General features: G+C 48.1%; 1 protein-coding gene across 1 annotated transcript; it reads right to left on the reverse strand.

Moving 5' to 3' along the window:
- Positions 1 to 2,048: 2,048 nt before the first annotated feature.
- Positions 2,049 to 50,108, reverse strand: DIPK2B (divergent protein kinase domain 2B). Its single transcript, XM_045470935.1, has 5 exons — positions 49,635 to 50,108; positions 42,122 to 42,386; positions 8,722 to 8,895; positions 4,986 to 5,274; positions 2,049 to 3,561 (listed from the first exon to the last, which is right to left on the reverse strand). Exons 1-5 carry the CDS (start codon positions 49,865 to 49,867, stop codon positions 3,221 to 3,223), a joined length of 1,302 nt encoding a protein of 433 aa, XP_045326891.1. The 5' UTR covers positions 49,868 to 50,108; the 3' UTR covers positions 2,049 to 3,220.
- Between the last annotated feature and the right edge of the window lie 21,186 nt (positions 50,109 to 71,294).

Here is a 71,294-nt window from a genome sequence, read left to right on the forward strand (position 1 = left end):
CAGCGAATCCCAGGAGCCCTCTACACCAAGGTTAACAATTAGTATTCTCAAGCACCCAGGACCAGCTTCACGGGCCATGCAGCTTCACAGGGCTTGCACTGAATTTAATGCTTTGTGGTCTCGCAAATCTCAATACCGGGAGGCCCCCCCGTTTCGTTTTCTACTAGCCGCCCCCCCCCAAATTATGTAGCTGGTCCTGCTATAAAATGGCGGTGGCTAGCAAAACTCAGCAATACACTCTGAGGCCTCCAGTAGGATTCCCGAGGACTGAGAATGTACCACAATGATCATCTTTGTGACCCAAGTCTCCTGAGTGCTGACTCAACCCGTCTCCCGGCCGTTGAGGGGAAAGAGCCATTCTCAAGGAAGCCCCTCTGTCCTGTCTATGGCCAGCATAACGTTGTAGTCTGTTCGGGCTGCTGTAACCAAATACCACAGACTGGGGGAGGCGGGGTGGGCTCGTGAGCAATCGAGAGTCGGTTCTCACAGTTCTCACCGTTCTGGAGGCTGGGAAGTCTGAGATCAAGGCGCCGGCAGATCTGGTGTCTGTTGAGGGCCCACTCTGGTTCGTGGGCGGCCATCTTCTCATTGCGTCCTCATTTGGCACAAGAGACAAGGGGGCTCTCTGGGGTCTCCTTTACAAGGGGACTAATCCCACCCACGAGGGTCCCACCCTCAGGAGCTAACCACCTCCCAAAGGCCCAGTACCAAGCAGCATCACACGGGGGGGGGGGGGGTAGGATTTCAACGCAGGAATTCTGGGGCGACGCAAACATTTCGTCTAGAGCACACGGTTTGTGACAAACACCAAGCCAGAAGGGCTGGAGAATGCAGTCGTTGTCCTCAGCAAGAGCATTTTCCAAGCACCCGCTCTGTGCCCAGCCCGGTTGCCGTGGGGAACACAAAAGGACCCCATGTCACCGCCATGCTGAAGGAGCTCCCAGCTGGATGGCGGGCTGGGACACAGATCTGGAACCATCTGAACCTCAGCCCTGGGTACAGGTGCATACAGTGGGCAGGTCCGGCTTTGGAACCTGTCGCTATAGACTGGCGTTAGGGAATACTGCAGGTCGGGTTCTTGAGGAGCAGACGCTAAGACAGAGTGTGGGGCGCGTGTCAGTTTCCTGTGGCCGCTAGAACCAATTACTACAAAATGGGTGGCTTTCAGCTGCTAGAAATGTATCGTCTCGTAGTGCTGAAGGCCAGAAGTCTAGAATCAGTTTCGCTGGGTTGAAAGCAAGGTGTTGGGAAAGGTGGTCAATCCTTGCCCTTCCAGACCAAGCCAGAGGGCAACGGTCTCAAAGACTCTCAGGCAGCCCAACCCTGCCCTTCCAGAAGCTTGGCCCGTCATCCTCACTATTGTCATTGCCCTGGGGATGGGGGGTGGGGTAGTGCCTGGAACAGTCGAAGGGCAAACCCCAAAGACAACCAATCTGGTGGACCACAAATACGACTTTTCTTGGCCCATCTTTAAATGTGAGTGAAGGGACCCAAAGTGGTTAGGACAGGGTGAAAATCAGCAGGTGATGGGGAAGGTAGGAGGGGCGTGGACTGGTAGCAGGAGTTCTGGAACTATCTCAGCGAGTCGCTCTTCCTCCTTGGGCCTCAGTTTCCCTGTCTGCCATGTGAAGCCTGTTAAGTCAGGCATTCTGACCTAAAGGTGGTGATTCAGAGGGAAGAAAGAGGAGGCCGACCAGGAGGTCCCTGAGAGGAGAGAGCTGACAGGGAGGCTGGACAAAGGTCCAAAGAGCCCCCCACTGAGGTTTGAGGTGCCGGGGCAAGACTACACACAGGGGCCCACATAGTATGTGGCTACATATTTCAAAGGTATAAAGCAAACTAACAGACTGTCGAATAGAGTATGTTTTGTTGGCTGACCTTGAAAAACTATTTTTTAAATGTTTATTTTTGGGAGAGAGAGAGAGAGAGAGAGAGCACGCGAGCAGGGGGAGGGGCACAGAGGGAGAGGGAAACAGAGAATCCCAAGCAGGCTCTGTGGTGTCAGCACATTCCCCGACGCGGGGCTCGATCTCACGTACTGTGAGATCATGACCTGAGCCAAAGTCAAGAGTCAGACGCTTAATGGACTGAGCCACTCAGGCGCCCCCCGCCCCCGCCCAACCACCAAAATTTTTATAATGATCTGTAAGGTCAAGTTGGAATGCACATTCTCAGACTCCTTAGCCTCCCGCACTGGAGGCTGTTGGTGACAGAGCTGGCCTGGGGCCCTGGCTGTGGCTGCGGTGTCCTCACAGACCTCCCGCTCCAGGGAGAAATCCATCTTGGCGGTTAGGCCAAGGCCACGCTCGCGGCAGGCTGTTTTCCTGCCAGCGACCGAGTGCAGCCGGGATATAAGGGCCGTCTGGCCTGGGGAGACTCGGGGCTCCTCTGACGGCTGGCTTGTCCTCCAGGAAACCCCAGCAGCCCTGCCGAACCTTCCTTTAGATTGTGCAGCTGACCGTCTCTCCCTCACTTGGGCTCAGACTTGAGTTGCTCCTTCTTGCCTTCCACGCGGGCATCTTCTTGAATCCGATTCTCGCCCCTCTCACCCCTGTCCTGACACCTGCTTCTCGGAGCTCCTGGACCGACACATCGGCCCCCCCCCCCCCCAGCCCACCCGTCATCGCTTCTCACCCTTGGCTCACCCGGAGTGTGGCCCTGTCCATGTGTCTCCTCCCCCCCGACCCGTGGCAGTGTGGGGAGCACGGCAGGAGGGCCAGTGGGAGCACACGGAGAGCAGACAGGGGGCCCCTCTCGTTGGAGTCTAACAGGGTCTTGGCCAGAGGGCCTCCCCCTCCCCCTGCCTTCCCTCCCAACGGCCCCCACCTCCACGGCTCTGTCTCATTTGCCCCGCCTGCGCACACTTCTGGGACACTCTGTAACCATCGGCAGGTGTCTGTGACCCTTCACATCCCCCATCTTCTTTCACGAACTCGTGAGTCTGATGGAGAACAGGGGACACTGAGGCTCTGAGAGGTCCAGGGAGTGTCCACACCCGAGTCTGCCACCGCCCGGCCCTGGGACAATCACATCGTGTGACACAAGCCCCCTCTGGCTGTCAGCAGGTTCCTCGGGTCCTGGGAAATGAACGTGCATTTCTCCTAATGTCTGGGGACACAGCCGCCTCTTTGCACCCTGCAGCCACGCGACTGGGGGGGGGGGAAGGGGGGGAGGAGCCAAGGATGTGGTCCCCACCGGGCCACCAAAGGCCCCGGGCCCCTCAGAACTTCTCATTATACTTGCAATCCGGGTAGCGGTAGGCGAATCTGGGGTCGCAGGTTCTCAGGGGCCTCAAGAGGTCCTTCAGGCGGCTGGCGGCCCCGAGGACTTCGGGGTCTGGGCTGGCATCCTCCCCACATCGAGCAAGGGCGGCGTCTATCTCGTCCTGCACGGGGGAGGGGAACTTGCCCTGGAGAAGCTGAGGCAGCACCCGCCGACACACCAGCACCAGGCTTTGCTTCTCGGGGACGGCGTCGCAGGAGGGCAGCGGGGCCCGGCAGCCGGAAACCAGGCAGCTGAAGATGTCTGGACTCTCTTCTGCCCCGGCGGCTGCCTGGCTGCCTGGAAGAGAGATGGGAGATGTTAGACGCCCTGCAACCGGCGGGGGGCGCCACTGGTTAGACTTGCGGGGTGAATGGTGCGGCCAGCGCCCCGGCGTGTCCCGTCACCAGATGCAGAGCGTCGGGGACACAATGGTCCCGGCTGGGAACAACAGTGGGACGGGCTCTCTGTGCTGCGGTAGGATGAAGCCTGGGCACGGAGCGTGCGCTTGTCCCTGCCACAGGCTGGGTTCGAATCAGAGGGCTCGCATCCACACTGCGATGCTCCCATTATAAGGACTCAATAGGCGAGCCCCAGAAATCGCTAGAACGGGATCCGCTGGTCCTTTTTGAGTCCAGAGTTGGGAGAAACAACAGGTGATTCAAAATATGCCTTCAGTGTGACCGACAGGTGCAATAATTTTCGTATCCCCAGTATTATGGAACCAGACTCATTTCTTCTAACTTGATTCTTTTTTTTTTTAATGTTTATTTATTTATTATTCTTGAGAGAGAGAGAGAGAGCACAAGTGGGGAAGGGGCAGAGAGAGAGAGAGGGAGACAGACTCCGAAGCAGGCTCCAGGCTCTGAGCGGTCAACACAGAGCCCGACGCGGGGCTCGCGCTCATGAACCGTGAGATCACCACCTGAGCCGAAGTCAGACATACAAATGACTGAACCACCCCGGCGCCCCCTGACTTGATTCTTCTTAATAAAGGCAAATCAGGAAGCAAGTGTGGCTTAATCCGGCCTGTCTTCGTAGGCCTTCTCGTATAAGCAAAATCGGAGATCAGAGAAGAAAATCCTCTGTCCTCTGATTGGGTTCGGAAAATCCGGTCACTGCTAGAAACTGGGATGTTCCAAGAGTTCTAGAACCCTGGATGAGCCAGGGCACATGGGGAGAAACATGATTCACTCATACACCTCAATTGATGCCGTGGTTTTTAGTCTGAACATCTTTACAAAGCGAAAAGTGCTGAAATGGATGGCAACGTGTACCAGTGAATCAGCCAGATATGTAAGTTTCAGATAAGGGCTAGAAGCATCTGATGTGCAAGGCTCTGAGAAAATGGATCCGGTGGTGGTGTGTGTGCGAAGAGGGGGCAGGGCGAGTCCCAGTGTGCCCAGACCGAATTGGGTCAACAGCAGCGCCCTGAGGGTGCAGTCGGGGCCGGGCCACGATGCAAAATGCCTCCATGGCCAAGGTCCAGTTCCCCTTTAGAGATAGAGTCGGAGCACAGACTCAAACGGGGGAGAAGGACATTTTATGTGACAGCTGACACCCCCCCGCCCCCCCGCCGACCGTGGGCTGCTCTCACTGTGACACCCAGAGACTGGAAAGACCCGGGGGTGCGACCTCCCCCTCCCCACTCAGTCACCCCTCCCTGTCTCCTGTCACCCTGACTTCCCCTCTGACAGCTGCTCAGCCGGGCCCACGCTGGGTACCTTCCTGCTTGTCGATGACGCCCAAGGCGCTGGCATCCCGGATGAACAGATGCCCGTTGTTAAAGATGCCAAACGTGCCCGCATCGACGTGGGTGAAGTAGAAAAAGTAGTTCAGATCGTTGCTCCTCAGGGACTCCAGGACCCCGAGGAGCTGGTAGGCCAGGTCGGCCGCCTGGTCCGGGGCCGCGCCGTAGAATTCCCGCAGAGGGCTGGTGCTGGTGCTGACCAGGAATCTGCCGCAGGAGCCCAGGTACTTGGGCAGCGGCCAGCCCTCGGCGCCGGGGAAGATCTGGAAGCGGGAAGGAGGACGCATTAGAGGGTGAGAGAGAAAAACTTGCCGGGACACCTGTTCCCCTGCCTCTCACCAGCAGCACCCAGAGGGATCAGCCTTACCGGGCACCCTCCGTCTCCAAACGCGTCCGCCACGGGGCCCTCAACCCCCCCCCCCTTTTTTTTAAGAGTTGAAGAGTCGAGAAAATATGACCAGTATTTGGGATTTCACAGACACCAGTGCCTAGGAAGAGGCCATGGGCTTAAAAAAAAAAAAAGAGGGGCGCCTGGGTGGCGCAGTTGGTTAAGCGTCCGACTTCAGCCAGGTCACGATCTCGCGGTCCGTGAGTTCGAGCCCCGCGTCGGGCTCTGGGCTGATGGCTCGGAGCCTGGAGCCTGTTTCCGATTCTGTGTCTCCCTCTCTCTCTGCCCCTCCCCCGTTCATGCTCTGTCTCTCTCTGTCCCAAAAATAAATAAACGTTGAAAAAAAAAATTAAAAAAAAAAAAGAGGCTTATTTAAAGAGAAAAATATTTTTAAAATGTTTATTTATTGAGAGAGAGAGAGAGAGAGTGGAGAGAGGCAGAGAGAAAAAGAGAGAGAGAGAGAATCCCAAGCAGGCTCCTCGCTGCCAACGCAGAGCCGACTCGGGGCTTGAACTCATGAACCGTGAGATCATGACCTGAGCTGAAAGCAAGAGTGGGATGCTTACCCAACGGAGCCACCCAGGGGCCCCAGAGAAAAATATTTTTTTAAATGACAGCGCAGGCACCAGGTTCTGGGATAGAGCAAAAATCACGAAAGTGGCCCCTGGTGGCACAAGTTTTGGGAACCATGGCACTGACTCTGGGTGAATCTGCCTGGTTTGGGTAACTACCTAATCACAAATGCCCCCCCCCCCCCACTCCCAAAACTGGAACCTTCCAACAGCCTGACACTGATCTAGGGAAGCATACAGCCCCCAGCGGATGTCCTTTGTGTCCTCACAAGAGCACCACTTGTGGATTTGGGAGATGACAGAGGGAGGTGGGAATCCTGGCTGGTCTTTTCTTGACTATTTATTGAAGCGGCTGCTTCCTTTTTATTTTGAGAGAGAGAGCATGAGCCGGGAAGAGTGCGAGGGAGAGAGAGAGAGTTCCAAGCAGGTTCCGCACTGTCAGCACAGAGCTTGACGTGAAGCTCGATCCCACGAACCGTGAGGTCGTGACCTGAGCCAAAATCAAGAGGCGGACGCTTAAACGAGCCACCCAGGCGCCCCTAGAATAGTATTTCTTTAAACCAGGGGGAAACGGCAGAAAGGATAAATACCACTTTTTGTTTATTTTCCTTCTTTAAGAAAAAGAACTGATTCCCCTCTCTGATGATTCCCCTCTCTGATGATGATTCCCCTTTTAACCCATCCGCATGTTGTGAGGCTCTCCCACTATTGCCGTAGAGGGAGGTCTTGCCCTCCCCTCCCCCAGCCCTGCGTGGATGGAGGGTCCCAGCCCAGGCCTCTTGGGAGTTGGCTGACACCACTGAGGTTGGGACAACGGGAAAGAAGACCCTTGGGGGTCACTAGGCAGGTTTTAGTGGAAAGAGTCCGGACCCGGCACTGGACCCAGACGGCTCTGGGTTTGGGTCCCATTGCTGACCTTAGCTAAGTGACTTGTGGTCAGGTCACCTCATATCTCGGAGCCCCACCCACCTCATCTGGAAAGGGGGACAATGATAATATTTCTGTGCGGTTGTCGAGTGGTTGTGATGTAAAGCATTCAACACAATATCCAGTACCTGGCAGGCGCTCAGGAAGTGAGAGCAGCTCATTATATTTCAAAATAGTAATCATGTATGTATTAATAAATATACATTCACGACACAGTAACTTATACATTAATATATTAATGGTTATATAGAAAATCATATTATTATTATTAATATATTATTATATATGTTATCATAGAATTATAACTCATTTTATATATTTTATATTATATTCTATTATATTTTACAAATTATATTACACATGATGATTAATTTTATATTATAGTCTATTATTATATTTTACAAATTATATTACACATGACGATTAATTTTATATTATAGTCTATTATTATATTTTACAAATTATATTACACATGACGATTAATTTTATATTATAGTCTATTATTATATTTTACAAATTATATTACACATGATGATTAATTTTATATTATAGTCTATTATTATATTTTACAAATTATATTACACATGATGATTAATTTTATATTATAGTCTATTATTATATTTTACAAATTATATTACACATGATGATTAATTTTATATTATAGTCTATTATTATATTTTACAAATTATATTACACATGATGATTAATTTTATATTATAGTCTATTGTTATATTTTATAAATTATATTATGCATAATGATTAATTTTATATTCTGTTATTATATTTTACAAATTATATTATGCATGATTAATATATATTAATATATGATATATAATAAATAATTATATATCAAATAATTATAGATGAGAAATATATTAATATATCAATTAGTTACTAATATATGATAGAATATGCAATATAATTAATATAACAATAATTATTAATTATGCACAATTAACAACAGCATATGATTATATTTAAAGTTACATTAACATGATGAAATTAATAATTATAGAATTAATTGTGATCATATCAAGTGTCTTTGCTGGGGCGTCTTCTTCCTCTACTTGTACCTTCTCCCTTTCCTTCTCTTTTCATTCTTTTGTTTTTTTAATTGCTTTTTCATGTTCATTTATGTATTTTGAAAGAGAGAGCATGAGCGGGAAAGGGGCAGAGGGAGGGGGAGACAGAGAATCGCAAGCAGGCTCCACACTGTCAGTGCAGAGCCTGACAGCAGGGCTCGAACTCACAACCCACGAGATCATGACCTGAGCCGAAATCAAGAGTCAAGAGTCGGATGCTTAACCGACTGAGCCACCCAGGCGCCCTTCCATGTCTTTTCTGTCCGCCTCCCTCCTCTTTCTCCCTCCTCCTCTCTGTAGCCCTCCTCCTTTTTCCGTTCCTTCCCCTCACTTCCTAGTTTCCTTTGTGCCCATGGTGTGAGCATCCTGATTCTTGGCATTTGGGGGAAATGGGTGCGACTGGGCTCCCCATGTTCTGTGGATGCTTGTTGACTTGCTCGGTGGCTGCCTCCAGCACTGGATTGGAAGCTGCAAGAAAACGGGGAGCCACCATGACTGCCTTACTGATCAGTGTATCCCCAAGTTCAAGTGCACCCTCATTTATTTGCCCATTCCCCTATTGGTAGACATCTAGGGCACTTCCACGGTTTTGTCCTTTCTAAGCATCGCTGCGGGGCTCATCTCCAGGAGGTGTGGCCCCAAGGCTTACTGTAAAGGGGAAGAGAGCTAAGCCCGGGGCTGGCCCCCTTGGAGCCCGACCTGAACCCCCTCCCCAGGGTGGGGGGGGGAGTCCCCGCGTACCTGCAGGAGGATGGGATGCGCGTTGACAGCCAGCGTGTAGAGCAGACGTAGCTTGTCGCGGTCTGTGAAGTGGTCCATGAAGATGCTGCCAGCGTCGGCCACCTCGGCGTAGCGTCGGACCACACGGTCCAGGAGTCGCTGTGACGGGCAGCGCAGGAAGGGACTGGGCAGGCCCTGTGGGAGGGGTGGGAGAGACCCCAGTAGGGGGAAAGGCTGCTGAGGTCTTGTGGGGAGCCGTCAGGGCGGGACACAGGCAGGCCCTGATGGCGGGAGGAGACGCTAGATTTGGAGGATGGAGAGAGTAAGGGGCTGCACAGGCTTGGGCTGGGGGGGGGGCCCGAGGGGGAGACCCCGAGGGCCGGGGAGAAAGGATCAGCTGTCCTAGGGGCAGGGTAAGCGGGCGCTGGGCAGGTGGCACAGCCCAGCAGGCAGTGAACGTGTTAGAGATCCTGCATTTGGCCACCGTCACACCCCCACTGTGCCCCTCCACGGAGAGCCAATCTCACACCGAATTAACCAGAGCGGCCCTCACTGACCTTTCCGATTCCTTCCACCGTCTCGTGACACCTACCACGATTGTGGTGTTACACGTGAGCATCTTCTCGGGATCAAATTGGGAGGTCCGGACCTATGCTTACCTTCCGTGACCTTCCACCCCGCTGCCATTTTCTCTTCACGCTGAACCAAGAGAATGAACCCAACCGACTGATAAAAGCGAGTTAAAAACAGGGGCCTGGGGCCCAGCTGGCCACAATTCAGCCCCAGCCCCACACCTACTGGCTAGCTGTGTGACGTTGGACGAGTTACTTCGTCTCTCTGTGCTTTGGGTTAAGGTCTAAAGCGAGGGTGCCAGTAATAAGAGATCATGAGGATGAAATAAACCAATAGCTGTAAAATACTAGAAGAGCGTCTGGCCAGCAGTAAGCACTCAGTAAACGCTATCGGCTCTTATTACATGAAAGAAGTTTAAATTCCCAGCACAGAGGATAGGGGTGATAGCCAATGATAGCAGCGGGAACAGGAGTCAGGCTTTGTGGCTGAGAACAGGATTTTCAAGCTCTAAGAGCCTGGCTTTGAAGATTGCAAACCAAAGCCTGAAAGGTCCAGGGCCAAAAGTGTCCCACAGGTGTCTGTCGACCATGTTTCCGGGCTGCCCGCCTAGCGGAGGCTTTGGCTGAGTGAGCCGTTGGGGTAGGTGGCGAGGGGGGGGCGGTTCTCCAGAACCCCCGGGCACCCTAGCACGGGGCCGGGGCGGCAGCCTGGAGCCCGCCATCTCCACAACCAGAACCCAGGAGGATGGAAGGATCACTGGGAGCCTTGAGATGCCTTGAGCGTCTTGGAGGTTGAAGAGGGCACAGATAGACTCAACCATCCCCGTTTGCTTGGGACTGAGAGTTTCCTGGGACATGGAGCTTTCAGAGCTAAAACTGGGAACCCGAGACAGTTGGTCACATTCCCACATGGCTAGACCACGGTCGAGGGCACGGCATGCCTCTGCCCCCTGACGACGACCAGAACTGACTGGTAGAAGCCAGTGTGGATGGTTGTTGAACTACCATGGACAGTACCATGGTACCATGTTGAACTACCCAGTGAGCCCTTGGACTCCCCAGGGAGGGAGGGGGCTGGTCCAAATTCTGAAGTGACTGGGCATGATGGAATGTGACTGGGGTCGTCTGACGGTGTTCAGATGCCCCGGCTTACTCCCCAGAGGGGTGACAGCGTGGGAGTTGAGCTCAGAGAGAGAAGATTAAAGACCATTCCATTTTTGCACCTCTGAGTCTGTGAGGGTCCAGTTCATGTGTGTTCCATCCTTCGGGAATGTTCATAGATGGGAGGAGTGGGGACTAACCCACCACCTGCCAGGCAGTGGGCTGGGTATTCCCCGTGTAGCAGTTCATTTCATCCTCCCAGGCACCCACGAGGTAGGTGTCATTATGCATCTTGTTTTGCAACCGAGGAATTGGAAGTCTTCAGAGTGTGGGCAAGGGTTGGATTCAGGATTTGAACAGGGTGGGGACTGCATGTTTGTCCCTCTGCTCCCCCCCCACCAAATTCATATGTTGAAACCTTCATCCCCAGCGGGATGGTATCAGACGGTGGGGCCTTTGGGAAGTAACTAGGCCACGAGGGTGGAGCCTTCATAAAGGGATTAGATAAGAAGAGACACGTTGGGGCACCTGGGAGGCTCAGTCTTGATTTTCAACTCTTGATTTCGGCTCAGCTCATGATCTCATGGTCATGAGATCGAGCGCCAATTTGTGTTCTGCATTGGGCGTGGAACCCGCTTAAGATTCTCTCTCTCTCTCTCTCTCTCTCTGCCTCTCTCTCTCTCTCTCTCAAAAAAAGAAGAGACACGGGAGCATCACACGAAGAGAGAGCTTTCCCTAGGAGCCGATGGACCGGCACCTTGACCTGGAACTTCCCAGCCTCCAGAGGTGTGAGAAATAACCTTCTGTTGTTTAACCCCCCCAGTCTATGCTACTCTGTTACAGTAGCCCAAGCTAAGACAGGACCTGATCCGTTAGATCCACGCCATTTCCCCTGAATAGGTCCTGCCCCAATTCTGTCCCCATAAGGTGGGGTCCACAGGTGATTTGAAGCTACAAGAACATCTCTTTGCTTCTGATCTCTGTCCCGGGCAGCCTGAAATTCCACCTTTACAGATAATCATTGGGGACAGGGGGAGATAAGTAATCTCTTCTCTTCTGTGAGCCCAACGCCTGGGAAAATACCTCTGGAAGAGGTAGGACACGATTTGGACATAACAACCACAATAATAATAGGTGATAATTATTGAGCGCTTCCTGTACAACAGGAGACGTTCTAAGCCCCTCACAGGTAGTGGCTTCTTTTATTTACGCCTTCCAAGAGCCGAGGGAGGCATGTAGTATGAATATTGAGAAACGCGAACATTTTCTTGAACCCAAAAGCTCAGTTTTTCTGCGCGATTCTAAAAGAAACGAAAACACATCTATCGGCTCATCAAATCTTGGAGGACGGGGACGTCTCGGCTGAGGCCGGAAGCAGGGGTAGAGTGACCCCACAGAGAGGGTGGGAGAGGATTCTTTGCAGACGGAACACTTGAATAAACCTTGAGATGAGAGAGAATATGCTAGTGACAGTGGGAAGAGAGGAGGCCAGATGGCAGCGACATTGGGGTCATTTTAAGGAATGTTAATTTTATCCCGAAGGGCTGGGAACCACTGAAGGCCTTGAGCAGGGAAGTGATATACTCACATACGCACTTGAGGAAAATGATTCTGGGCGCAGTGTGGATAGATTCAGAGAACTGTGTCTTCTAGTTATGGGCTCTTGGATGCTAGTGAGGCATATGGCTGCCTAAAGATTGCATTGTCTCAGCTTCTTTTGCAGCTAGGTGTGGTGATGTGACTGGGTACTGGTCAATGAAATATACGGAGAAAGTTCTGGGAAGGACCCTTAAAGGGACAGGGTGTATCCTTCTTCATTCTTCCCCCCACCCCCCGCTGGAATGCGGAAGCGATGGCTGGTGATTAGGCAGCCTTTTTGGACCAGGGCATGCTGAGCCTTGTAGAGCAGCAAAATGAAAATAGCTTGGGTCCTCGAGAATCACAAAGTCACTGTATCATCCCTGGACATTCAGGTATCAGTTTCTTTTCTTTTAAAAAAAAAAAATTAATGTGTATTTTTGAGAGAGAGGGAGAGGGAGAGAGAGAGAAACAGAGCATGAGCGGGGGAGGGGCAGAGAGAGAGGGAGACACAGAATCGGAAACAGGCTCCAGGCTCCAAGCTGTCGGCACAGAGCCCGACGCGGGGCTCGGACTCACCGACCTCGAGATCATGACCTGGGCCGAAGTCGGTCGCTTAACTGACTGAGCCTCCCAGGCGCCCCTGGATCTGTTTCTTTTACGTAAAAAGGAAATATATTTTGATCTTGTGTGAGCCACTGTGATTTGAACTTCCTTGTCATATGCGACTGAACTTAATCCCAAGTGTCACAGGAAGAAAGAGTGGACGCAGGGAAATCAGGAAGATGCAGTGGTCCAGGTGTGAGACGGGAGGATGAAAAGCTTTGATTTGAAGATATTCGTCGGTAGTAGAATCTGTAAGTCTGGGAGATTGGCTGGATGGGGGAGGAGGGGCAAGAAAAAGGGACATGTTGGAGATAACACCCAACATGAGGGTGGATGCCATTTGCCGCGGTTTTTTTTTTTTTTTAATTTTAGAAAGAAAGAGAGTTGGGGGGGCAAATGGAGGAGAGGGGCAGAAGGAGAGAGAGAGACAGACAGAGGGGGGGGATCTCAAGCAGGCTCCCTGCTTAGCACAGAGCCTGACACGGGGCTTGATCCCACAACCCCGGGACCCTGGACACGTGCTGAAATTGAGTCAGGTGCTTAATGGCCTGAGCCACACAGGCACGCCAGCTGTGGTCATTTTAAAACATGTTCGCAAACTCTTTGACTCTCTTCCCCTCAAGGGGTGGAGTCTAATTCCCCTCCCCTGGAACATGGACTGGCCTGGGTGACTCACTTTTAGTGACTGGCATGCTTAGGGGAGTGATGACACATGACTGCCGAGCCTTGGCCATGAAAGGTGATTCAGCTTCTCCTTGGCTGTCTCTCGCACCCAGCTACCATGCCGTAAGAAAATCCTGGCCGCAGGGAGAGGAAGCAGCCCTCAGTGGAGTGCCTCGCTGACAGCAGCGCCAACGTGCCACCGCGTGACTGAGCCATCTTGGAAATGGCTCCTGGTGGCTGTATTGAGCCACCCCAGTGGATGCCACGTGGAGCTGGGTGAGCTCGCTCCTCTAAGCCCTGCCCAAGTTGCCATTTTTGGACAAAATCGATGGTTGTTGTTGTTTGAGGCCACTAGGGTTTGTTACACAGCAATATGTAACTGATACATTTGCCGAGAAGGTTCTGAGCACCGCCCCCCCCCCGCCTCTAGAACGATGGCCAGAAAAGGCTCTGAAGCCATGTACCCCAACTCCCTTTATGGTGGAGGCGGCTGCTTCTCGGGGTCCCACCTGCAGAGTGGAGCTCCAACTAGTTCCGTCTGGGGTGTATTCTGGCCAAGTGCAAGCCCACGATTATCTTGGCTCACGGCGAACAGAATTGGGAAACGAAGCATTTTCACTAAAACCATGATTCATCCCCAGGCCAAAGGCACCCTCTTCGGGGATCGCCCACTGCTTTGGAATTTCTAAGCCACTACTCCCTTCTCAACAGGGCTAACGCAGCACCTGCCAGTGAGAGGTTAAAGGAAACGCAAACCCTGGTCCTCTGTTGCCCCGCTCCTCCCAAGCGCGCCTGGATTCCTTATCTTTGCATTTCCTGCCTCATACCATCTCCTGGGGCACCCGGGCAGCCGGTCAAAGTCTTCCTGCTGTGTTGCTAGTGACTGGGCTTCTGCTCTGCCACACGGCCTCTTACCAGGGGCCATCTGTGCTGGATGGTACTGACAGCGATGGTCACACGTCTCCTCCGCAATCCCTAACAGTCTGTACATCGGCCAATACAATCTAACGGGTATGTCACCGTGATGGCGTTTTACGTGTCAACTTGGCTGGGCTATGGAGCCCGGTTTTCAATCAAACGCTGATCTAGGTGTCGCGGTGAAGAGATTTTGGAGATGTGGTTACCATCTACAGCCAGCTGACTTAAAGGAGAAGGGATTATCCTCCATAGAGTGGGTGGGCCCGATCCAACCAGCTGAAAGGCCTTAAGAGCAAAACTAAGATTTCCCCGGGGAGGAAGAAATTCTGCCCTGTGGATGTGGGATTTGCCAGCCCCCCATCATTGGGTTCTGCTCCTGAAGCCAAGACTAGTCTGTCTGTTAACTAACTTGAATTTAAATTAAGAAAGACAAAACAAAACAAAACAAAACAGAAAAAGCTATGCATGGGTTCGCCTGGGTGGCTCGGTAGGTTAAGTGTCTGACTCTTGATTTCGGCTCAGGTCATGATCTCACAGTTTGTGGGCTCGAGCCCCGTGTCGGACTCAGCCCCCCATCATTGCATAAGCCAATTCCTTGAACTACATCTCATATGTATGTATATATATATGTACACACACGTGTATTTGTATATATACATGCATATAAAATATTAGATATTCTGCAAAATATTTGTATTATAGTAATAATTTACACCATGTGAACTAATATTAATTAATAAATGATTAATATGGCACCGAATATAATCTATTAACACGATACACAAGATACGTTACACCCAGATTACACACTGGTGCTAAAGGAAAAGCGTTTGTTCATTGTGGACATGACAGCAACTGAGACCAAAATCTGGAGGTGCTTCCACTTTTGAAGCCTCTCGGGAAATCTGAGTACACGAGACCTAACTTCCCCGATGAGTTCTTTGATGTTTGGTTGGCTTTTATCCACATTCTCATGCGTGTTTGCTCAAAAAACATCACCAGCCGCCAACAGGGTCCTCATTGCAAGGGTTCTTACGACAACAGAAACATCAGTGTCGAATTGTCTAGACAAATGATCCCATGACTCTGTTGGAGGTACTTAAACAGTGAAGGGTTCGTGTCCAAAATCTATAAAGAACTTCCCAAACTCAGCACCCCAAATCAAATCATCCCGTGAAGAAACGGGCAGAAGACACGAATAGACGCTTCTGCAAAGAAGACATCCAGATGGCCGACAGACACATGAAAAGATGCTCCACGTCACTCCTCATCATGGAAACGCAAATCAACACCACAATGAGACACCACCTCACACCTGTCGGAATGGCTAACGTTACCCCTCAGGCAACAGCAGACGTTGGCGAGGATGGCAGGAGAAAGCGGAACCCTTGTGCGCTGCTGGTGGGAATGCCAACTGGTGCAGCCACTCTGGAAAACAGTATGGAGGTTCCTCAAAAAATTAAAAATAGAACTACCCTACGACCCAGCAATCGCACTACTAGGAATTTGTCCAGAGGATACAAAAATGCTGATTCAAAGGGGCACATGCCCCCCAATGTTTATAGCAGCCCTATCAACAATAGCCGAACTATGGAAAGAGCCCAAATGTCCATGGATGAATGGACAAGGATGTGGTATATATATAATATATATATATATATATATATATATATGGTATACACACACACACAATGGAATATTACTTGGAGATGAAAAAGAATGAAATGTTGCCATTTGCAACAACATGGATGGAACTAGAGGGTATTATGCTAAGCAAAATAAGTCAGTCAGAGAAAGACGGGTATCATATAATTTCACTCATATGTGGAATTTGAGAAACACAACAGATGAACATAGGGGAAGGGAAGGAAAAATAAAGATAAAAACAGAGAGATAGGCAACCCATAAGAGACTGTTAAACACCAAGTATAAACTGAGGGTTGCTGGAGGGGAGGTGGGTGGGGGGGATGGGCTAAATGGGTGACGGGCATTAAGGAAGGCACTTTTTGGGATGAGCACCGGGTGTTATATGTAAGTGATGAATCATTGGGTTCTGCTCCTGAAGCCAAGACTAGTCTGTTAACTAACTTGAATTTAAATTAATAAAAAAAAAACAAAACAAAACAGAAAAAGCTATGCATGGGTTCACCTGGGTGGCTCGGTCGGTTGTCTGACTCTTGATTTCGGCTCAGGTCATGATCTCGCGGTCCGTGAGCTCGAGCCCTGCGTCGGGCTCTGTGCTGACAGCTCAGAGCCTGGAGCCTATTTCAGATTCTGTGTCTCCTTCTCTCTCTCTGACCCTCCCCCATTCATGCTCTGTCTCTGTCTCAAAAACAAATAAACGTTAAAAAAAAAAAAAAAAGGAGCTATGCATGTTGTTCCTTTCTAGAAGCTAGAGATAAGAGAGTTCACCCAGAGGTGGAACAAGATGGGACTTTCCCTCGGAGCAGATCACCACTTCAAGTTATGTGGATCTTCAGTAATTGTGCGAAAATTGCCCCAGCTTCTTCTCAAGTTCCATCCCATGGGTGAGATCTGCCCAACCTGAGGGTTTCCACTGGAAGTGAAAGATGGCAGCCAAGGGACCGCATCTGATGATTATCACGGGAGCTGCTTGTGCCGAGAGGCCTCAGCAGCGATCACTGTTTGACAACCAGGGTTGGCATGACACCATCGGGGTAAGGAAAGTAACACCTTCTACAAGTTATAAGCGTCAGGCTCTATGGCCAGCCTTGTCGCAGACATTACCTCGGCGTTTGCAGGGACTTTGAACCTTTAGTTCTCTCTTGCCCTGGTGACAATCCTGGACATTTAGTGATTGCTTCACAAAGGGCTTCCAAAAGTTGTGGAAACTTCTGTGACGTTAATTTTCACAGCCCATGCTGCCAAATGCAAATGGTAGGCTGTATCATCAAGGCAGCTAGTAAAATGCACCCATTTTCCAGAGAAGTGTACTAAGGTAAGAACCAGGAAACAGAAGTGACTTGTTAAAGATCATGCTGCTTACTGGTACCCAAGCCTGCTTTCATACCCAGATCTCAGTAGGGGATTTAAAATGATTGCATGGAGAGAGAGAGAGACAGACAGACAGACGCTGGGAGAAACTGGTGATTTCAGAGTAGGGTAGCATGTCCCAAACTTGACCGACAACTGAAGCCTTCAAAGTGCGATAAAAATACAGATCCCTGGGGCACCTGGGTGGTTCAGTCAGTTAAGCACCTGACTTCGGCTCAGGTCATGATCTCATGGTTCGTGAGTTCAAGCCCTGCATCGGGCTCGCCGCTCTCAGTGCGGAGCCTGCTTCGAAACCTCTGTCTCCCTCTCTCTCTGCCCCTCCCCTGCTCACTCTGTCTCTCAAAACTAAAATAGACACTAAAAAAAAAAAAAAAAATACAGATTCCCTCGGCCCCATCTGAATAGGTAGGCCCAGTGGGGGCCTAGGACTCTGCATTTTCTGACAGGTGTCCTGGGTCATTCTTGTTATCAGGCAGGTGGGAGATGCGGGGTGTGGGGGGGGGGTTGGCGAGCTTTATTTTGGATGCAAATACAGTTGTGCACTTTGGATGGCAGAGTGTGGACACCTGGTGGAGAAACACTTCCCAGACACTCCTCAGACCGTTTGAGACCTTCTTCCAGAAGAGCGACCCTCTGAAGGGGGCGTTGTGCATGCCGTAAAAGGGATGCGGGGACCACCTTCAAAACCCAACTGGATGAATCTCTCAGGAGGGAATCAGATGCCTGGAGGAGGGATAGGTGGCTGACCCCTGCCGTCCCATCTCAGACCTGCTCTGCTTTCTCTTGCAAACAACGTCTCTTCCTCGGGGAGGGTGGGGGGGGGAAGGGGCGAGCTACAGCTGGAAAGGCCTTGAGTGTCCAAGGGCCGCGTACTGACCCAGACTGCCCATTGGTCTCAAGCCACAACCCAGGGGGACAGGACCGGAAGGGGGGGCTGGACTCCTAGACGCCTCCATTTTTATGCTTCCTATGTTGGGTCAGGGATGGATGAAGACTCTAGGATTGCCCCTTTGGTTATTTTGGCCAGGAGATGGCTCCAGAAGTCACACAGCTGAGTTGTCCATTTTCACATGGTAGACAGGCTGGAGAAGTTGTTCACATTCGCCACTATGGCCTGTCCTGCTATCTCTTTGAGGACTGGGCACAGACCCAGTTTACAAGCCCCGCAGAACACGCGTGCAAAAAGCTTGGTGTGGCGGGAGGTGCGTGTTCTGTATTCAGTAAATGGTACAGATCATTGTCGCCCTCGTTGTCATCAGCATCAACGACATCACTGCCACATTATAGACGCGCCTTCTAACCAGCCATGGAACTCTCCATGCATTATGTCCCTGTTTAGCTGAGGCTTCCCTTCCCCGGGCTACACGCCAGGGGGAGGCCATCTTTGATGGGATCGGGGTGCCTGGTGTGAATGGGGTACAAGTGAAAGACTGTGTCTTGGAGTTTAGATTTGGATTCCATCTGAGAAAGAGGGAATGGGGCAGAGCTGTGGAAAGAAGGGGTGCCATGAGCCGGGGTGATCGGGCGCCCACGAGAGACTGGCTGATGTGCTAGACGCATAGTAGCTGGATGGATGTCAGAGTTGCCTCGGGTCCCGGAAGCTTCCAGGCCCAGTTTTAGGCCAGGATGAGCCTTACCACAAACTCCTTTTCCAGAGAGTGGGTTCACTGACTCTTTGCTCCCAAGCAGCCTGACTAACCCAGAGAAGGTGGCCTCGTTGAAGCACGAGGGAAAGTCAGTGGGTCCGGATCAGAATCTTGGCCCAACTGAGACTCAGTTTCCTTCCCTGCAAAAGGAGATGATGGTGCCTCTTCTGCTTCACAGGATGGCAGGAGGGCTTGGGAAGATAATGCGGGTGAGTGTGAGCGCATTATCGGAAGATAATGCGAATACTCTGTAAAGTATTCGACGCGAAAGGGGAACCCTCTTGCCGCGCTGGTGGGAATGCAGACTGGTGCAGCCGCTCTGGAAAGCAGTGTGGAGGTTCCTGAAAAAATTAAAAATAGAACTACCCTACAACTCAGAAATTGCGCTACCGGGGATTTATCCAAAGGATACAAAAATGCTGATCCGAAGGGGCGCGTGCACCCCCATGTCTCAAGCAGCACCAGCAACAACAGCCAAAGGATGGAAAGGGCCCCAATGTCCGTCGGCGGATGAATGGATGAAGAAGATGTGGTTTATATAGACAATGGGATACTACTTGGCAGTGAGAAAGAATGAAATGTGGCCATTTGCAACAACGTGCATGGAGTTAGAGTGTATTATGCTCAGCGAAAGAAGTCAGTCAGAGAAACATAAATCTATGATTTCACTCATATAGAGAATTTAAGAAACACAACAGACAAACGTAGGGGATGGGATGGAACAATGAGATAAGAGAGAGGGAGGCAACCCATAAGAGACTCTTCATCATAGAGAACAAACTGAGGTGGCACAAAAACAGACACACAGACCAATGGAATAGAATAGAAACCCCAGAACTAGACCCACAAACGTATGGCCAACTCATCTTTGACAAAGCAGGAAAGAACATCCAATGGAAAAAAGACAGTCTCTTTAACAAATGGTGCTGGGAGAACTGGACAGCAACATGCAGAAGGTTGAAACTAGACCACTTTCTCACACCATTCACAAAAATAAACTCAAAATGGATAAAGGACCTGAATGTGAGACAGGAAACCATCAAAACCTTAGAGGAGAAAGCAGGAAAAGACCTCTCTGACCTCAGCCGTTGCAATCTCTTACTCGACACATCCCCAAAGGCAAGGCAATTAAAAGCAAAAGTGAATTACTGGGACCTTATGAAGATAAAAAGCTTCTGCACAGCAAAGGAAACAACCAACAAAACTAAAAGGCAACCAACGGAATGGGAAAAGATATTTGCAAATGACATATCGGACAAAGGGCTAGGATCCAAAATCTATAAAGAGCTCACCAAACTCCACACCCGAAAAACAAATAACCCAGTGAAGAAATGGGCAGAAAACATGAATAGACACTTCTCTAAAGAAGACATCCGGATGGCCAACAGGCACATGAAAAGATGTTCAACGTCGCTCCTTATCAGGGAAATACAAATCAAAACCACACTCAGATATCACCTCACGCCAGTCAGAGTGGCTAAAATGAACAAATCAGGAGACTATAGATGCTGGCGAGGATGTGGAGAAACGGGAACCCTCTTGCACTGTTGGTGGGAATGCAAACTGGTGCAGCCGCTCTGGAAAACAGTGTGGAGGTTCCTCAGAAAATTAAAAATAGACCTACCCTATGACCCAGCAATAGCACTGCTAGGAATTTACCCAAGGGATACAGGAGTACTGATGCATAGGGGCACTTGTACCCCAATGTTCATAGCAGCACTCTCAACAATAGCCAAATTATGGAAAGAGCCTAACTGTCCATCAACTGATGAATGGATAAAGAAATTGTGGTTTATATACACAATGGAATACTACGTGGCAATGAGAAAGAATGAAATCTGGCCTTTTGTAGCCACGTGGATGGAACTGGAGAGTGTGATGCTAAGTGAAATAAGCCATACAGAGAAAGACAGATACCATATGGTTTCACTCTTATGTGGATCCTGAGAAACTTAACAGAAACCCATGGGGGAGGGGAAGAAAAAAAAAAAAAAAAGAGGTTAGAGTGGGAGAGAGCCAAAGCATAAGAGACTATTAAAAACTGAGAACAAACTGAGGGTTGATGGGGGGTGGGAGGGAGGGGAGGGTGGGTGATGGGTATTGAGGAGGGCACCTTTTGGGATGAGCACTGGGTGTTGTATGGAAACCAATTTGACAATAAATTTCATATATTAAAAAAAAATAAATAAAAAAAATAAATTAACCTTATGTCTTAAAAAAAAAAAAAAGAGAACAAACTGAGGGTTGCTGGAAGGAGGGGGTAGGCGGGCTGGGCTAAATGGGTGACGGGCACAGCATCAATTGAGGTGTATGAGTGAATCATGTTTCTCCCCTTTTTCCCCCGGCTCATCCAGGGTTCTAGAACCCTTTGAACAAACATCCCAGTCTCTAGCGGTGACCACATTTTCAGAACCCAATCAGAGGACAGAGGATTTTCTAAAATTAAAACCTTAAAAAAACAAACAAACAAAAAAATTAAGTACTCAACACCTTGGGCCGCTTACAGCCGTACTAACCCCAAACTCGTTTCCCAGATTAATCGTCCCACTTGGTTCTGGATAACTTTCGGCTGTTTCCCAAATGCAAATATGACTCAGAAGACAAAAGATTTACCACCACCGGACATATTTGAACACTTGCTCCGATGGAAATAAATGTGTCGAAGAAAGGGTGCTAACTGCTCTCGGAAAGAAAATCTACGATGAGAAGGGTGGCTTTCCTTTTCAGGATTGGAGGTCCGCCATCTGAGGTCATAGAGATGGCTGAAGGCGCAGTTTCATTCCAAGGTCGCTTTCCAAGGACGTCAACGGACCAGTGGAGAGCTTCATGTTGAAATGAGAATTAGTTTTCACTTGTCAGATAGACCCTGTTCTTTTAAGGTTTTACAGAACATAAAAATAAGGCAAATAAATACGATTTTTCTTCTTATTGTTTAAATTATTCCTTTTTTGTATGCTTATTTATTTTTGAGAGAGGGAGAGAGAGCACGGGCGGGGGAAGGACAGAGAGAGAGGGAGACAGAGGATCCGAAGCTGGCAGAGAGCCTGATGCAGGGCTCGAACTCACAAACCGCGAGATCGTGACCTGAGCCAAAGTCGGATGCTTAACCAATGGAGCCACCCAGGTGCCCCCAAGTAAATATTATTTTATGTGCATAAATTATGGCACACGTGCTTAAGTCCCTTCCCCCCGCCTCCCGGCCCCCCTTTTAACCTTCTCCACCTCCTTCGCCAACGGTTAACCAGTGCACTTTTTTTTCCCCATGCACTGTGAGGAAAGAAGTTTCCAAAGTTGGCCATCCCGTGCGCACTCATCGTGGGACATTCAAACCGTTTCCAAGCTACCATCGTTACACGTGGGGATGTAGGAATACACTCGTAGTGATACCCGGAAAAAAAAAAAAATCGGAAGTCAGCTTTTCCAGTAAGAAGGCTGCCCTGCTCTGATTTGGCGGGATTGGGAGGGCTGAGGGAAATCTCGAACACGTTTTTGCTTTTAGTGAATTCACTGTTATCAAGCTCTCCTAGCACCCAGGGAGAAGAGGAGAGCGTTCGGGTGCTAATAAAGCCCTGAGTGGGTTTTCTGGATACACACCCGAACACCTTGTACATGATTTAGTTGTTAAATATGCTCGCGAAGCGGGGTTTAGGTTAATTATGTATCAGAGTTAATCAATGTGTCATAATTAAAACAGTGATGATTCGCTGGCTGGACCCGTTGTTCTGGATAATTAAGTCGCAAGTTACTGAACGTGTCTTTGAGCTGCATTGTATTTATTCAAAACCAGGAAAACCCACTCGGCTTTTGTTATCACGAGAAACAGCTCCCAGTTCTCTCCTACTCCAGTAGACGGATCTCTGACCCCCTTTTACTGACGTGCTTTCTGATCGTCTTGTGTTTTTCGCTTTTTCATCTAAACTTTTTAAACCATCCAGCACAGCGATTATTTGGGAGAAACCATTTGGATGATTTAAAAAGCTTAGATGTCTAAAAATGTCCTCAGGGGCACCCGGGGCTCAGTTGGTTAAGCGTCCGACTCTTGATTTCGGCTCAGATCACAGTTCATGAGTTCGAGCCCCATGTCATGCAGTTCCTGGCACCAGAGAAGGGAGGGGACTTTGTACGGTAGGTGGTCCCTTCTTTCGATTTGGCTTTGGAAACCATGATAGGGTAGATTTATCACAGATTTATCACTTCCCCATGAGGAAGTTTCTCTCCGCTACAGATTGCCTGGGCTTCTCAGTTCAGGGTCCATACAGGTCAATCACTGATGGAAAGTCGGGCTCAACGAGTAGAAACAGAGACAGGAAACGAGCCAGGAGCACGAGTTTGCTGTGGATCAACTCAGAGTGGATAACACACCCAGGAAGGTGTGTAGATATAAAAACAACATTAATTTAAAAATTGGGGCGCCTGGGTGGCTCGGTCGGTTGGGCGTCCAACTTCGGCTCAGGTCATGATCTTGCAGTCCGTGAGTTCGAGCCCCGTGTCGGGCTCTGTGCTGACGGCTCAGAGCCTGGAGCCTGCTTCCGATTCTGTGTCTCCCTCTCTCTCTGACCCTCCCCTGTTCATGCTCTGTCTCTCTCTGTCTCAAAAATAAATAAACGTTAAAAAAGATAAATAAACAAAAAATAAAAACTAAACAGGGAGGCTGATGGGTAGAAAATGTTTCCCTTGCACAGGAAGGTCCGTCTCTGGCCGAGCTCTGGTTTCCACGGAAAACAGGGCCTCTAATTCTGGGTGACATCCTTTCCTTGCAGAGGGCTTCTGTTTGCTTGGATTCGTGGTACTCTGCAGTTTTTGGGTTGAGCCCTGGTGGAATGTTCGAGAAGTTCTGTTTGAATCGATGGACCAGGTTCAAAGGAGAAGAACGATCAAGAGTTCCCCCCCCCCACCCTCCAGAGGGCACAGTGGGTGGCCTTTTCCTTTCTCATGCCTCTACCGCGGCTCCTCTGCCCGAACGGGCAGACAGCCTTCACCCCAAACTATGAAGGTGAAAAAGTGACACCACGACAAAGTGGTTCGGAGCATGTCCTTCAGAGACAGGCTGCCGGGGTTCACATCTCCGTTGTGTCACTTAACGACCTGGGGGGAGCTCTTGAATTGATCTGTGCCTCAGTTTCCTCATGAGTAACTGAGGGAAAATAGTTAAGGAGACCTTATGACCCATCTTCTAAACCAGGATAGTTTTGAGAGGGAAAGGGATGATATGAGTAATTACATCGGCACAACAGGCATACGCTGGGACTGTCTCAGGCAACCCTGAAGGTATGGTTACCCTAATAATTAGGGCACCCACCTTATCCGGGTGCTGGGGGGTTTTAGATCTGTGCGAAAAGTGTCTGGTGTGGGGCAAAGGCTCTATAAGTGTTTGTTGTTGTTTACCCCAAAGACAGCACCTTTCCCGGTTTTTCCCACTCCTGTAAGTGAGCCCGTGATTCTCCTTGTCCTCCAAGGTCTGGGCCTGTTTCCTCGTCTCTTTATGTGGGCACAATGATGGCTGCTCAGCTTATACCAAGGACATCACCCCGTTGCTTGGCTCTCATGGGACTCTGGACATTGTAGGCACCTGATACGGCTTTCCCGAATGCGTGACGAACAGAGACTGTGAAGGGCCTTGCGAACACAAGAGACTGTGGTCAGGTCGGGGAGTCGATGGGCTCAGTGGTCATACACCCCCTTCATCAATTTCACAAGCTATCATCAGATCTCTGGGTAGGGAACGAGGTTGCTTTTGGAGGGTCCAACAAATGACCTCCACGCTGTGACTATGATTGACCCCGGACTGTCTTTAAACATGGGAAAACCAGTTGGGAGCCCCGGGGAAACCCGAGGCAGAGAGGTCTGGAAGTAATTTCAGGGAGAACAGATGGGAAATGAGTGTTATTGTCTTGTTCCCCATTTGCAAAGGCCAAGCGGACATAAAGGGTTGGTCAGGTTGGGCACGCGGACAGGAAAATCCGAGGATCAGAAGTCAGCCTTAGGGTCAGCTTCCAGCACTGTGTCCCATGGGCAGGTGGCTGGGCCACTGACGATCCGTTGGCAGAGCCCTTCTCGAACGGGCACCCACCCACCACCTTTCTGACCGCAAGCTGTCTTCTAGGGCGCTTGTCTTCATGCACAGAGAAGTACATTCCACTCTGGGTGACGGTAACGCTGTTTTAGTGGCCATTTCACTTGGTGACCAGCGTAAACGCCAGCCTGTGAGGTTCTTTAGGAGCTGGCAGAAAGGACGGCCTTTCCGGCGACACACCCGCGCGTGGCTGTGTTTTACATCCTTTGATGACGATAGCAGCCGCAGCTAACGTCATCGGGGGGCTTGCTCTGTTTCGGGCGTGGCGCTCTGTGCCTCACATGGGTTGCTTTGGTGACAGCCCACGGTGAGGATTCTGTATGCCAGGATGTTTAGGGATACTCAGGGTTTCCTACTAAGTGCTGGAGTTAGGATTCGAACTCAGGCCCGTCTGAGTCCCAGACCAGACCATACTGGCCTCTTGCGTGGGCCCCTGCAGCCTCCGTATTAGGCCTTCTCTCCCAGGTATTGCCAGGTGGTCATGACCTGGATCCCAGTTGTCCTTGTTCCTCCAGGAACCCTGGGCATCAGCCGGCCGGTAGCAGATGCCATGCATCGTGGATGTGCCCTCCCCTCCCCTCCCCCAACTTTCTTCACCAGCAGCTGTTGTATGTGTATGGCCCTGTCTTACTTTTGCTGTCCAGCCACCCCGACCCCACTCTAGACTCTTGTCCGTCCACCCTGCCTACTCCTTTTTTAGGCCCATTTCTGGAAAGATCCACTGTCCTTAAGCCACGTTCCTCTAGAAATGCAAATGCTGGGGCGCCTGGATGGCTCAGCGGGTTCAGCATTTGACTTCGGCTGCGGTCATGATCTCACGGTTCGTGAGTTCGAGCCCCGCATCGGGTGAGCTCGAGCCCCACTTCAGTAAAAAAACAAAACAAAAAAACCCACGAGCCCCGCTTCTCTCTCTCTCTCTCTCTTCCTCTCTCTCCACGCACGCTCACTTGTGCTCTCTTTCTCTTACAAAAAAAAAAAAAAAAGAAGAAGAAGAAGAAAAAGAAGGCGGATGGGGGGGGGGGAAGAAATGCAAGTTCTCAGCCCCTGCCCCAGACCTGCTGAATCAGAACCCCCGGAGCTGGGTCCCAGCGATGCCTGTGTTAACAAGCCATCTGGAAGATTCTGCCGCAGGCTCAAGTTTGAGAACCCCTGTACCCCTGTCTTACAGAATGAACTTCAACACCTCCCTGCCTCTCAGTCCTGCCCTTGCGATGTTACCCACTGCTGTTGACACAGACAGTGATCACGGGGCTTGACACTTTCTACGTCCTTAACAAGCAAATCCTGGGTCACGGACTGATTGATGTGCCAGGGCGTGCTTACTTGGGGTGTCTGCTCCAACCCACAGTTCCTGAGATGCTGAGTCAGGTGGCCGGTGTCTGCCTCCAGGTGACTTAGAACTTTCTAGTTTCCATGAGGTCCAGAGGGATGTACTTCCAGCACAATAAGCCCCCCTATTTTTACTTTAATTGTTCTAAGGTTTCTTTCTTTCTTTCTTTCTTTCTTTTTAACGTGTGTTTAGTTTTGAGAGAGAGAGAGAGCAAAAGAGCAAGTGGGGGAGGGGCAGACAGAGAGGCGGACAGTGAGCCCGGCGCGGGGCTCGAACTCACGAACCGTGAGATCAGGACCTGAGCTGAACTCAGAAGTTCAAGCGACTGAGCCGCCCAGGCGCCCCTCTCAGGAGGTTTCTGATCGCTGCTTAGGTTACAAGCAAATGTTTCCCTTTTGGAAGACATGTATCATTGTGGTTCCGTAGGTGACCTCTTAGCTGAACTCCCCACCGTGTGACTCCTGGCATCTGTGCAGCGGAAGCTGTGATCAAGGCTCCTCCTTTCCTTGCCTACCTAGGCTCCTTGCTGTCAAACTTCCGGCCGCCAGAGGCTCACTTGGTGGCAATCGTGGTCCCCTCTTCCGTGGGGGGAGCCAACGTCTTCGATGACCCTGCCTGTGGGGTTGGTGACTAGCTTCGTCCTATTGGAGTCTCTCTCTTTCTTTCTTCCCACCTCGTGCTCCGTCTTCCCCCGTTCCGGGGCCCCAGGCTTTGCCCCTGAGGGATTTGTGAGCTGCTCAAAGCTTCTCACTGTGGCAGATGACATCATCGCGGCGGTGGCAGGCAATTCAGCTGATAGTTGGGACAGACAGGGCAGCTGATGCAGAGTAAACCACATTATTTCATGGTCTGTCATTCTGATTCAGGTATGCCAAGGTTGGTCATAATTCTCCACGGGGCCATTCCATTTTATGGACTGCTGGGTTCCCTGCCACACCCCGCCCCCTACCTTTCTTTTTGAATCAGAAGACAGGACACCAAGTGCTTCTGACAACTCATTTGAGCGTGCAAGCTTGCAGAAACTTCCATAGGAGCTCAGTGCCTTCTGCCGTGCAAAGGTCCTGTGGTTCAGGAAGCTCAGACAGAATCCTGATTGTCAGGGAAAGCTTCAAACTAGCCTTGTGCTCGCCTGGGGGCGGGGATGCCAGGCTTCTTCTCTCCGGCCCCTCTCTGTTGAGGTTGTACCACCGGTATCAGTCACGGTTCGATCAGAGAGGCAGAATCACTAGGTTCTTTGTTTTTAAAAGCAGAGATTTGGCCTCACACAATGACAGGAGTAGGGTAAGCAGTCTCTGTGGGGCTGCTGTCCCCCTATCTGATGCTGCAGCTGAAGTCCACAGGCAGGCAAGATCAAGGACAAGGCTGAACCCACCAGCACAGACTGGAGCTCACGAGGCTGGACTGAAACCTATGTCAGATCTTAGCTTGATGCTGCGGTGAGCTGTGGAAGCCGGGGTCCCGTGGGATGGAGCTAAACCCAGGGGGGAGTCAGAGAAGCTGAGGCCACCCTGTGTGTAAGCGACGAAACGGTCACTCTTTCCCTTCTGCCGTCCAAAACTCCCAATCGAATCTTTCCGGAGGTCGCTTGAAACAGACATCGACGGGGAAGGGAATTCTGGGAAATGCAGCTCGGCCCCGCCCAGGCGACACCTGACAAAGCCACTGCCGCGCCTTGACCTTTCTGTGGGTCTCGCCCGGTGACTTTTCTCTTCATTAACGATATAGGAGATAGTACAAGATGCAATATTAAGTTTCAGGGGAACGTGCCACGATCCACGCATTGAATATTTAAAGATTATTCTTGTAAGTTTTCAACTTATTCCACCTACTAAGTATTTGACTTATTTTCATTTATTTAGTTTTTAAAATGTGTTTTACTTATTTTTGAGAAGGAGAGCACAAGTTGGGAAGGGCCGAGAGAGAGAGAGAGAGAGAGAGCAGGGGAGGGGCAGAGAAAGGGAGACACAGAATCTGAAGCGGCTCCAGGCTCCGGGCTGTCAGCACAGAGCCCGACGCGGGGCTCGAACCCACAAGCTGTGAGATCATGACCCGAGCTGAAGTCAGACGCTTAACTGACTGAGCCACCCAGGGGCCCCTGGACTCATTTTTAATTAAGTTAATATGACTAGAGGAAAGATTAGAAGAAAGAACTCCAATGGGTTAATGGTGGTTGCCTCTGGGGGGGGCAGGGGGTGAGTTGTGATTCCCCCCCCTACTTCCTTATGGGTTTTTCAAACTATATACTTCAGCCATTTTTATAATGAATATATGTTCCTTTGATGATTAGCAATAACATTTAAACATTGAACATGAAAGGAAAGATCTGGTTTTGGGGGTGACGGGTGACAGGTGGCCGGGGTGAGAATGTGTCCGGGAACGGAGCGGTGGGGAAGAAAGGGACAGGTCACAGGGCTCCCTGCAGCGGGCGGGAAGTGGTGTCCTCCAATCCCACGGCGGGTGGGGAAGGGCTGGCACGTTGTGAAGGGGAGGGGCTGGGTTGGAAGAGCTCTCTGTGCACAGCCACGGAGTCGGAACAGAGGGGAGGCGATCTGCCCCGGGGACCTCCAGGGGGAACGTGTGCTCAGGCAATCGGATGGCCTCCAGACCCGCGAGCCCTTGAGGAATTCAGCTGAAACCGACAACCAAAAGGGGAGGCTTTACATAGAGCGCTCGCTACTGGGCCATGGGCAGGATATCTGGGAGGACCGGGGGATCACACAGACCCAGGAACAGATAGACTTCTTTAGAGCAGAGCCCTGGGGGAGGACCATAACTTTAGGATGACAAGAAGATGCCAACTTCAAAATGCTAGAAGGCCGTTCTATTTGTTGGCTAATACCCAAAAGTCATCTATGTCGTAGAAACTTCCTGCCCCACGAGAAGCACACAGGCCGTCCACTGTCTTATCCCCAGGATTGGAAAATGCCAGTCCGAAATGCCACCTGCTGAATCTGAATAAATGATGGTGTGCAGAAGGTCTCCACCACATCCAGTGGTGCCATTTTGGGGGCCCTAGATGCACGGTCACCCCGGCCCCCCGACCTTCCCAGAAGCGCTTCGTAGGGAGGCAGTGCTGACCCTAGGAGGAAGAGTGATGGAAGGGGGATTAGTTTTTGCACTTCACCTCTCCTTCTGGTGTCTCACCTTCCCTTTATTTTATTTTATTTTATTTTTTTTAATTTTTTTTCAACGTTTATTTATTTTTTTGGGGACAGAGAGAGACAGAGCATGAACGGGGGAGGGGCAGAGAGAGAGGGAGACACAGAATCAGAAGCAGGCTCCAGGCTCTGAGCCATCAGCCCAGAGCCCGACGCGGGGCTCGAACTCACGGACCGCGAGATCGTGACCTGGCTGAAGTCGGACGCCTAACCGACTGCGCCACCCAGGCGCCCCTCACCTTCCCTTTAAAGTACAGTCCTCGGAAGTGCTCAGTCCAGCTTATCAGGCAACCCCCTGGAAGAACCACCCCTTGTTGTCCCAAGTAAAAAGCATCTACTTCTCCCCTGCCCTGGGTCAAAACGCCTTCGTGGTCTCTTTTCCAAGGCCACAGTGGAGAGATCAAGCCCTGGAGAAGGTTAACGGATAACCAGGTCACCATCCCTCCTCACCTAAATCTGGTAGGCGTTTCTGGCAGTGAGAGTCACATTCCAAGGAGCAGGGACCATGATACTTTCGGACGTGTTAACACCTGGGGCAAGCCGGTATAGAGGTTCTTTGGGGGAAAGTCAGGATTTTCAGACTCTGAAATCCGACGGCTTCTAGAGCTGACCAGGGAATAGGAGCTGGCTTGGACCGAGAGTCGCCCTGAAGCCACGAATAGCGAGTGGTGAATGATGTCCCATTCATCCCCTCATTCTATTTCCCAGACTTTTCTGAAGTGTCTACTCCATGTCAGACATACGTGAGGGAAGACATTGATGAATAAGATGCATCCCTGGGGTGCCTGGGTGGCTCAGTCAGTTAAACGTCCAACGGCAGCTCGGGTCATGATCTCAAGGATCGTGAGTTTGAGCCCCGCGTTGGGCTCTGTGCTGACAGCTCGGAGCCCGGAGTCTGCTTCCGGTTCTGTGCCTCCCTCTCTCTCGCCCCCTCCCCCGCTTTGTGCTCTGTCCCTCTCTCTCTCTCTCTCTCTCTCTCTCTCTCAAAAATAAATAAACATTAAAAAAAGCTAAACAACAACAACAAAAAGATGCCGTCCCTGCCGGCAAGCAGCACCCTGTCTGGCTGGAGAGGCAAAACCCGAGAGACAGAAAACCAATGCCGTGCACTCTATAGAAAGTGCCTTCCTGGTCTGCTGTGTGTTAGCAAGTCAGATTCTCCTCTGGCTCCCAGGCCAGGCTTCCTTCCTTTCATTTTTGCTGGGCGGAAAGCCACAGGTATCCCCTGCACTTCCTTCAGCCTTGAAATAGTATCCCAAATGCCAAAGCCTTTGAGAATAAGGTGAGATTTTCAAAAGCAAGAAAGACGGCTTTAATAGCTATATTTAGGATTTGGATAATATGAATGCAATAGCACCAGTTTTTTGTTTTTTTTTCCCCCTCTCCTGGAAAGTAGATCATTCTGAGATTCCTAGCTCTGATCGTGGCAGAATCACTGGTATCAGTAAATAGCTCTAAAACCTGGACGAAATATATAGAACAACAGCTTGTGGGCATTGGATCACGACCAACATAGGGCAATGGTTCTTGAGAAAAAGAGTGCCCATGAGCCAAGCCCCATATTCACACTATCTTCTTTCCCTGAGGGCATTTTCCAAGCGGCAGTACAGGGTCTTGCTGGGTAAAGGAAACAGTTTGGGGCTGCCAGAGTAGCTGGGATTGGGCGGGGTGGGGGGGGGGAGGGTCCTGTAAAAGAGAAAGCCACAGAGAAGGACCCCCTGTCCCCTCCCGCCATATATGTAAAAGTGCCGGTCAGGTCTTTGGCCACACACTGCTGGCAAGATGGAGGCTGGACCTTGGGCATCTCAGCACCCTGGGCTTTGAATCGGACCTCAGCAAGTCCTACCGTGTCCGTGGTCCAAGGAACATGTGCTAGGAGCAAAAGCAAAACTGAAAAAGATCTGCATGAACCAAGTCTAACGCCCAGCCTCAACAGGACGAAGGCAGTGGCTCTCAACCGGCGGACAATGTTGGACCCTACGAGATGTTTTGCAACATCGAGAAACGTTCTGAGTTGTCACGGTTGGGGGTTGTGAGGCTACTGGCGTCTAGTGGGCAGGGGCCAAGCACGCTGCTAAACACCTTAGAAGGCACATCCTCCCAACAAAGAATAACCGTCCCCAGATGTCAACAGTTCCAAGATTGGGAAACCCCGGATTTGGGTCATCTGCAAGCAACGTCGTTGGCTCCTGGAACAAAACTCAACAATCTTTTGTGGAGGGCGATGTAATTCAGAACCTCTACAAAGCTCCCGAAAATCCGGCATCTAATAAAAAATTACTAAAAAAAAAAAAAAAAAAAAATGTGAAGAAGCAAGAAAAACTAACTGACAATCAAGAAAAAGGAAAACAACCCACAGAAGTGGGAGTAGAACCAGAGATCGTCCAGAGTTGGCACGTATGGAATTCAAAGTAACTATGATTAAGATTTTAAGAAAACGGAGGAAAAGGCAGATAAAATTAATGAAGAGGAGAGAATTTCAACAGAGAATTGGGATTTATAAAAAGAAAAAAAACCAAATGACATTTAGAGATACACAGTGCAATGTCTGAAATTAAGAACGTATTGGCTGGATTGAACACCAAACTGGGCACAGCAGAGCACATGATTAGCGAGCTGTATATGACAGATAACTCATGGAAGCTTCTAGAAGCACATAGGGGAATACGTTTATGATCACGGGGTAATCAGGATGCCAACAGCATTAACTTTAAAATACACAGTGAATACATTGGACTACACTGAAATTTAGAATTTCAGTTCATCAAAGATACCACTGAGAAAGTGAAACGAGGAGAAAACGAGGAGAAAGTGAACTAGGAGAAGATATTTGCAATACACATACCCAACAAAGGGCTCGTGTCTTAGAATGTAAATGCAACTTTTACGCATCAGCAAGAAAGGCAGGTGACCCGATAAAAAATGGGCAACCAAACCCAGCATTTTACAAGGGACGAAGTCAAAGCGGCCAATACATCTACAAAAAGGGTCTCTATGTTACTAGTTAGGAGAGAAATACAAATTCGAACCACGCAACGAGATACTGCCAGGCACCCACCGAGATGAGGAAAATGGAAAAGTAACAATATGAGTGTTGAGGGCGACGCGGGACAATGGAACTCGCTTCGGTACAACCGCTTTGGAAAACTGGTAGCATCTATTGAATGAGTCCACACGTACATGCTATCATCCAGCACTTTTAGCTCCGTAAGTATACTGATGGTCGCCAGTTGACATACGCAAGAATGTTTGGGCAGCTGTAATTCACAATCGCCCAAACTAAATACAACCCTAGTGTTCATCAACAGCAGAATGGATAAATAGCGACATCATCACACGGCAGAATACTATACTGCGATGAAAAAAAAAAAAACCCCAGACTACGGATTCATGCAACAACATGGATAAATAGTACAACACCGTGCAGGATATGTACTGTGTGATTTCATTTCAACAAAGTTCAAAACCAGGCAAAACCAATTCATGGTGAGTTAGGTCAGAATAGTAGTTGCCATTGGAGGGGGTGGGGTGATCAATGGTTCTGGTTTGCTTAGGATTGAGAGGTGTCCTGGGATGTGGGTCTTTCAGTGCTAAGCCCAGGATAGCCTCGAGAAAACCGTGCCGTTGGTCACCCTGGGGGGGGGGGGTGTCTTTTTAGGGAGGGGACATAAAAGAGCCTTCTGAGCGGCTGGAAATGTTCACAGTCTTGATGTGGATCGTGGTTACGTGAGTGGATACATGCAAAACTTTAGGTGTTCACGGAAGATTTTTGCATTCAAGTATATACTTTCTCCTTTGATTTTAAAACTTTGAAAATAGCTATATTTTATAATATAGGATTCATTGAAGGAAATCATCCTAGACCAACTTCAGTTTTTTTCTTTGACCTCATTATTTGATTTTTAATCCGAGAAATGAAATAGACTTAGACTATATTGACTTCAGTGAGGCATTCAACAGTAATGAGAATTAACGGATTAATCCTCATCGAGAAAGACTTTCTCTTTCTCCCTGATCTGTTTAACATTTTTATTTATGACTAGGACCTAGATAAAAATTGCTTTCATCAACATAAGATGATGATACATAGTTGGGGTGATCGTGACAATGATAAGTAACAGAATCAAGTTGACAGGCTCTTAGAGTAATGGATTTAATCTAAGAAGGTCATATATAACAGGATAACTAAAAGGCTGTGTTTTTCAAAACTAAGATCTAGCTGTGGAAGGGGCTTTAGCTGACACAATGTTTAATATGCATCAATTTGAGGGGAATGACCTAGATAGGAAAGGGAATTGGGGATTATCTAGACTGGGAAGCCAGGATTTAGGGGGCAAATATACGGGAGGGGGAAGTGTCATATGTAACTCCAAGGAGTAAAAATAATTTAATAATTTAAATGAGCGAAAGCCACAAGAGGACAGATTTGAGATGAACTTTCTAATTATTTGGTCGGTTCAAAGAAGGAAACGGCTGTCTCTTTCTTTTAATTTATTCATTTTGAGGGAGAGAGAGAGTGTGTGAGAGACAGCAAGCACGACCAGGGGAGGGGCAGAGAGAGAGGAGAGAGAGAGAATCCCAAGCAGGCTCCAAGCTGTCAGGGCAAAGCCCGACTCGGGGCTCAACCCCATGAACCGTGAGATCATAACCTGAGCCGAGATCAAGAGTCAGATGCCTAACTGATTAAGCCACTGGGCGCCCCAAAGAATAGGCTGTTTCTGAAGACAGTGAGTTTCCCAATTTGTTTGGCAACATAAAAGACGCAAAGATTTTGAGAGTTTCAATTGGTAAGATTTCAAGTTTCTTTCAACCCCAAAGGTGTGGTTCAGTGGGTAGAGATCTATCTCGATCTTTAACAGGTTGATACATTGTTCTGTGGTTTGCTCTCTTATATGTAAACCAGGGGCAAATAATCCACTTATTTCATACTTAATCTACCGAAACGGTTTACAACTCAAGCCTTCCATAGAATTCTCGGTAATCCTTAAAGAGAAGGGCTAACAAAACTGGAAAATTTTTTATTGTTATAAGTGGCCCTAAGTCAGGACCAAATTGACATGTAATTCCTCATTTTTATGTCTTTTTGTATCATTACTCCTCTGCATTAATGGCCAAACTTGTATCGACAGCTGCCTAACACAACAATGGAGTGGTTTCCAGTTTTCCTCCGAGCAGTGATTTGGCAAAGGTTAAATCATAGATTGGGGGTATATAGAGTTTTTATCATTGTTATTTTCTCGATATAATTACAATTTCAGTTATTTGTGGCTCCAAAGATAATGTCTTGAAATTCCGGGGTTGGCAGGGTTCTTTTTTCTCCCCCTTTTTGTTATTGTCAATGTCTGCTGTCATTGGCTTTTAATCAGAGAAAATGGTCTGTGATATTTCGACGTTTTCAAATTTATTGAGAGGTTTTGTGGCCAAATAATAAACAGTTTTCAGAACACCACCAATATATCAATTAGTTTCAGCATTGGTTTTTTCGAGTGAGTACCTTTGTAGATATCTATTATATACTATATAGTTTAACCTCTGTTTACTTAATATTATGTGGACATGTGTAGAGGCACAGCCAATTATCAGGCCTCTGAGCCAAGCAAAAGCATTCATTCCAGCATGTGGAAAAATAGGGATATTGAGGGGTGCCTGGGTGGCTCAGTCGGTTGAGCGTCTGACTCTTGGTTTCGGCTCAGGTTATGACCTCACGGTTGTGAGTTCAAGCCCCGAATCGGGCTCCGTGCTGAGTGTGGAGCCTGCTTGGGATTCTCTCTCTCTCTCTCTCTCTCTCTCTTCCCCCCTCCCGATCATGCTCTTTCTCTCTCTTTCTCAGAGAAAGCTGAAAGCCTGCTTTGAAAGCACGGCCTGCTTTGGCTGGTCCATCTTGATGATTGTCCAGGCTTCAGTTAGGCCTTGGCTGGGGGCTGCGTCTATTCTGTATCTGAGCCCTTCGGGAGGGAACTCCTGGTGACTCATCTCACACCTCCCTTCCCTGAGTCTTCTCTTGCCTCTTTTTAATTTCCCAACTTGTTTGTGTCAAGGTGGGGAACACCTTTCACCGTCTTCCTTTCACTCATGAGCTCCATCGGGAGTCATTTAGGAGTCATTTGAGCATGACGGGCTGAGTGGTCTGTCAGTCCTTTTTCTATGAGCCTTCCGTACAACGGAGGCCTGGAAATTAATAGGTTAGTCTCTACCCCATGCCAGATAACCCGTTTGCCCTAAATGCCAAGGTGATGAGGTCTCGGTGGCTGTAACCCTCAACAAACCCCATGATTCAGTGTCTTAGTTGTTTCAGCTGCCCACAATTCCGTGACTGGAAGGAGAAAGTGGGTGGGGCGGGGCTCAAGCCCAGGCCATCATCTCTCTCCAGTTGACTCCCGACACCCCCATGGGCGACAGGCAAAGCACCAGGAAGACTTCCCAAGGGTCATGGCGAGCAGGTATGTGCTGATGTTCTGGGAATATCGACCTACGTGGGACTGGCGAGGCACTTTTAGTAGCTTAAATTTCCTTTTCTATGAATACTCATTTCATCTTTGATGCCCAGCATCAATCAAGTCATGTCATGTTTAAAAAAAAACGAAGGTTGGGGCACCTGGGTGGCTCGCTCAGTTAAGCGTCTGACTCTTGCTTTTGACTCAGGTCCTGATCTCACGGTCGGCGAGTTCAAGCCCCGCCATCGGGCTCCACGCTATCATTGGGGAACCTGCTCTCTTCCTTCTCTCTCTGCCCCTCCCCTGCTCTCTCTCTCTCTCTCCCTTTCTGAAAATAAATAAATAAACTTAAAAAAATAAAAATAAAAACACGACGGTAACTTTTTGGAAAGGTCTTTGACCTGGTTGGTAGCCTGTGACACATGAAAATATTTACACTCTGGAAACTAGCTGTGAGCCCAGTATAAAATTTTCATCTTCCTTCAAACACTTTATCATAACCTGTCTTGTATCACAGTGGGTCAGATGGGGCCTGTCCCTCCCCAGTGTCCCTCTCCCAGAGTGCAGGGACCTTGTCTCCACACCTTTATGCCCTCTCCCCGGCCCTAGGGTAGGTCCCGCAATGACCCCTGAAGTGTTCTTGGATGAAGTTTAAGCAAAAATGAATTTTATTTTAGTGTTTATCTCTCAGACCATGTTCTGAGTAGATGGCCAACATGCGTTTTTGCTTAATGTCCTTATTTCCCTTATTCTCGCTATTAAAAAAAATAATTGAGACGGAGGAAGTAACATTGCCGGCCATCCCTGTTTAAACAAAGCTGCCTGGACGCTCTATGCTGCCATCTAGTGGGAGAAAAGGATTCAAGGCCATGGAATCCGGTCCCGCGAGAGGGCAAAACAGGGTCTGTGTTTAGAACAAGGTTAGCGACGCCAGAGTGGAGGGGATGGGAGGGGCACACGATGGGGGATATGTGTTTTCCTCCGATTAGCCACGCACCGCCGCCGAGGGTGGCTGCCTCTTTGCACTTGGCATAATAGAGGAGGAAGCCTTCTCTGCGGTTTCTCGAACAAGCACATCACGATAAACTGGGTGGTGTCCTTGGCTGTGATTCTATCTGTGGGCTAGTAATTTAGGCTGTGGGACATTCCCATCAGAACAATGCCGTTTTTAGAGGAGAAAAGTCATGGTTTTATTAGCATAAGTGACACACACACACACACGCACACGCACACGCACGTAGACACAAAGCATTGTTTCAGCCTCTGGCTGATTTCTGGTCCTGCGCTATCTCCTTAATCCAAAGCAGCACTTGGCCCTACAGGAGGGAGCCGCGGGGTCCCTGGCTCAGCCTCTGATGATGACTACTGGGGCTTTTCATCCCAGTTGACTTTATTTATTCATAAGCAGAACGCACACTCAAGGTTCTGTGGGCCCTGTCCCAGTCACATCCCCCTTGCCTTCAATTTTCTTTTATTTCTTTGTTTCCCTTCTCTCCCTTGCCGGTCCTCTGAGCAAACCGGTGAGTTCCTAGGGGCCCCTTTTTCTTTCCCCAAACACACACCAGCACTCGTGCGCGCACGCACACACACACACACACACACACACACACACACACAGAAACACAGTCTGGAGGGCCCTGGCCTAGATCTTTGTTGGAAAGTGGCTTTTGAGAAAATCAGAGAAAACCCACTTAGGTCACGGTCAAGAGAATCCCTGGGGCCAGCAGAGCTGTTCAGCCAAATCTGGGACGAATGATCACTCAGAAAGAGGCTGCTTGGGGGGCGCCTGGGTGGTTCAGGCAGTTAAGTGTCTGACTTCGGCGCAGGTCACAATCTCGCGGTTCGTGGGTTTGAGCCCCGCATCGGGCGCTGGGTTGACAGCTCAGAGCCCGGAGCCTGCTTCGGATTCTGTGTCTCCTTCTCTCTTGGCCCCTCCCCCACTTGCCCTCTGTTTCTCTCTCCAAAATAAATAAACATTAAAAAAATAAAAAATAATTCAATAAAAGAGAGAGGAACAGGCTGCTTGCTCGGAACATCATTGAGAAGGATTCTGGGGGCACATCTCGGTCTTGTGGGGGGAGGAACTCAGGGATGTATCAGGAAGGTGTGATGGGCGGACGAGAAGGAGTATTACCCTATGGGCTTAACACAAAAACGGTTTCTTGGGAGGCTAACAGTGAGATGCTGTTAGCTGTTAACATCCTGGCTCGAATCAAATTATTGGATTAGCTGCCCATCAGGGCTCCAAAGGAATACACTCACAGAATTGGTGAAGTTTCTTTGGGGCTGAGTCTCCCTTTTTTTTTTTTTTTTTGCTTTGTTTTTAAGTGAGATGCAATTCACATAACATGCAATGTACAACTTTCATTCTAACCATTTTAAGGTATAAAATTCAGCGGCTTTTAGTATCCTCACAAGGTTGTACACCTATCACCACTCTCTAACTCCGGAATTTTTCCATCACCCCCAAAAGAAAACCTGTCCCCATTCAGCATTCTCGCCTAATTCTCGAACTCGTGCCCTCTGCTCCTGGTGGCCGCTAATCTGCTTCCTGTCTCCATGGATTTGCCCATCTTGGACATTTCCTATAAATGGGATCCTCCAATATTTGTCCTTTTGCATCTGGCTTCTTTCACTCAGTGTAATGTTTTTAAGGGTCATCCGTGTCATAGCAGGGGTCCGTTCTTCACTCTTTTTTTACGGTCAAATAATATTCCATTGTATGGATATAACCTATTTCGTGTTATTCCCCCCTCAGTTGATGGAGGTGTGGCTTGCTTCCGCTTTTTGGCTACTGCGGAGAGCGCTGCTCTGAAGGTTCACGTACAAGTTTTTGTGTGAACACACATTTTCAACTCTCGGGCAGAGAGGTGAGTTTCTCCCCCCATCTTTGGTGATGACGGATCCATCGGAAACTGTCTGGTAGGTGAGTTTTGTTAAGAAGAAAAGGGCAGGAATTTCGGTGCTGCCCAGATAAGGGAGGTCTGGGAGGGAAAGGACAAAGCATCTCTGGAAAGGAGAACAGGAGAGGGAGGAGACGGTGCCAGAGGGGATGCCAATAACCTTGAGCTTTGGTGGGTGGAAGAAAAAGGGGGTTTGTTCTGAATTTATAAAATGGCTGCTGATATTTTTCTGTTTTTTTGTTTGGTTTTGTTTTGTTTTACAACGAAAGGAAAGATCTCTGGTGGGGATGATAAGGTGGGTTAGCAGAAAAGCAAAAACGGTTATGGCTTTGGCAGTGTCGTAGGGGGAAGTCCTGGGCTTAAATGCGAGATCAATTGGTTAGTGAGCGACAGACCCATGTCAACAGTTTGTCCTTCGCTCTCTTCCAGGGTGTCATCAGAACATAACACGCGTTGCTTTGCGGTGGTTGTTGGTGTTCGAATCTGTCCTCGCTAGTGGGCCGCGTGCGCCTGGGGGTGGGGCTTGGGTCGTAGTCATCTCTGTGTCCCCAGGTTACAGCGCAGTGCTCTTCCTGGTTCTCTGCTCCTTCTCATTTTGCGGCAGCTTTTAGCGGCAGAGTCGGGCCCCAAGGCCAGTGTCCAGGCCCCAGAGATCTATTACCAGGCCCTCTGCGATAATCCCCACCGTAGTGTTATTATGGAAATCTCTGGAAGCTGAGGGAAAGAGGAAGCTTTCTTCAGTTCAGAGCCTAAGGTCAGTCTGGCTCCTTTCCGTTGGGGTCTCAAGTGTATCCTTCTGGTATGTTGTCCAGGTCCCAAGTGGAGGTCGTCTGGAACCAGGGTCTTGGGGGAACGTTGTCCTTCAGCACGGGACCTGACAATGATGGGGGCAGGAAGAGGTGATGGGGTTTTCGAGGGGCTCTGAGACAATTCTTTGTGTATCTTGTTTGGTTCTTCCTGGGGACTTCTGCTTGCTCCTGAGCACATACTCGAGGCAAAGCAGGAAAGGTCTCATATCGGTTCTCGTGTGCCTCAGTACTTGAGGGCAGCCTGCCAAGGGCAGATGGCAGGTACCCAGGCCAGCGTGTGGAGGGTCTGTTGGCGAGTGCAGAAGAAGAGGTGCGGGGAGATCGTGCCTAGGGTGTGGACCCTGGCGTGGGCTTTGTTATCTGTCTTCTGTCGCCAGGTTCCGCTCAGCGTTCCGCTCCCTGGCCTGGGAACAGCTTGACTTCCTCTGGCTCATCTCTCCTCACTCCGGTGCCAGGGACATTCACAGAGTCTAGAGTGTAGATTGGTAAGCTCAGCGTCAGATGACGGCCATATTGTCAGCCACTCGATTCCTCCTGATTTCGAAGCGGTTTCTGCACAGCCTAAGAGCAAAGCCAGATGGCCTTCTCACGCCTCTTCCTTCTCATCTTTGCTGAAGGGGAGTCCCTCCTCTATCCTCTGGGGTGGCATCTTTGGCCCCAAGAGGCCCAGTGGGGGGTGTGTGGAAGCACATGGGCACGATGGGGGGACGATAGTGCAGGAGGGGAACAACGCACGATACGACAGCACTGGCAATTTCCGAGGCAGCCTACTCGTGCGAGTGAGTGGGAGCTCTCAAATGGGAAGAGGGAGCTGCATTACCAGAGCCTCCTTCTGTCGTGACTCAGATTGGGTTCTTCTTTATGGTGGGAAATCGATGAGAATCTGATTTTCTTTTTCTTTCTTTTTTTTAAAATTTTTGCATTTGATTTAAATCAAGTTAGTTAACACACAGCGTCATCACGATTTCAGGAGTAGAATTTAGTGACCCATCGCTTCCACATGACAGCCAGTGCTCATCCCAACAAGTGCCCTCCTTCGCGCCCGTCCCCCATCTAGCCCATCCCCCCACGCGGCAACCCTCTGTTCTCTGTACTTAAGAGTCTCTTATGGTTGGGGCAGCCGCGTGGCTCAGTCGGTTAAGCGTCTGACTCTTGGTTTTGGCTCAGGTCATGGTCTCATGACCATATGGCATTGTGGGTTCAAGCCCCGCATCAGGCTCTGCACGTACAGAGTGGAGTTGCCTTGGGATTCTCTCTCTCTCCCTCTCTCTCTGCCCCTCCCCAACTCGTGCCGTCTCTGTCTCTCTTAAAATAAATACATATGCTTAAGAAATTTTTTAAAGTATTTATTTATTTTTGAGAGAGAGAGACAGAAGGAGACAGAGCGCGAGCAGAGGAGGGGCAGAGGGAGAGGGGGACACAGAATCCGAAGCAGGCTCCAGGCTCTGAGCTGTCAGCACAGAGCCCGACGTGGGACTGGAACTCACGAACTGCAAGATACCTGAGCCGAAGTTGGACGTTTAATCGACTGAGCCTCCCACGCACCCCAAATAAATAAACTTAAAAAAAATCTCGTGGTGTGACTCCCTCTCCGTTTTTATCTTACTTTTCCTTCCTTCCGCCTATGTTCATCTGTTTTGTATCTTAAATCCCACATACGAGCGAAATCATCTGATATTTGTCTTTCTCTGACTGACTTATTTCGCTTAGCGTAATACACTCTGGTTCCAGCCATGCAGTTGCAAATGGCAAGATTTCACTCTTTTTGATTGCTGAGTAATACTCCATTGTGTGTGTGTGTGTGTGTGTGTGTGTGTGTGTGTGTGTGTTTTGAGAGAGAGAAACAGAGTGTTTGTAGGGGAGGGGCAGAGAGAGAGGGAGACACAGGATCCAAAGCAGGTTCCAGGCTCCGAGGTGTCAGCACAGAGCCTGACGCGGGGCTCGAACTCAGCCCGCGAGATCATGACCCGCGCCAAAGTCGGACGCTTAACTGACTGAGCCACCCAGGCACCCCTATACCACGTCTCCTTTATCCATTCATCCGTCGATGGCCATTTGGGCTCTTTCCATACTTTGGCCATTGTTGCTAGTGCTGTTATACACGCGGGGGGGCGTGTGCTCCTTCGAATCGGTATTTTTGTATCCTTTGGCTAAATACCTAGTAGCGCTATGGCCGGGTCGTAGGGTAGTTCTATTTTTAATTTTTTGAGGAACCGAGGAAGCTGATTTCCAAAGCGGGCTCTCTGGCTGGTGAAACAGGTTGTGTAATGAGAGCTTCCGAGAGAGGGCACAGTCTGGGGGTTGGCCTAGGTCCCCTGAGAAGGTTGTAGGGAGGATTGGTGAGGGTCATCCCGTCGGATCTTCAGACCAGAGGTAGCAACCAGAAACCATTTGCCAAATGGCTGCTGGGGGTCGCATCAGCGAGAATGGAGGATGACAATGGGCAGGGTCCCTACCACTGAACCTGTTTGGTCACTGTCTTCCCACGAGCCACTGTTTTGTGGCCTTGTTTGGTCCCATTTCCGGTAGATCACGACCCCTCTTCCCCCACCCTGAGATGTGAGGTGGGAATAGACACCTCCCCCCCATCTCACCCCTGTGACCAGCACACTCACCTGCACCAGGTCCGGCGTGAGGCGCTTGGCCTGCAGCCATTTCTGGAACCTTCCTGTTTTCCGCAGGATGCGCTCGATGCTGCAGGTCTTTGGGGCTGCCGCAGAGGCACAGATTCTCCCGTCCGAGATGTCACTTTCCTGTTTGCTGACCAGCCTCGAGATCTCCACAGGGCGCCAGGTTTTGGAATCATCTGAGTAATTTGCAGGGTAAGAAGGTAGGGGGTCGGGAGGCAGTCCGAGGCGGGAGGCCAGCCGGCTGTCGAACCTGGAAGAACAGCCCTTTTAGGCTCTGCCTGGAGCCAGAGGGACGGGGGGGGGGGGGGGGGGGGGGGGGGGGCCCGAGGAGGGACTAGCTGTACCTGCCAGAGCCAGCAGAGCCTGGGGACAGGGAGACAGGAGACAACACCCAGTCTGCTCCATTTCTCCTCCTTACACGGGGGTGCTCCAAACTCTGCGAGAACACTACTTTTCTTTCCTCAAACTCAGGAGGTAAATACGTGAGGCCAGAAGAGGTGACATAGATGCACGCCAGGCGCAAACGTTCTCCTTTTCATGCAGCTGGCACGGAAGAACTAACCATGGCTTTCCGAACTTCCTCTCCAGGTAAAGACAGCAGCTTTACACATGCCGGTCCCTTAGGATTCTCCTAATACCCCCTCCCCACTTCACAGATGGGAAAACTGAGGCTTCTCGAACTCACGTACCTTGCCCAAGGTCAGGCAATACGTTGCCAGGCAGAGGGGCAAACCCAGGGCCCTCTGTCAGAAAACCCCAGGGTCTTTCCCCTTCCCTACACCGGTTCTAGAAACAACCTACCCTCTGACCAGTGGCTGGGTCTTGGAAGCATAGTTCGTGAAGAGGCTTCTCGGCCTTCACCCGGACGAGCGCGGCTCTCCATATCCCTCCCCAAGAGGCCCCATCAATTTTGTTTTCAGTTGAAAGATTTAAGTCATCCGTACCAACCAAGTCACAGGGAGCGGCGGCTGCTAAATGGTCACCAAACCCAAAAGCCATCTGGGATCCAGGAAGGGTGTAATTCCAGGGGAGAGGCACTGGCCTACGACCTTGACCCTTTGCTCCAGTCATTATTCTAGCTGTGTGCCAACATTTCCATTAGGGAAGAATATTAAATCTTCTTCCGATTTATGTATGAAAAATTACCAAGGCGCCATCTACTTTCATGATTAATAACATTTGGCTTGTAAGATCTGCTCTATATTTAATTGAAGGAAGAATCTTTAACTTCTTGCTATCAGACATTATGGGACAACCTCTTTCTCTATCCCTCTCTCTCTGCCCCTTCCCAGTTTGTGCTGTCTCTGTCTCTCTCGAATCACTCAATAAACTTAAAAAAATAAAAGTAGATTAAGAAAAAAAATGAAACCTTGTAAACTAGCAATGAGTCCATTTCACTGGCATTTTCAGGACAGCCACTGGAAATGATCCTCCCCTGTGACAGGATAAGGAAGGGCAGAGGGCACCCAGGCAGGGCCTTCTGCGTGTTTCCTGTAGCTGCTTTTGCTCATGGGGTTCAACCCCCTGGGAGGCCTAAGATAGCCATAATAGCAACATGCCAGTCGCTGCTGAACGCTTGGTGTGTATTAATTCAGTAAACCTTGCAGCAAGCCTATGAAGTCAGTACTGTTATTGGCCGTACGGATGAGGAAACTGAGGCACGGAGAAGTCAAGTAATTTGTCCGAAGTCCTACAACCAGAAATTGAAGGAAGCGGCATTCAAGGCTCCAGAGCTCGCAACCTCAACCGCTTTGCCGTTGCTTAGTCCTCTGTCATCCTTTTTATGAGTTAGCTTTGGGGACCAGATCGGGAACATTATTAGGGGGTGTAGCTAGCAGGGTCCTTCATGACAGGTGACCTGTAATGGACGCGTGGTACACATTCAGGGGTGGCCCTCAAGGCATCCCGTTAAGAACCAACTGAGAACAAATAAACAGGTTTACAGGCCGCTTTCCCCCCTTCCGAAGTGGTACTAAATTTACGGCATGGAAAGGAAAACATGTATATTCTTACAACTTTGAACCCCTACTTTACTGAGCAGAAGAGTGTCAGTGAGAAAATACGGTCTTCCCCTTCACTAACATGTTAAAAATCCCAGAATTTGGAAACCCGCAAAACAGAGGCAGCATCCTTTTTTTTTTTCTTTAAGAGAGAGAGCGCGCGCGCGCGCATGTGTGAGTGGGGGAGGGGGCAGAGGGAGACAGAGGCATAGAGAGAGACAGAAAGGGGGAGAGAGAATCCGAAGCAGGCTCCATGCTCAGCACGGAGCCCAACACAGGGCTCGATCCCACCACCCCGGGATCATGACCGGAGCCCAAATCAAGAGCCGGATGTTCAACCGACTGAGCCACTCAGGCGCCCCCCGCCCCCCAAAGGCAGCCTTTTAATCTTCCTTCTGAACTGAGATCATGAAAGATACACAAGCAGTATCACAGCTTCCACAGCTGGAAGCAAGCAGAAAGGTCGTGTGGTCCAGTCCCCACGAGCCCCTCAACCTGGAGAGCAGGGTGGGGGTGCGGAGGAGAGCAACAGTGTTGCAATGAGAATAAAACACTCCCTTCTAGGGCATGACCCTCAGGCTTCCGTCCAGTCGAACGCCAAGTGGGTACACATGCCTTCCTAAATATTTCTTCCCTGGCTTTCCTCATCTCCATTCGCCAGCTCTGCACAGAACCCTCAAAGCATCCAGCGTCTTCCCAAAGCTCAAAGGACGCAGCTTGCACGCCTTAGGTGTATGGATGGATAGATGAGTGGAGGGATACGTGGAGGGCTGGCTGGCTGCAGAGTGGGGGCTGGGTGGAAGAATGCATGGATGGATGCCCGAATGAATGGGTAAATGGAAGGATGGGTGCATGTTCGGACTACTAAATGTGTAGACGGAAGCTTTGGTCATAAGCTCTGGGGCCCTGCAGCTCTCAAGACTTCCGAGGTGAAAGAGACAGGTGAGGGCAGGGGAGAAGAGAAGGCAAGGTCGCGCCTAATGATTTACTGATTTTACCGTGAGCCCTCCACTACTCAGAAGTATTTAAAACATCCCTTTGGGGAGCCTGGGTGGCGCAGTCGGTGAAGCGCCCAACTTCAGCCAGGTCACGATCTCGCGGTCCGTGAGTACGAGCCCCGCGTCGGGCTCTGGGCTGATGGCTCAGAGCCTGGAGCCTGTTTCCGATTCTGTGTCTCCCTCTCTCTCTGCCCCTCCCCCGTTCATGCTGTCTCTCTCTGTCCCAAAAATAAATAAACGTTGAAAAAAAAGTAAAAAAAAATAAAAAAAATAAAACATCCCTTAAGACGTGGGGAGTGGGGGGCAGGGACGTAAGGCCAAGCGAGTACATTAAGGAAGGGCAAAGTAAAGCATCTGTCTTGGTAGGAGCCCAGGAATCCGTAGGAGCGATTCTGATCAGAAATAGCGCTCCTAAGTACCCCCCCTTCTTCCCCCCCGAACCCCCACCTATTACCTGCATATACACCAATACCGATCAGTCAGTTCCTGGTACATCTTGCCTCTGGCTGTGATATCACTTGGGATTTCACAGATAGGTATGTTTGCAGGAGGAAGAGTGCGTCAATCAGGTTTACTCTTTCTTTTCCTTTTTTTTTTTTTTTTTCTGGCTTCCCTTAACTTTTTCGTTTAGGATTCGAAAGTCCACATGGAATGCATGGGAAAACTGGTACCGAAAACATGGAGACGTTCAAAGGTTAATGGGTGAGTATGGGAAGCATCTGATTGATTTATCGTTAGCATTCTTGCCAAAGAGAAGATAAGGGAGAGAAGGAAACATGACCTTCATCTACGAATTACGCATCTTCAGCTTCCCAGGCTCGCTCTCGGCTGCTGAACAAACATTATCCAATTCGTACAGAGGACCTGGCCTGGAATGTTAATGCTTGCCTGGTGAGGGCATTTCAGTCAAACATCTGCGAGTTTGGGAGGGGCTTTTTCCTAAGGTATCATCGTCATAATTTTTATTATTTTTATGATTAAAATTTTTTTTAATGGTTATTTATTTTTGAGAGAGAGAGAGAGATACAGAGCGTGAGTGGGGAAGGGCAGAGAGGGGGGAGGCACAGAATCGGAAACAGGCTCCAGGCTCCGAGCTGTCAGCGCAGAGCCTGATGCGGGGCTCGAACCCACAAACTGCGAGATCGTGACCTGAGCCGAAGTCGGATGCTTAACTGAATGAGCCACCCAGGCGCCCCATCATCATGATAATTGTTAAAAGCGGGAAAATATCTGGAGATGAACGAGGCGAATGAACACACCATTTAGAGAGAGAGGCAAACGATGTGAACTTGTAGACGATTTAGCGAACGAGAAACAGAAACAGCCAGTAAGCCCGAAAAAAAAAAAAGGCTCGACTCAGAAGAAATACATACTAAAAGTACAAATATTAAATATTTGTGAGTGTGCAATCAATGAGCTCCAGAGGCAGAAGTCTCTGTTTGGAGATATATACATATATAAAATCTCTTTAAAATGTGCTGTATTTTTTGACCCAGAAATTCCACCCTTGGGAATGTGTCATGGGAATTTATCACTGATATGCACAAAAAGCCAGCAACAGCAATGTTCAACATAATGTTTTAGAAGACTGAAAAACAAAAAAAAACATAGTCGTCTCATAGTATGGGTTGGTTCAATAAATTATGCTTGATTGATGCAATTGAATATCACAAAGCCATTAAAAATCTAATTGTGGATACATCATTTGCAAATATCTTCTCCCATTTAGTGGATTGTCTTGTTTTGTTTTGTTTTGTTGATGGTCTCCTTCGCTGTGCAAAGGCTTTCTATTTTGGTGCAGTCCCAATAGTTTAATTTCACTTTTGTTTTCCTCGCCAAAGGAGACATAGCTAGAAAAATGTCTCTGTGGCTGATGTCAAAGACAAGAGTGAATAATGTGAAAAGGGCGTTCCGGACACATTGCTAAAGAAAAGTTTGCAGAAGGGTGTACATAGGATGATCGCAGTTGTGTGGAAAGAATGTTAAATCCATACTTGGAAAAAAGGTGGCAAGGACACTCACAAGATGTTAACTAAGGGACGATCTCTTGGCGGAGGAATTGTACGTGATTTTTATTTTGTGCTTTCTACTATCAATATTGCCAGAAGATTCTAAAATCAACAGGCATGACTTTTAAAATAAGGAACCAGCTGCTTAAATTGTGAAGAATATAAACGAGACCCACTCGCTGCCTCTCTCTGCTTCTTTGCGCTTGAGGAATGTGCCTTCTCAAGGCAGAGAGCCCTCAACCCCAACCTGCCCGCCCCACCCCCTACCCCCCATGCTTTCCTGCGTGTATCTGCACATATCCCTTTCAGGCGCACGTAGAAAATAAATTCCAGGGGAGCTGAAGTGATATCCTGAACTTGAATGGATGAACACAAACCTATTTGGGGAAATGCTTCCCGAATTTGGCTAATACCTGCCCACTGAGAAAAACTTCATTTACTGCCACTTGGTGAAGAGTCAACTGTAAGATTCATATACTCTTGTTTACTTACCTGGGAGCCCCCTTTAGTCGAATCCCATAATTTCCCTCCCTCCTCTCCGAAAATATGTCCATATTCTCCCTGCCTCCTTTCTCTAGGGAATCAGCCCCATGTCGCCTTTGTTCTTGGTCCTCTCCATCCTGTCTCTTAGGGGGGAAATCTATCTCTCTTTTTTTTTAATGTTTTATTTACTTTTGAGAGAGAGAGCGCATGAGTGGGGGAAGGGTAGAAAGAGAGGGGGACAGAGGATCCCAAGTGGGTTCTGCGCTGACAGCAGCGAGCCCGAAGCGGGGCACGGACCCACAAACCATGAGATCGTGACTTGAGCTAAAGTCACCAGTTCCCCCTGCGCGCTGCTTTCCATCAGATTCTTCCCTAACATAAGGCACGTCTTGTGCCTACCCCCTAAACTCCTTCACCACCGTCTGCAAGAGCTCCCGCAGTTGGGAAGGTCTTTGAACGTTTCACCATTTGAAATGCCTTTAAAAGGGGCCTGATGGGAAAAGTCCACATCAATACAGTATCTGTCATCTCACAAAAGAAGTTCCCCATTTTTGATCGATGTTTTCTATTTGTTATATCTGTTCGGTACCTTAGTGGAATCATCCAATATGTCTTTGGTTAATACAGATTGGAAATCAAATTGTTGTAAATGAATGCCTTCTGCTAACCCTAAGATAGGTCCTTGGGGGAGGGCTGAGGAGCAAAGGCCTATTACGAAGGGTCTTTAGTATCGAAGAGGCAGGGAAACACTGGCCCACAGGTGAAGGTCCCAATTCCTTGGCACGGCATTCAAGGTCCCTGCCCCATCTGACTCTTCAAATCTCCTCCTTCTGCCACATATGCCCCATGTTCCAGCCTCTAAGTGCTTCTCACCTCTTCCCACACTCTGGGCCATTGTTGCGCTGGTCCTTCTACCTCAAACCCTTCTCCTGAATCTCAGCTCATCCTTTAAAGGCCTTGCTCAGAATACCTTCCCCTGGAGAAGCCCTTCCCCCGTCCCCATTTTACAGTTCCCTTCTGGCCTGCATCAGACCAGGTCATATTACTGTTATTTGTAACACGGCTCCCTCGTCCTGCACCCCTGGAGGGCCATGGCCAGAGTTCTAGGGATGTCCCTAGAGTAACTACTGGCTCTTGGTTGTGGGAAAGACTCACTGACCGTGTGCTGACAGGCTTGAATTCCAGAGTGTGATACCATCCTTGGGTGAGATCCCCGTACACCGCCATTTCCTAAGCTTGGCTTTTCCTCTGGATCAGAAAATTGGTTCAGGAACTTGAGAGCAAACTGCCCTGATCTGAATCCCAGATCTGCCACTTACTAGGTGGTGACCTTGGGCGCATCACTGAATCTTGCCGTGTCGCAGTTCATTATCTGAACAATGAGTTGCAACACAGTAACTTCCAGGATGGTGATGAGGGGTAAATAAAACTAACTTGGTGGCTCCTGGGTGGCTCAGTCGGTTAAGCGTCCGACTCTTGATTTCAGCTCAGGTCGTGATCTCACGGTTCCTGGGATTGAGCCCCGAGACGGGCTCTGCTCTGACAGTGCTTGGGATTCTCTCTCCCATTCTCTCTGCCCCTCCCCTGCTCACACGTGCACCGGCTCTCTCTCTCTCTCTCTCTCTCTCAAAATAAATAAATAAACATAAAAAATAGCTTTAAAATGTCTGTCACGTAGTAGGCCTTCTAGCAATTTTATTTCCCTCTTTTTATGAGAAACGAACTTGGTAAACTCCATAATCCCAGGCTACTCCATCCATGGGAAGGAACACTTTAAGCTCCCACCTCAAAAGAAAACTTGGAAGTCAGAATCTAGGGTTAGAATTCAGCTTCATACCTTCTCCCCCTCTGCACCCCAACCTCAACCGATCACCACTATGATTCGATGGCTGTGCCTCGGCTCCCACCCATCAATTACATCCTGACTCCTTTTCAGTAAACCCCTGGATATCATCACATGAAGGGAACAGAATTTTGCCCCTCCGCGTTAGCTAATGGAGATTCTGACCTTATTTCTTCTTTAAAGAACTTCTTGCAAATGGATGTCCCGATGCAGGCATTGCATTTATCAAGACCGAGGAAAGTCCTTCCAAAATTGTAGCTGGTTCTGATTCGGGGCACCAGAGAAGGAGAGGGAGAAGCCAGCGAGGGAACGCAACAGCTCAGGGCTGAGACCCACAGCAGCAGGTGCGGCCGGCCCGGGCAGAGGCTGGCAGCCGTAGGCCCCAGCTGGGGTTCCATCTCAGGCTCAGGATTCCGGCCACAGCCTTCAGCTGCCCACTCAAGGCTGCGCAGGGGTTAGATCTTGGCAAAAGACAGGGGGCTGGCTTCAGGGCGCTGAGCCCATCCCAGGCTCCCCGGTTCCTGTCGGAGGATGCTAAGAAGCTTGGGGCAAACGGGGCTGGGGAGGAGGTGAGGAAGTCCATGGAGGATGCTGATAACACAGTTTCCAGAGTTACTCTTCCTTTGTCTGGGGCGGCTGCCGCAGGCTGGGGAAGGGCTGACTGGCAGATTTCGGGAAGGACAATGGTCAGGGCTTTCCCTGTGCGGTCCTTTTGACAAACACAGGATATCCTGGCTGGGCAGGAAAGGTCCATGCAGGATGTGTGTCCCACCTGGGTTCCACCTGGGAGTTTCAAAGGATCCTGAAGGCCTCCGCCCTCCACTGTTTCAGTTCTGAGTACATCTGTCCTTATGGATCATACACACACACACACACACACACACACACACACACACCCCAATTACATCTGTCCCAATGGATCTCACACACACACACACACACACACACACACACACCAATTACATCTGTCCCTATGGATCACACACACACACACACACACACACACACACAGGCATACAACTCCCCTGTCTGCAGCGGATACTTTGGCCTACCCCTTGACTAGCCAGACCAGCCCCACTTTGACTCTATTTGGCTGTGAACTAACCCAAGGTCAGTTTGCTGGCCCTTACGTGGCACATTTAACACTGATTCAAATGGCAAAAACTTTTGGCTGCTTAGGGAATAGAAACACTCAAGTAAGCCCGTGTTTCAGCTCCTCCCCCAGGTCTAAGAAGGGAGGGGAAAGAATCTGGTGGCCTCTGATGTGATGAGGGAGCATCAGAGAGATTCTTCCGCCTGCCCCCAGCTGTGTCTGTCCCTCTCCCCCGCTGCCGGCGGGTCCCACTTCCCTTCACCATCCTGCCTCGCTTCTCCGCGGCCGGCCTGACTTGGTGGCATTTCCTGCCCCGCGATTGACAGCAAGATAAGGTCCACAGCATGGACCAAATCAGGGAAGGCAGGCTTGGGTTAGGAGAGGGGAGAAAAGGCAGGTAAGACTGGGCCGAGGATGGTCTCAGGAGAATTGAGGAGTTGTGCCAAAAATTGGCAGGAAGAGCAGGTTAATGGCACTTCTCTGATGGTTACACATGCGCTTCTTAGCGAACTGTCTATTCTCAGTGAGAGAGAAAGAGAGAGATAGAAACAGAGACAGACATAGAGCACGAGAGGCGGAGGGGCAGAGAGAGAGAGAGAGAGAGAGGGAGACACAGAATCCGAAGCAGGCTCCAAGCTGTGGGCACAGAACCGGACGCAGGGCTCGAACTCACAAACTGCGAGATCATGACCTGAGTCGAAGTCGGACACTTAACCGACTGAGCCCCGCAGGGGCCCCAAAAGTTTTAAGGTTTTGTATTTTACACTTAAGTCTATGATCCGTTTTGAATTCGTTTTTGTGTAGGATGTGGTTAGGTCAGACAAGGTTCATATTTTTTGCGGTTGAATTGCTTTTGCACCTTTGTCAAAAATCAGTTGTCTGTAATCGTAGGTGGCTGTGTCTGGATTCTCAATTCTGTTCCATTGACCTATGAGTCTGTTCCTCTGTCAATATCACACAGTCTTGATTATTGTAGCTATAGACTGTGTTTTGAAATCGGGTAGGCTGATTCCTCCAACTTGCTTCTTTTTCAAAGTTATTTTAGCCATTCTAGTTCACTTGCTTTTCCATATACATTTTAGAATAATCTTGTCTATATCTACAAAAAATCTTGCTGGAAGTTTGATAGGGATTGAGTTAAATCTGTATATCAATTTGCGGAGAATTGACTTCTTTTTTAAAAAAATTTTTAATGTTTATTTATTTTTGACAGAGAGAGAGGGAGACAGAGCATGAGCGGGGGAGGGGCAGAGAGAGAGGGAGACACAGAATCCGAAGCAGGCTCCAGGCTCCGAGCTGTCAGCACAGAGCCCGAAGAGGGGCTCAAACTCACAGACCGCAAGATCATGACCTGAGCCGAAGTCGGACACTCAATCGACTGAGCCACCCAGGCGCCCCGAGAATTGACTTCTTTATTATGTTGAGTCTTCAAATGCATAAACATGTTATGTCTATTTATTTAGATTTTTATTTCTTTCATCAGGATTTTGTAGTTTTCAGCATCTAAGTCCTGTATATTCTTTTTTTTTTTTTTTTTAATGTTTATTTTTGAGACAGAAAGAGACAGAGCATGAGCAGGGCAGGAGCAGAGAGAGACGGAGACACAGAATCCAAAGCAGGCTCCAGGCTCTGAGCTGTCAGCACAGAGCCTGACTCGGGGCTCCAACTCATGAACTGTGAGATCACGACCTGAGCTGAAGTCAGACACTTAACCGACTGAGCCACCCAGGCACCCCTAAGTCCTGTACGTTCTTTTCTTTTTTCTTTTCTTTTCTTTTTTTTTTTCAGAAAGAGAGAGAGAGAGAGTGCGCAAGCAGGAGGGAGGAGCAGAGGGAGAGAGAGAGAATCTTAAGCAGTCTCTGTGCTCATCTTGGAGCCAGATTCGGGGCTTGATCTCACGACCCTGGGATATGACCTGAGTCAAAATCAAGAGTCAGATGCTCAACTGACTAAGTCACCCAGGTGCCCCCTGTACGTTTTTTTTTTTTTTTTTTTTTTTTTTGATCTACACTTATGTATTTTATTTTGGGGAGAATATTTGTAATTAGTGTTGTGTTTTATTGATTTTTTATTTTTTAAAAATTCTTTATTTTTTTAATGTTTTTCTTTATTTTGAGAGAGAGAGAGAGAGAGAGAGAGAGAGACAGAGAGCACGAGCAGGGAAGGGGCAGAGAGAGAGGGAGAGTCCCAAGCAGTTTCCATGCTGTCAGTGCAGAGCCTGACATGGGGCTCAATCAAAAAATCAAGCGCATTTGAGACAACTCAAGAGGAAAAGGAAACTATATTGTATTCACCCAGGTTGCTACTCTTTCATTGTTCTTTTTTTAAATGTTTATTTATTTTTGAGAGAGACAGAGAGAGACAGAGTGCAAGCGGCCAAGGGGCAGAGAGAGAGGGAAACACAGAATCTGAAGCAAGTTCCAGGCTCTGAGCTGTCAGCACAGAGCCCGATGAGGGGCTCGAACTCACAAACTGAGACCGTGACTGGACCTGAAGTCAGACGCTTAACCGACAGAGCCACCCGGGTGCCCCGATCCATTGTTCTTTCTTCCTTCTTGATGATACAAGATTTCTTCTTTTGTCATTTCCTTTCTGCTTAGAGAATTTCCTTCAGTTATTCTTTTAGGGCAAGTCTGTTAGTGACAAATTCTCTTAGTTTTCCTTCAGATGAAAATGTTTTATTTGCCCTTTGTTCTTGAAGGATATTTTCTGTGGGTACAGAATTCTGTGCTGACCATTCTTTTCTTTTAGCACTTTAAAAATGTTCTGTTGGGGCGCCTGGGTGGCTCAGTCGGCTGAGCGTCCGACTTCAGCTCAGGTCACGATCTCGCGGTTCGCGGGTTCGAGCCCCGCGTCGGGCTCTGTGCTGACAGCTCAGAGCCTGGAGCCTGTTTCGGATTCTGTGTCTCCCTCTCTCTCTGACCCTCCCCTGTTCATGCTCTATCTCTCTCCGTCTCAAAAATAAATAAATGTTAAAAAAAAATTAAAAAATGTTCTGTTTTCTTTTGGCTCATATGATTCCTAATGAGAAATGCACTTTCACTCAAATTGTTCTTTGCCTACAGGTCAGTCTCTGGCTGCTTTCAGTATTTTTTCCTTGTGTTTAGTTTTCAGAACTTTTGTCTGTTAGAGTGGATTTCTTTGGGTTTATTCTGTTTGCAATTCACTCAACTTCTTGAACAAGTAGGTTTATGTCTTTTGTGAAAGTTGAAAACTTTTCAGCCATTATTTATTCAAATACTTTTTCAACCCCTCCCTCTTTCTCTTTTCTTATCCACACTCCGATGGCATGTATGTTAGATCTTTTATTGTATTTCCATAGGCCACAAAAGCCATGTTTAATTTTTTCCAGTATGTTTTCTCTGTTGTCAGATTGGGTAATTTTTATTGATGTATCTTCAAGTTTACCAATTAGTTTCTTTGTTCTCTCCATTCCATTAAGTCTTTCCAGTAAGTCTTAATTTCAGTTAGCGGATTTTTCAGTTCTAAAATTTCTATTTTGTTCTTTGTATCTTATTTCTTTTCTGGGACTTTCTCTTTGTTTACTCAGTCTTCCTGTTGTTGTTTTTTTTTTTTTAAGTTTATTTATTTATTTTGAGAGAGAGAGTATGCAGGAAAGGGAGGGGCAGAGAGAGGGGGAGAGAAAGAATCTCAAGCAGCCTTCGTGCGGTCAGCATGGAGCCAGATGCGGGGCTCGAGCTCATGAACTGTGAGATCATGACCAAAGCCACAGTCGGCCGCTTAACTGACTGAGCCACCCAGGCACCCCTACCGAATGGTGTAAGTTCTTAATATATTTTAGGTATCGACCCTTTATCAGATAAATGATTTACAAATATTTTCTCCCATTCCGTAGGTTGGCTTTTTGTTAGTGGTTTCCTTTGCTGTGCTGAAGCTTTTTAGTTTGATGTAGTCCCACTGGTTGATCTTTGCCTTTTTTTTTTTTTCTTTGCCTTTGCTTCTGGTGTCAGTCCAACAAATCATTGCCAACTGATGTAAAGGAGCTTACCACCCATGTTTTTTTCTAGGAGTCTTATGGTTTCAGTCTTATGTTCATGACTTTAATCCATTTTGAAGTGAGTGGTGGGTATGGTCTAGGAGAATGGCGTACCTTCACGCTTTGGCAGAAGCTCTCCGGTTTTCTCAGCACTATATATTGAATAGACTGTCCTTTCCTCGTGTATATCCTTGGCTCTTTGTTGTAAATTAATTGACCTTATATGCACGGGTTTATTTCTGAGCTCTCAATTCTGTTCTATCGGTCCGTGTGTCTATCTTTATGCCAGAACCATACTGTTTTGATTACTAGAGCTTTGCAGTGTAGTTGGAAATCAGGAAGTGCGATGCCTCCAACTTCGTTCTTTCTCGGGATTGCTTTGGGCTATTTGTTTTTTGTTTGTTTGTTTTGTTTTGTTTTGTTATTATTAGTTTTTTGGTTCCATGCCAATAGTAGGATTTTCTTTTAATTTTTGATGAAAAATGTCATTAGAATTTTGATAGGGATTGCGCTGAATCTGTAGATGGCTTTGGGTAGCCTTGACGTTTTAGCACCATTAACCCTTGCAGTCCATAAACAGGGGATATCTTGCACTTATTTGTGTGTTCTTCAGTATTTTTCAGAGAAAGTCATAGTTTTCAGCATACAGATCTATCACTTCCTCGGGTAAATTGATTCCTAAGTCTTTTATTTTTGGTACCTGTTGTGAATGGTGCTGTTTTCTTTATTTCTTTTTCAGACATTTCATTGTTAGTGTGCAGAAACGCAACTGATTTTTGTATATTGATTTTGGCTTTTTAAAAAAAAATTTTAAATAGTATTTAAGTAATCTCAACATCCAATGGGGGGCTTGAACTCACCACTCGGAGATCAAGATTTGCATGGTCTTCTGACTGAGCCAGTCGGGCACCCCTGTGTGTTGATTTTGAATCCGGTAACTCTACTGAATTTTTTGATTAGTTCCAATGTTTTTTGTTGTTGCTGCTGTTGTTATTGAAGTCTTTAGAATGTTCTATATATGAGATTGTATCATCTGCAAACAAAGGTAATTTTGCTTTTTTTCCCCACTTAGGATACCTTTTATTTCTTTTTCTTGCCGGATTGCCCTGACTTCCTTGTACTATGTTGAATAGGAGTGGTGAGAGTCGGTATCCTCGTGTTATTCTTTTTTTAAAAATTTATTTATTTTTGAGAGAGAGAGTGTGAGAGCGTGAGTTGGGAGGGGCAGAGAGAGAGAGGGAGAGAGACAAATCCCAAGCAGACTCCACACTGTCAGTGCAGAGCCTGATGCGGGGCCTGAACCCACAACTGTGAGATCATGACCTGAGCTGAAATCCAGAGTTGAACGCTCAACTGACTGAGCCCTCCAGGCGCCCCCCACCCCCCCATGTGCTTTCTTTTTTTGTTGTTTTTTGTCGTTGTGAGAGAGTATTTGAGTATTTGAGTCTTTCTCTTTTTTTAACTGAATCTAGCTAAAGGTTTGTAAATTTTATCTCTTCGAAAACGCAGCTCTTAGTTTCACTGATCTTGTCTATTGTTTTTTCTAGTGTCTATTTCATTTATTTCTGCTCTGATCTTTGTGGTTTCCTTTCCTCTGCTAAATTTGGGCCTAGTTTGTTCTTTTTTCTAGTACCTTGAGGTGCCAAGTTATGGCTGTAAAATTCCCCCTTATAACGGCTTTTGCAGTATCCCATAGGTTTTGCTGTGTTGTGTTTCCATTATTGCTTATTTTGAAATATTTTTTGATTTCCCTTTTGGTTTCTTCTTTGGCCCACTGGTTTTTCAGGCGTGTGTCGTTTAGGTTCTACATGCTTGTAAAATTTCCAGCTTTCCTTTGTTGTTGTTTTCTAGTTTTACACCACGTGGTTAAAGAAGATTGCTATATCTTCTTGATGGATGGATCCCTCTTCTTGACGGATGAATCATTATATAATGACCCTTATTCTTGGTATCATTTTTAACTTAGTGTCTTTTTCTGTCTGATGTAGGTATAGAGCTACCCGGCTGTCTGTTTTCCTCGTGCGTGGAATTTATTTGCTCAGCCCTTTGCTTTGAAACTATGTGTGTCCTTAAAGCTTAAGAGTCTTCGGTTGGCCATCATATAGTTGATTCTTGTCCCCCACCCCCGTCCAGCTAGTCTATTTCTTTTGATTGGAGAATTGAATCCCTTTATATTTGGAGTAATTATTCACAGGTTAGGAGTTACGAATGTTGTTTTATTCGTATTTTGGGGGATAGTTTGCAGTTTTCTTGTTCCTTTCTTCCCTTCTTGGTGCCATCCCTTGTGACTTTATGATTTTCCACCGTGCTATGTTTCGATTCCCTCTCTTTGTCTGTTGTGAACCTACTGTAGGTTTTGCCTTGTGGTTATCATGAGGTTTGCATAAAACATCTTACTGAGGTAACAGTCTGTTTTATGCTAATAACAATTTAACTTTGATCACATTCAAAAGCTCTACCTTTTTACTCCCTCCTTTTATGTTTTTGATGTTGCAATTTATCTCTTTTTACATGACATATCCATTAGCAATTATGGTGGCTATAGTTATTTATTTATTTATTTTAGGTTTTGGACTGGTCTATCCCTACATGGCCCAGACTCAGGACTGATCCAAAGGAGCCTGGAGGTCAAGTCATGTAACACTCAGGTGCATAACTCACCCCTGCCCTCAGGCATCAAGCCCTCCCAGCCTACTGAACAGGGCCCATCCTTTCCCAGCAGGCCATCATCCTGAGGCCAGCAACCTTCTGCATACTGTCACTGGCCAGGAGGCCTGAATTATTGTCACCATGAGACCCCACACAGCCCTGAGGTCCCGGAGAGTCCTTCGGGCCTAAGGTCCCACCTTGCCTTAAGTAAAGTTATTTTTAGTATTCTATCCTTCAACATTTATACTAAAGTCAAGTGGTTAATACACCACCATATTATAACACTAGAGTATTCTGAATTTGTTTTTTGTTTTTAATTTTTTACATTTATTTTTTGAGAGACATAGAGAGACAGAGCACAAGTTGGAGAGGGGCAGAGAGAGAAGGAGACACAGAATCCGAACCAGGCTCTGGGCTCCGAGCTGTCAGCACAGAGCCCGACGTGGGGCCCAAACTCACAAACTGTGAGATCATGACCTGAGCCGAAGCCGGACGCTCAACCGACTGAGCCACCCAGGCACCCCTAGAGTATACTGAATTTGTATACAAATTCAAATTTGTATATACCTTTACCAGTGTTTGTATTCTTTCTTCCTGCAAAACCTACCAACAGCTTTTTGGGAGTTTCCTTTTAGGTTACAAGCTTATTTTCTCTTTCTGGTTTAAAACATTGTTTTTTTTTTTTTGATTTTTGAAAATACTATTTTTTTTTCTTTCTTTTTTTTTTTTCAACGTTTATTTATTTTTGGGACAGAGAGAGACAGAGCATGAACGGGGGAGGGGCAGAGAGAGAGGGAGACACAGAATCAGAAACAGGCTCCAGGCTTTGAGCCATCAGCCCAGAGCCTGACGCAGGGCTCGAACTCACGGACCGCGAGATCGTGACCGGGCTGAAGTCGGACACTTAACTGACTGCGCCACCCAGGCGCCCCTGAAAATACTATTTTAATGTCTTGGAGAGGATCTCTTTGAGTTTGTTTGGTGACCCATGAGCGTGATTAACTTCCCCTGATTTGGGAAGTTCTTGGCCATTATTCCTTTAAATAATCTTTCTTCCCCCTCTCCCTCTCTTCTTCTCCAGAACTGCAATCATTTGCAACTGGTTCCTTTGATGGTATCCCATAGATCCTGTTTTTCATCCTTTTTTCCTTTGTCCTTCTCTGACTGGATAATTTCAAGGTTCCTGTCTTCTAACTCAAAGATTTTTTTTTTTTTCTGCTTGATTCATTCTGTTGCTGATGCACTCTAGGGCATCCCCTCCTCCATTCCATTCATTATATTTTTCAGCTCTAGAATTTGTTTTCTTTAAAAAAAATTTTTTTAACATGTATTTATTTTTTAGAGACAAAGAGACACAGACCATGAGCAGGGGAGGGGCAGAGAGAGAGGGAGACACAGAATCCGAAGCAGGCTCCAAGGCATCAGCACAGAGCCTGACGCGGGGCTCGAACTCACGATCTGCGAGATCATGACCTGAGCCGAAGTCAGACGCTCAACCAACAGAGCCACCCAGGCGCCCCTAGAATTTGTTTTCTGAAATGATTTCTATCACTTTGTTAAGCTTCTCATTTTGTTCATGTATTGTTTCTCCTATTTCTTTGAGCTGCTTTTCTGTGTCTTCTTGTACCTTAGTGAGTTTCCTTAACATAGCTATTTTGAATTCTCTAGCGGGTAAACTGCAGATCTCCGTGCTTTGGGGATGAGTCACCAGATTTTGTGATCCTTTGTTGGTGTCATGTTTCCTTGATTTTTCATAGCCCTTGGAGTTTTGCATCCCTGCCTTCACATCTGAAGGAGCGGTCACCTTCTCCGGTCTTTACTAACTGCTCTTGGGAGAAAAATATCCTCTGTCAGCTCTGGTAGAGATTCTGAAGCTTGGATCGATACACCTTCTCCACACCCCTCACTCCCCCTTGCGGCAGAATTCTTAAGCTTGTGCGCCTTCTCTCCATCTTGCAAAGGACCAGAGAGAGTGCTGACAGCCTCACTTCCCCCCCCCCGCCCACCCCCCAAAGGTAGCACTAACGCTCCAGTCTGTGGTCTCTTCCTGGGTCAGTTTTCTGCAGGTGCTCCCTAGTCACCCACCGAAGCTTGCCCTTGACCCCATCAGGAGCATGCACAGCCAGCCAGCCGCAGAGATTTGAGACTGAGGTGCTCCTGGTGGCTCATAGACAGGCTTCTTCTCGGAAGAGGGATGATGCAGGTAAGGTCAAGCTGTTCCTCTAACTGCCTTCAGTGCATCCAAACTTGTGTGTATATATATATATATATATATATATATATATATATTTTTTTTTTTTTTTTTTTTTTGGCCTCAACAACATGCTGGAACTTCTCAGCCGGAGACCTGGAGTTACACAAAGGCCCTGTGATCTGTGGGTGATTGTCCAAGACGGTGTTTTCCAGGGGATCTTGGAATGTGACCAAGAAGGGGCTGGAGCTGGTCCGTAGGTCACCGCAGGGTCCGCAGCCAGGATGGAGCTCTGTGTGCCTCTTGCCCGTTCCGTGGGTGGGCGACACTTCTCCTGAATCCGTGGCTCCCACAAAGGCACCAAATTGTCGCTGAGGAGGGGGACAGGAATAAGAAACCTCTCACTCCGGCATGATGCGGACGTCGCTCACCGCGTCTTGGCCCTTGGCTTTAGTTTCAGCCGCGGAGATGGTTTGGATTTGAGAGTTCGTGACTACCAATTTCTGTCTCCCGCAACATGGGCAGGCACCGTGTGGACAAAAGGGACAGGGAGGCTTAAAGAGGTACGGGGCTCGCAACAGAGCCCTGGGCAAAGCGTTGGGAATGGTGAGCCAGGGTCAGTGTGATTTGGCTAAATGTTTGTGGTGCTCACCATTACCTCAAAGCCTTACTTTGGGTCCTGCAGGTGGGGTCTACAGTAGGGGAGCCAAGAGCCCAGGGAAATCGCTCACGGCCAGTATAGCACTGGGCTGTGGCAGGGAGGACTTGACTCAGCTCCCGAGACATCGGAAACAGCTCTCCTTAGGGTTACCGACTGTCTCAATACGCCCAGGACTGTCCCTTCATCTTGGGAAAACTTGGACAGGTGTGCCATTTAGCTATGAGATTAGAGCACAACCTTTGGGGTTGGAGGGCTTGAGAGACCCCTTAAGGCAGACCTGTAGATTATACCACACACACACACACACACACACACACACTCGCGCGCGCGCGTTTTTTTTTTTTTTAAAAAAACTTAACTTTAACATTTTCTCATGTCATTAAATATTCTTCTGTGAGACCATTTATAAGTACTGCATTCCAGGGGCGCCTGGGTGGCTCAGTCGGTTAAGCGGCCGACTTCGGCTCAGGTCATGATCTCAAGGTTCGTGGGTTCGAGCCCCGCGCGGGGCTCGGTGCTGACAGCTCGGAGCCCGGAGCCTGCTTCGGATTCTGTGTCTCCCTCTCTCTCTCTGCTCCTGCCCTGCTCACACTCTGTCTCTGTCTCTCAAAAAAGTGAGTAAACATTAAAAAAACCATTAAAAAAATACTACACTCCATCATATAGATGTAGCACAAGTTATTTAACAAAGCCCTTATTTTTGACATTTTGGTTGCTGATGGATAGGATTTTGACAGCTGAAAAATCCTAAAAATGATGAAAAACAGTTTTTTTCTCATTTCCAAAATGCCATGAATTGTAAGAGCCACCATCAATTTAAACACTAGCTTTTAAAGGAAAAAAAAAAAAAAACCCAGAAGAAACACGACATCAAGCATCCATTAAAAAATGATCTAAATTACCCCTGTAATTTTTAATATCTGCTACTTCCCTTTTTAGAATCATTACCCAAATTGAATGTTTCTCACATTCAGGGCCTGAAGATTTTCCTGAGTGGTTCTTCTCCGCAAGCATTCCAAGCGACTCACTGCTTTTCATAACGTCCTCAAGGTTCTCGGTCTCTTTGGTACCGTTAATTTCATGACCTGGCAAGTGTCGTAGGGTAAGACTCTCAGTCTGGACAATTACATGTGTAAGGCCTGTCGCTTTACATTTTGTGACTTACCTTCTATTTTGAGCCCTCCATGCCGGATTGGTGGGAAATCGTAGCACGGTTATTTCCTGAGTTCTTCTTTTCTCTTCTGGAATTTCCTTCTGGGAGATTTCCTTGAGATGCAGCCATCGGATGGGGATGCTTGCGGACTCTGTTTCTTTTCCATGTGGCCTGTCGTGACCAGTTCCAGCTGCTTCCTGATGCTTTCAGGCTCCACTTGGGACACATGCTTCAGCCTCCAAAGCTGCTCACCATGTACCTTTAGAGGTACCTCAATTGCCATTTCCTTCTTTGGCGTTTCGCTGCTCCCTTTCTCCTACTGCTACCAACGGAGCTTAGATCCCCTCTCTCTCGGGCCATATTTCTTTTTTCTTTTCTTTCCTTTTTTTTTTTTTTTTTTTTTTTTTTAGCTTTATAATTAAAAAAAAAAAAAAGGTTTCAGGAGTAGAATTTAGTGATTCATCCCTGAGGGGCCATATTTATTTTCGAACCTGCCGCGCCCTCCCCCCTGAGGAAATAAGAGAGAAACGAACTCTTGGCTTGAACTGGGGGGGGCAAAGGGCAGCATGAGGAAACAAACAGGGGTGACAGAGCACAGGTCACTGTCTCCGAGTGTTTTGTTTTCTTTTTCTTTCTGTCACACGATGTATAACAGGTTTTATCTTCAGGTACTCTTTGGCCGAAACCATAATTTCACTTTGCCCCCCAAATCGAGTTATTTGTCACCAGAAGTGAAAGAGCTTCTCTTAGAAGTCAAGCAGACCCAGTGACAGATTTTTCACATGTATGCTCCACCAGGGTAGAGATGCATATCTGTTTTGCCTCAAGCACCCAGAGCGGTTCCGAGCATATACTGCCTCATTTTGAGTAAAGATTAAGGACCCTACGTTAATGTACAATTGCAGTGACCATTAGACGAACGGATCCCTTCGACGCTTTGCAAAATTCTCCGTCGGCCTTTCTTACCCTCTTCTTCAGCTCTGAGGCTGACACTTTCTTCCGCCCTTGAATACAAGGTGCTTCCTAATTTCAGAAACCCCGGAAGGCTTTAAACATGTGTAGCTCAGCGTTGAAGAAGTCTGCAAGGCAGCTGATAACCAGGATGAGGCACAGTATGGGCAGTACTTTGATTTGTGTGAGTTCAGGGGTGGGACCCATGGGCAAATGGACATAGATGGGAAGGGCATAGACGAAGGGGCCTTGGTTAGCAAGCCAATGGCTTGGGGCCGCGGGCAAGGTCAACGTGGATGGCGAGGGATGGATTTGCAGGACACAGCATGGGGTCGGAAGAAATGGTGCCCAGGGCCAGGGACGTAGCAGTAGGAAAGAAAACAAAGGGATGAATGTAAGAGGCAATGAGAAGCGTAGTCTGCCTGACTTGGAAACTGAGTCAGTGAAAAGAATAAGGGAGCATGTTAACTCAAAGCTTTCAAATCTGGATGTCTAAGAAAATAGAATACTATTGACAGAAACTGGGAACGAGGGAGAGGAGCTAGTGTGGAAGAAGACAAAAATCCTAGCTTTGGACGCTTGAATTTAAAATATTAGCTGCTGGGGCGCCTGGGTGGCTCGGTCGGTTCAGCGTCCGACTTCGGCTCAGGTCATGATCTCGCAGTTCGTGGGTTCGAGCCCCGCGTCGGGCTCGGTGCTGACGGCTCGGAGCCTGGAGCCTGTTTCAGATTCTGTGTCTCCCTCTCTCTCTGCCCCTCCCCTATTCACCCTCTGTCTCTGTCTCAAGAATAAATAAACATTAAAAAATTTTAAAATATTAGCTGCTAACACAGGTCCTATTAATTGATCCCTGGTGGATCTGATTGCTTTAGAATACCAGAATTTGCCCAACTGAACTGTTACCCATGCTTCTATCTCAATGATAAGGCCAGAAAATTTTTTGATAAATATCTTACTGAAATCCAATTATGCTATATCATCAGCATTCTCCTGGTGTGCCAGGCTAGTAACGCTAAAAATACGAAGCGAGGGGCGCCTGGGTGGCGCAGTCGGTTAAGCGTCCGACTTCAGCCAGGTCACGATCTCGCGGTCCGTGAGTTCGAGCCCCGCGTCGGGCTCTGGGCTGATGGCTCAGAGCCTGGAGCCTGTTTCCGATTCTGTGTCTCCCTCTCTCTCTGCCCCTCCCCCGTTCATGCTCTGTCTCTCTCTGTCCCAAAAAAAATAAATAAACGTTTTAAAAAAAAATTAAAAAAAAAATACGAAGCGAGATGAACTATCGTGGCATTTTCTTGGCAAACCTCTACCGGCCCCTGGTGACCTCCACTGCCACGCTCAATAGCCCAGTCTAAACTCTCCAGAGGCCGCCTTTAAAAACCCACAGTATGTCTGAGCATCTTCAGTCTCCTGGCAGCTCCATTATTCAAGACACTGCTCCAACTCCCTTCGTGAAAAAAAGTGCAGATCAACTATGAGGATCGCAGTTAGCTGATGGTTTCCAAAATGTTTGTATTTCGGGATCCATGTTGGTTTTGGGGCTGAGGCCATGCTCTTCCTGGGCAGCCCCAGCCAACAGCTGGAGCCAATGGCAGAGGCAGGAAGGTCTGGCCATCTCTGCTCATCAAGGGATACCTTTAATGGGGAATCTTGGCTCTAGAGCTCCCTGTTGGGTTGACTAAGGCTTGTCAGATGTGCATCATGGTTTGAAGTTCTCCCTGCCCCAAGCTGCTTCCTCTCCCCTTACCTTTCCCGAGCATCTCCTACCAATAAATCTTTTGCACTCCAAATTGTACCTCTGACTCTGCCTCCTGGAGGACCCCACTGACACGCACATGATTGGTCTATGCTCTCCTGGCATTGGTCCTGGGATCAAACGTCTAAGTTTTAGAGGCAGGCGGTTGGAAATAATTTGTTTAGCCTGAAGTCCCAAGGAAAAGGTCCCCTGATTCCTTTAGGTGGCTTGGTCTTTGGTTCTTTGTCAACAATGTTAGCCCCACTCTTTCCTATTTGGAAATTATTCCCCTTGATATAAAAGATGGCAACCCGGGGCGCCTGGGTGGCGCAGTCGGTTAAGCGTCCGACTTCAGCCAGGTCACAATCTCGCGGTCCGTGAGTTCGAGCCCTGCGTCGGGCTCTGGGCTGACGGCTCGGAGCCTGGAGCCTGTTTCCGATTCTGTGTCTCCCTCTCTCTCTGCCCCTCCCCCGTTCATGCTCTGTCTCTCTCTGTCCCAAAAATAAATAAACGTTGAAAAAAAAAAATAAATAAAAGATGGCAACCCAACAGAGTTCAACTTTCTCTCTGTCAGCACCTTCTGCCCCAAGAGGTAGCTCTGTTCTCTTGTGGTTCTTCTTTAGATGATCATGGTTAAAAAAATTGCCCCTGAACATATTTATAATACCTAGTTATCCACTTTTTAATTTTCCTGACCAGGACTTCAAAATCACTAATGATACTTTGGATTGTGGAGACGTCTAGAGTTTTATAAAGCACTTTCACATTGATTATTCCACTCCATTCTTCTAATCACCCTCATGACGCTGGTTTTAGTTTCTTGCTGCTTTCTTATTCCGGCTTCCCTTTGGGATTCTTTTCTTCCATCCTGCAAAAGACCCCTACTTCCTCTCCAGTAAGTTAGCTCATAGAAGATGTTACTCAAGCCCTGTCTCCTCTTCTGAAGCCAGGAGATCGGTTTGTACCTACCTCGTTCCCACTGGTGAGTGACTCAGGCAGGAGGGCAAACCTGGTGATGCCCATCAAGCTGGGGGAAGCCTTCTCACATTGTCCATAACCCTTGCGTAGCAAGAGAAAGGGCTACCTTTTAGGGCTTCCTTGATAACTCTGCCCCATACAGCTCATGAGGCTGACTTTTTGAAACATAGGTTGCTGCAGACTCCTGGCCACTTTCCGCCCCTCGGTAGGTCCTCTGATGCTGGACCTGTGGTCTTTTCCCTGAGTTGAAGAAATAGAAGAAAGAATCCATGAAGGCCCCTTAGTTATTATTTTCAAATACCATCTTTAAATTTTTTTTTAATGTTTGTTTATTTTTGAGAGAGGGACAGAGCATGAGCGGGGAAGGGGGAGGGAGAGAAGGAGACCCAGCATCCGAAGCAGGCTCCGGGCTCCGAGCTGTCAGCACAGAGCCCTACACGGGGCTCGAACTCAGGAGCCGCGAGATCATGACCTGAGCCGAAGTCGGACGCTTAACCGACTGAGCTACCCAGGTGCCCCTCAAATACCATCTTTAAAAAAAAACGAATACAGGGGCACCTGGGTGGCTCAGTCAGTGGAGCGTCTGACTCTTGCTTTCCGCTCAGGTCATGATCTCACGGGTCATGAGTTCGAGGCCTGCGTCGGGCTCTGTGCTGACCCTGTGGAGCCTGCTTGGGATTCTGTCTCCTCTCCACCCCTCCTCCGCTCGCCCTCTGCATCTTTCTCAAAAATAAATAAACACTTAAAAAAACAAATATAAAAACAATGCATCCTCTTAATAGAAAACTTGGAAGATACCAAAGAAAAATGAAGTAAATGTTAACAGTTCTGAGGATTAGCCTTTATTTTTTTCAGTGTGTTTATGCCATACTTGTTTTTTCACTTAAAAATACACTGAAATAATTTTCGGTGTCATTAAACAATTTTCTTAAGGGAGGATTTTCCATGGATGTATAGTATGTGCCATGATCTATTGAACCAGTCCCTGTTATTAAGACATCTGCTAAAACTTATGCATGATTTGGTTTGCAAAGGGCAAGGTTTCAAAACAAAACATTTTATTTTGGTTCCTGAGAGCTTTGGAAAGGTATATCAGATCGGATTATCTTTAGCTGCAAGTTACAGAATATTCCTACTGACACTATTACAAAGTCTATTATCTAGTGTAAGAAGTTCAGAGATTCATGGGGCTCTGGCTGCTCAAATAGGTCATCAAGGAAACTGGATCTTGCCGTCTCTCCGCTTGGTAGATGAGGTGAGTCAGTTTTCCCTGCAGGCTGGTTTCCTGGTCCTGAATTGGCGGCTGCAGTCCTGGGCATCACACTCTGACATGTCAACTTCCAGCGGAAGAATAGGGGACGTCTCTCGTTTTCTTTTTGGAGCAGAGAACTATTTCCTAGAATTCTCCCTTCAGATTTCCCAGAAGTCTCCCTTCTCGTCGGCTAGGACTGGATCAAATCCTACCCCGTCACTGGGAAGAGGACTGAGATCACCATGGTTGGCTTGGCTCTATCTTTAGAGCTGTGGATAGGAATATATTTTCTTGCGTGCTCTATTGGGGCACCTGGGTGGCTCAGCCGGTTAAGCGTCCGACTTCAGCTCAGGTCATGATCTGGCGGTTCGTGGGTTCGAGCCCTGCTTTGGGCTCTGCGCTTACAGCTCGGAGCCTGGAGCCTGCTTCGGATTCTGTGTCTTCTCTCTCTTTCTGCCCTTCCCCTGCTTGTGCTCTCTCTCTCTCTCTCAAAAATAAATAAACATTAAAAAAAAAAGTGCCTTATCAAGCCAGCTACTACTATGGACAACTTCAGAGTTATTTCAGCTGAAGGGCAAGGAGCTGGGGGTGTTTCCAGACCCACACTCTTAGCAGTGACTGATTGAGGGCCGCTCTGGGGGATATGAGCTCCATGGTCCTTCTAGCCTGCCCCCCCCTCCCCCCCGAGTGAACTGTGATGGTCCAAAAAGGCCCCAGGCAAAGTACTGCAGTGTTTGAAGTTGGAAGGCATCGGTTAAGTGGCAAGTAAGGGACTGAAGGAAGCGCCAAGGGTGCGGGTCCACAGCGTCCGTCAAGGTGAGAAGGCAACAGCGTGTACCACAGGAGGCACCTAGGGAACTGCTGAAGGGAAGGTTGAAATCCTCCAGTGCAGGCTGAAGACCAAGGCTAGTCCGTACAGCAGAAGGGATCAACAGAGCCGTAGAGCTGGAAACAATCTTGGCAATGATCCAGACTAGTTTCGTCTCCTACGCCCTTTTACCTGAGGCCAGAACAGGTGCATCGACGCAGATCTTGGGATGGGGACGCCGGCAGGACTAGCGACCTAACCGAATGTGTGTTTTGGGCGCCGGCCAAACAGGAGCATCAGTTCGGGGGGCAAGAGTTTGGTATTTCAAGTACCGAGGTTGTCGTTAGGGAACCATTCGGAATTCTGTTAAGCTTTCTTGCACTTACTTTACAATGTGAGTTAGGTTTATTGTGAATCACTGTATATATGGGGCGTGGCATCTACTGTTCTTGAGCCTTTGGGCTTCTTCTGAAGTTTCTGATCGAGACCTGAAGCCCGGGGCTCCGGGCTCAGCCTAGTGAGCGCCGCCTGGCCCCAGGCTCCTTCTTCCAAGGGAAGCACTGTCACTGCTCTGCCCTGGGGCTGCCGTCAACAGGGGGCTCCGATGAATGGGCCACTTTGCTCTTCTGAGAGTATCATCCTCCGGATTGACTCAGCATTGAGAGGCGCCCTATTGGGTTGGAAGATACATAGGGAGGTGGTTCAATGTTTCCTCTTTCTGTAATGTTTACTTATTTTTGAGAGACACAGAGAGAGAGAGAGAGAGAGAGACAGAAACAGAGCATGAGCGGGGGAGGGGCAGAGAGAGAGAAGGAGACGCAGAACCCGAAGCAGGCTGTCCGCCCAGAGCCCGACGCGGGGCTGGAACTCACCAACTGCGAGATCATGACCTGAGCCGGGCTCGGCGCTTAACCGACTGAGCCACCGGGACGCCCCTGTGGTTCAGTGTTTCTTGAAGTATGTTTTTGGGGAAAACAAACCTGCAAGAATGCTCATAGGTTTTACAAGCATAGTATGACATAGGGAATAAAAGTTACAGCATAGAGAATACAGCCAATGAGAACGTAATAGCGTTGCATGGTGACACTTGTGATGAGCAAAACGTGGAGATGGTGACCCTCTATGTTGTATACCTGAAACTGATGTAACACTGTGTGTCAACTATACTCCAATGAAAAATTTGAAAAAAAAAAAAAAAACCCAGAATAAACGCATTTATGGTCGCATAAGTGTGGTTTTTGTTTCTGTTGTGTTTAACTGCGAGGCTTGTTAGAGCTCTTGAAATGTCAAATTGCTCTACGAAATTCCAAGAAAAAAAAAAATAGCGTGAAGTGTCTCCTATAATTTAAAAAGTTTAAAAATTCTCAGTTGCTTTGCACTAAGAAAAAACCCCAAGGAACCAAAAAACCATGGGATGCCTGGGTGGCTCAGTCAGTTAGGCGTCCAACTCCATTTCAGCTTAGGTCCCGATCTCACGGTTCGTGAGTTCGAGCCTCTCGTCGGGCTCTGCACTGGTAGCGTGGAACCTGCTTGGGATTCTCTCCCTCTCCCTCTCTCTCTGTTCCTCCCCCCCTTCTGCTCTGTCTCTCTCTCTCTCTCTCTCTCTCTCTCTCTCTCAAAATAAATAAATAAACTTAAAAAATTTTTTAAACTAAAAAACCCTCCAGTTTATCCATTTCTCCCACTTACCACCCCCCACCTCTTACAACCACTAATCTGTTCTTTGTATTATTAGCTTGGTTTCTTGTTTTTTTTTGTTTTTCGTTTTGGTTTTATTTGTTTGTTTTTTAAGATTCCATATATAAGAGAGATCATACAGTATTTGTCTTTCTTGGTTTGACTTATTTCACTTAGCACGATGCCCTCGAGGTCCATCCATGCTGTTATGACTGGTACGATTTCATTCTTTATTGTGGCTGAAGAATATTCATATATATATATATATATATATATATATATATGGTGATTGTATACATATCACAATTTCTTAACCCATTCATCCATCAGTGGAGACTGTTTCCATGTCTTGGTTATTATAAATTATGCTGCAGTGAACAAGGAAATGCTGATATCTTTTAGGGACAGTGATTTCATTTCCTCCAGATATATACCCAATAGCAAACTTTCTGGATCATAGGGTAGTTCTATTTTTAATTTTTTGAGGAACTTCCATACTGCTTTCCACAGTGGTGGCACCGATTTATATCCCCACTGACAGTGCACGAGCGGTCCCTTTTCTCCACATCCTCGCCAACAGTTGTGATTTATTGTCTGATATTAGCCGTTCGGACTGGTGTAGGTGATAGCTCATTGTAGTTTAGATTTGCAGTACTCTGATATTCATGATGTTAAGCATCCTTTCAGGTACCTGTTGGCCATCTGGATGCCTTCTTTGGGAAAATGTCTGTTCAGATCCTTCTGCCCATTTTTAATTGAATTGTTTGATGTTTTGCTATAGAGTCAGAAGAGTTCTTTACATATTTTGGATATCAGCCCCTTATCAGATGTATGATTTGCAATTCTTTTCTCCCTTTCAGTAGGTTGCTTTTACATTTTGTTGACCTTTCTTCCTTCCTTCTTTCCTTCCTTCCTTCCTTCCTTCCTTCTTTTCTTTCTTTCTTTCTTTCTTTCTTTCTTTCTTTCTTTCTTTCTTTTTTGCTGTATAGACTTTTTACTTTGATCGAGTCACATTTGTTTATTTTTCCTTTTGGTGTCATATTAAAAAGAATCATCACCAAGACCTATGTCAAAGGGCTTACTGCTTATGTTTTCTTCTTGGAGTTTTATGGTTTCAGGTCTTTTTTCTTTTTTTTTCTTTTTTAATTTTTTTTAAATGTTTTATTTATTTTTTTTTGAGACAGAGAGAGACAGATTATGAACAGGGGAGGGGCAGAGAGAGAGAGGGAGACACAGAATCTGAAGCAGGCTCCAGGCTCTGAGCTGTCAGCACAGAGCCCGACGTGGGGCTCGAACTCACGGACCACGAGATCATGACCTGAGCCGAAGTCCGACGCTTAACTGACTGAGCCACCCAGGCGCCCTGGTTTCAGGTCTTATGTTAAAATATTTGATCCAATTTGAGGTTATGTTTGTGTATGATGTAAGAACCTAGTCCAGTTCCATTCTTTTGCATGTGGCTGTCCAGTTTTCCCAGCCCCATGTATTGAAGAGACTGTCCTTTCCCCGTTGTGGATTCTTGGCTCTTTTTTTGTCAATTAATTGATCATATATGCATGGGTTTACTTGTGAGCTCTCATTTCTGTTTGCTTGTTTCCTAGAGTTTTTTTGAACACACACCCTCCTTGGAAATGCTAATATGGTCTCTACCTAACCATTTTAGAGGTCCAGTCTTCTTGTGAACGTCTTGGGTTGCCTGATTCATCCTGAATGGGGAATTGAGGCCTGGTCTATGTTTTCCTTTCCCAGGACAATCCTTCTGGCTTCTTTCAAACTGTGTTTCCTAGCTGCCTTCTCTTGGAAGAGGCTTCAGTGGTCTGCCTTAGATCAATCAGTGTCATCTATTTGCAAGGGCCTTTGCTCGACAAAGAGACGAGAGCCAACAGGTAAACTCCCCGCAAAGTTGCCAAGGTTGGTGGGAATGTGGGACCCTTACCGGCAAACCGACAGGCTCCGAGGGGCCCCTCGGTGCTTTTCTTCAGAGATCTTTTCATTCCCCAAACATTTTCTTTTTTTTTTTTTTAAATTTTTTTTTTTTTCAACGTTTATTTATTTTTGGGACAGAGAGAGACAGAGCACGAACGGGGGAGGGGCAGAGAGAGAGGGAGACACAGAATCGGAAACAGGCTCCAGGCTCTGAGCCATCAGCCCAGAGCCCGACGCGGGGCTCGAACTCACGGACCGCGAGATCGTGACCTGGCTGAAGTCGGTCGCTTAACCGACTGCGCCACCCAGGCGCCCCTCCCCAAACATTTTCAAATTGCTGTTTCCTTTCCTTTCTTGTGACACAGTCAAAAGAGGCAGGTTTTTTTTTTTGTTTGTTTGTTTGTTTTTTTTTCCCCTGTGGAAAAACAACGCTGGGTTCTGGTTTCTCTTTGTTGGAAGAGAAAGACTTGAAGTGGGCCTCACGGGCCTGAACTATCAGATACACAAACTATGTGGGGATCCCCTGGGTACTGGCTACAAGTATGGGCTCCCAACATGGCTTAGTATCATCTGTAGGTTTGGCCCAACTGTAATTTATAATTGGAAAGGGCTTTGTCCTCTGTGGCCCTTCCATCAGTCATGGGCCATAAACTTGGCACAAAGATTCCACAACATGAGAGAAGGGAGATGTGACGTTTCATAAGGCGGCTGTTGGTTCTTGATGTAAACCGTCAGATCCGATTGGTGATAAGGCCAAGTT

Source organism: Leopardus geoffroyi, chromosome X, assembly GCF_018350155.1.
Source record: "Leopardus geoffroyi isolate Oge1 chromosome X, O.geoffroyi_Oge1_pat1.0, whole genome shotgun sequence".
Lineage (NCBI taxonomy): Eukaryota > Metazoa > Chordata > Mammalia > Carnivora > Felidae > Leopardus > Leopardus geoffroyi.

Bases quoted from the DNA above. Each gene is read 5' to 3' on its own strand.
- DIPK2B (XM_045470935.1), bottom strand. From the start codon at position 49,867: ATGGAACCCCAGCTGGGGCCTACGGCTGCCAGCCTCTGCCCGGGCCGG. The intron at 42,387-49,634 runs GTCAGAATCTCC...CTGTTCTTCCAG, and splicing joins TTCTTTAAAGAAGAAATAAG to GTTCGACAGCCGGCTGGCCT. The intron at 5,275-8,721 runs GTACGCGGGGAC...TCCCGCTTCCAG, and splicing joins CGCATCCCATCCTCCTGCAG to ATCTTCCCCGGCGCCGAGGG.